A 72,089-nucleotide genomic window follows, 5' to 3' on the forward strand; every position below is an offset into this window, starting at 1 on the left:
TAGAACAGTGCTTTGCACATAGTAAATGCTTAATAAATGCCATTATCATGGAGCTCACAGTCTAAGTAGGAGGGAGAACAGGTATTGAATCCCCATTTAAGAGCTGAGGAAACTGAAGCACAGAGAAGTGAAGTGATTTTCCCAAGGTCACCCAGCAAACAAGTGGCAGAGCCAGAATTAGAAACCGAGTTCTCTGAGTCCTGGACCTGTGTTCTTTTCACTAGGCAACAATGCTTCTTAATCTTAGATCCTAAACTGTCTCCTCACAAATAATTACTTAAAAAGGAAGCTGGGAAGGTTGGTGTAAGGAGACCTGATAGAGCCATCGTGGATCTACTTCATAACTGTAGCCTGATTTGTGACCTTGGACAACACACTTAAACTCAATGCCTCAGTTTCCTCCCACATAATATGGATTTAAATTCCTGCCACTCTCCTCCAACCAAGGTAGCTTGGAGGATAAAAATGTATTTATTTAATACCCTTATACCATGCTTCCAATAGGCAAATTGTACTATATTTTGAAAAACATAAATGGAACTTCAACAGATCACATCAATCAGTCAGTAGTATTTCTGGAAATACCTACTTATTGCAGACACTCTAACAACTACTTTGGACAGTACAAAAAATAGCACACAAGATCCCTCCCCTAAAAGAGCTTAAATCTAGTGGGGGAAATAGATGCTTAAGTAAATTACAAATAGGAGGAAGAGTTATAATATTCTCAGCTTTGTTTTCAAGCTAACCAAAGTGGTGGGTGTAATTGATGTACACTTTGAGACTTTTGTTATGGTATTTGTTAAGCACTATGTGTCAGGCACTGTACTAAGTAATAATGATAATAATAATAATAATTATGGTATTTGTTAAGCACTTACTATGTGCCAAGCACTATTCTAAGCACTGGGGTAGGTACAAGATAGTCAGGTTGACCCATGTGGGGCTCCCAGCCTTACTCCCCATTTTACAGATGAGGTAACTGAGGCCCAGAGAAGTGAAGTGACTTGCCCAAGGTCACACTACGGACAAGTGGAGGAGCTGGGATTAGAACCCAGGTCCTCTGACATCCAGGCCTGTGCTCTTTCCACTAGGCTAGGCTGCTTCAAGGTTGGAACTGAGCAGACAAGACGACAGAGTTGGGATACTGCCAACTAGCTAGTAAATGTGAGTGCATATGATTAACAATCGATTCTTAGAGGTTTTGTCAGTCCTGCCTTCTTCCTTTCACTCTCCTAACCAGCTGAAACAGACATAGTCCTTCATTCATTCATTCAATCGAATTAATTGAGCACTTACTGTGTGCAGAGCACTGTACTAAGTGCTTGGAAAGTACAATTCATCAATAAAGAGAGACAATCACTGCCCACACCGGGCTCCTTTGTAGCATCAATCCGATTTGTGAAAAGCCATATTCAGGGGAAATGTGTATGCAGATATCTTATATAGGAGAATTTCCAAGGTTTGTTTTAGCCTCAGGAGTCTTGATAGCAAGACAGAGTTAGTTTCGGAAAGGGTCTGATTAGACTGTGAGCCCACTGTTGGGTAGGGACTGTATATGTTGCCAATTTGTACTTCCCAAATGCTTAGTACAGTGCTCTGCACATAGTAAGCGCTCAATAAATACGATTGATGATGATGATGTCCAGATAATTGTCTCGACCTTTCACTCTGTTTACCCGTGACATGGCTTCAGAGACTGAGTGTTGCATTTGAAAATGTTCAAATGCATTTCTTTACTCTGTAATTTTAAATGATTGCAGATATAGATATATAGATAGACTATATAACTATATATATATTTGTCTAGACTGTAAACTCCTTGAGGGTAGGGAATGTATCTGCCAACTCTATTGTAGTGTACTCTGCCACCCAGCAAGCACTCAATAAATGCTACTGATAGATCGATATAGGTTCTGCAATATCATTTCCTCAATTTAAACAATTTTCGAATTTTCAGAACCTGGGGTCCTGGAAGAAAAACAATTCCTGAAATCAACAGGTTAAATAACCCGTTTCAGAATCATCAATTCATTTAAAACGATGCTGTCACCCACAGTCGAACTAAAATGTCAAACATATAAAAATATCAAAAAATTGAAAACAGATATACACAGATTGATCTATAAATCCATATAAATAGAATTTGTGATGGATGAGTCCTTCATAATTTTGGTACCATATTTCTCCAGACTTATTGGAGGTAGCAACCCATTAGTCACTTGAGAAGCTACCTCTTATGAATTATAGTCCCCTCTGTCATTTAAAAACTATTTTATCTTTCGCAGATGATCTCTAGCTACTCTAACCTAAGCCTGTCATTTTTCTATTTCCCCTTGATTTGCTTTAGAATACTTTGCCCTGCATAGAGCGGTGTTTTGCATTGGAGGTCTGCTCCTTGCTTGTTTAAAATGGAAAATTCAGGCATGATATAATAATGATAATAATAATAATGGTACTTGTTAAGCCAAGCGCTGTTCAAAGAGCCGGGGTAGATACAAGGTAATCAGGCTGGGCACGGTCTCTGGTCCACATCAGGCTCAAAGTCTCAATCCCCATTTTACAGATAAGGTAACTGAGGCCCAAAGAAGAGAATTGACTTGCCCGAGGTCACATAGCAGACATGTAGAAGTGTCAGGATTGGATCTCGCATCCTTCTGATTCCCAGGCCCATATTCTATCCACTGGGCTGCAGTCACAGCCTCCTATTCTCTTTTCCATCCCTGGCAGCCCCCCACCTCCCCAGATGATTGGCCTCAACAAGAATTCCACAGTTCCGTAAGCCCAGGACCCTGGCGTAAAGAACACAGTGATGAAGTTCAACCATTGCCAGATTCCTTTTTTGAAGAACTACATGCATTTCTGTGCAGCCCACAATAAACTAGTTATTATAGGGAAAACTCCCTAAACCTTCAACCTAAACAGATGTGCGATTCCCATGGAAGATATAAGGCTTCTGAAATGGGACGTAGTCCCATGAATAAACAGCTAAATTCAGAATCTCTTGTTGTTCCTTACAAGATTACCCGTGACCTATTAGAAAATGTAAAATCATATACTCCTCGAAGAGGCCTTCCCTGATTAAACCCTCTTTTTCCCAACTCATCTCTCCCTTATGCCTTGCCTATGCACCCATTAAGCACTTGATATTCAGTCCATCCTCAGACCCGCAGCACTTATGTACATGTTAATATCTCCTCCCCGCACAAGACTCTAAGCTTGTTGTGGGCAGGGACCATGTCTAATGGGACTTAATTTTTGCCCCACTAGATTGCGAATGCTCTCTCAGGGTCGCACTGGGAGAGTTTCCAGTACTCTACCAGTCTTGACTATGGGAGGGAGAGTCAAGCAGAAGCCTACCCATTCCATTCCTAGCTTGGCCAGTGGCTAGTGAGTGGAAGGCAATCTGCTACAAGTCAAAACTCACCTGTGCTGGGCACGGGGGAGAGTCGAGAGCAGAGACTGCGTGGATGGAGGCAATGGTAAAACACTTTGCATATTTTTACCAAGAAAACTCTATGGTTACACTACCAGAACAATTGCAGATGGTAGTGGGGCGTTCTGGGAGAGATGCGTCCATGGCATCACTATGGGTCGGACATGACTCGACAGCATGAGACTGTGAATTCAGTGACAGCATGAGATTGTGAACTCTCTGAGGGCTGGGATAGTGTCTACCGACTCCTTGGCACTACACTGTACCACATCCTTAGTACGACGTTCTATACAAAACAAGAGCGAAAGAAATAGGATTGGTTGATTTTTGCCTGGCCTTTCTCCGGTTTCTGGGCCTGGAACAAGCCTGAGAACTTCTGCTGAAGCTCTGACATCTTTGAGCAGAGCCCCAGAACTTAAAGATGTAAGGATACTCAAAAAGAGGAAAAGTCACCACTTTCCTCTTCCAGCAACTCTCCAAGGGAGCTTATCTCTCTTTCTACAAATCAGGTCTACTCTTCGCTGAGGACAGGGAATATTCTATTCATTCATTTATTCAATCGTATTTATTGAGCGCTTACTGTGTGCAGAGCACTGTACTAAGCGCTTGGGAAGTACAAGTTGGCAACATATAGAGACGGTCCCTACCCAACAGTGGGCTCACAGTCTAGAAGAACTGCATTCTACAGTTTGGGACACAGATCCTAGTCCCCTCAGTGGAGAAGTTTTGATGCTACTCCACCCCTCCACCTCCTCGAACGTTGTACAGCGCTGTACACACAGTAAGTACTCAATAAATTCCATTGGTGGCCGCCATAAGGACGGAGTATCAGAGAAGTGGAGACTCATAGAGAAGCAGCGTGGCTCAGTGGAAAGAGCCCAGGCTTTGGAGTCAGAGATCAGGGGTTCAAATCCCAGCTCCGCCAATTGTCAGCTGTGTGACTTTGGGCAAGTCACTTAACTTCTCTGTGCCTCATTTACCTCATCTGTAAAATGGGGATTAAGACTATGAGCTCCCCATGGGACAACCCAATCTCCTTGTAACCTCCCCAGTGCTTAGAACAGTGTTTTGCACATAGTAAGCACTTAATAAATGCCATCATTATTATTATTACTATTACCATTATAGAGGCCACCCAAAGCACTCAAGAATTCTGACATCTTTTCCAACACCCCAGTCCATTTTTTTTATTTAAATAGTGATTGTTTAACATTTTTTAAAATATATTTATCTTGTTGGATGACTAGTTTTGTACATCTGTCCATTCCTAGTGACATCCGTAATTGATTTTCTTTGAAACGAATGACAACTGCTCTCACAGTAATTGCAGGACAAACATTATGTTGCATTAGACAAGTAGGGCATCACAAGTATATTTTCATGGAAAGGTGCTTTGGGGGACTTGGCAAAACACATATAATTACTGGAAATTTAGAATAAAGAAAATTCTAATCATAAAGGAGCAGTGTGGCCTAGTGGAAGGAGCATGCACCTGAGAGTCAGAGGACTCAGGTTCTAATCCATGCTCTGCTACTTAGCTGTTGTGTGACCTTGATCAAGTCAATTAACTTCTCTGTGACTCAGTTTCCCTACCTATAAAGTGGGAATTCAATACCTGTTCTCCTTCCTACTTAGACTGTGAGCCCCTATGGGACAGGACCTGTGTCTTGATGATTAACTTGTTTCTACATGAGTGCTTAGAACAGTGCTTGACACATAGTAAATGCTGAATAAATGCCATGAAAATAATATCCATAACAGTATCCAGTGTCAATCAATCAATCAATTGTATTTATTGAGCGCTTATTAGGAGTGTTGCTTAGTGGATAGAGCACTGGGCTGGGGGTCAGAATGACCTGGGTTCTAATCCCAGGTCTGCCACATGAGCAGCATGGCTCAGTGGAAAGAACACAGGCTTTGGAGTCAGAGGTCATGGGTTCAAATACTGACTCCGCCAATTGTCAGCTGTGTGACCTTGGGCAAGTAACTTCATTTCTCTGTCCCTCGGTTACCTCATCTGGAAAATGGGGATTAAGACCATGAAGCCTACATGGGACAACCTGACAACCTTTTATCTACCCCAATGCTTAGAACAGTACTTGACACATAGTAAGCATTTAACAAATACCATAATTATTATTATTAATCATTTCGTGGGACATGGACTGTGCCCAACCTGATTAGCTTGTATCTACAGTGCCTGACACATAGTAAGCACTTAATAAATACCACGTAAAAAAAAAAAACACTTATTTAGGCAGTCCCTCCTATACATACATACAGACTCACAGAGCGTGGCAGGCCTTCCCATGCAAACGGAGCAGCAAGTAACAGTGAAAGAACGTGAAAGAGCTAACACTGAACCAGCTGTCTTTGATTCATTCATTCACTGAATCGTATTTATTGAGCGCTTACTGTGTGCAGAGCACTGTACCAAGCACTTGGGAAGTACAAATTGGCAACATATAGAGATGGTCCCTACCCAACAACAGGCTCACAGTCTAGAAGGGGGAGACATACAACAAAACCAAACATGTAGATAGAAAAATGTTTCAAATTCAGGTGGGAAACCCGTGCTGCCATTGGGAGAATCGGGCAACCACTAATAAGAGTAGGAGCAATGACGTGCACCAGCTCAATCAATCAATAGCATTTATTGGGCTCTTATGATGTGCAGAACACTGTGTTACATGCTTGTGATAGTACAACACAGCATAGTTGGCAGACACGACCCCTGCCCACCACAAGGTTACCGCCTAGAGAAGCAGTGTGGCTCAGTGGAAAGAGCCCAGGTTTTGGAGTCAGAGATCATGGGTGAAAATCCCGACTCCATCAATTGTCAGCTGTGTGACTTTGGGCAAGTCACTTAACTTCTCTGTGCCTCAGTTAACTCATCTGTAAAATGGGGATTAAGACTGTGAGCCCCCCGTGGGACAACCTGATCACCTTGTAACCTCCCCAGTGCTTAGAACATTGCTTTGCACATAGTAAGTGCTTAATAAATGTCATCATTATTATTATTATTAGAGGGGGAGAGAATCCTTATTATTATTTCTAAGAATAATAATTTTAAGCTCCATGTGCCAAGCACTGTGCTTAGTGCTGGGGTAAATACAAGATAATACAAGATAATCAGGTACTGCGTGGGGCTCACAGTCCAAGTAGGAGGGAGAACAGATATTGAATCCTCATTTTTGCAGATGAGGAAACTGAAGCACAGAGAAGTGAAGTGACTTGCCCATGGTCACGGAGCAGGCATGTGGCAGAGATGGGATTCGAATCCAAGTCCCACGCCTGTGCTCTTTCCACTAGGCCATGCTGTTTCCACCTGGATTCCCAATGACCACTGTTAACAGTGGCAGCAGTAACAGTAGCAACAGCTAGCTTTTTCACTTAGCTTTTCCCGGTTCCACTTCCACGCCGAGCTTCTCCTTTGAGGATGCTGTTATGTGGATAAGGAGATCAGCCTCTGTGAGTGGGTAAGAGCACTCAGAAACGGAAACCAGCCAACCTTGCCATATTCTTAGTACCCCACAAATGTTGCACACTTTGGAGCAGGTGCTAATAATAATAATAATAATAATAATAATAATAATAATAATAATAATAATAATAGTGGTATTTGTTAAGTGCTTACTTTGTACCAAGCACTGTTCAAAGGGCTGAGGTAGGTACAAGGTTATTCATTCAATTGTATTTATTGAGTGCTTACTGTGTGCAGAGCACTGGACTAAGCGCTTGGAAGGTACAATTCAGCAACCGAGACAATCCTTACCCAACAACGGGCTCACAGTCTTGAAGTGTGGAGACAGACAATAAAACAAAACAAGTACAAGTGAACAGGCATCAGTAGCATCAATATTCATTCATTCATTCATTCAATCGTATTTATTGAGCGCTTACTGTGTGCAGAGCCCTGTATTAAGCGCTTGGGAAGTACAAGTCGGCAACATATAGAGACGGTCCCTACCCAACAATGGGCTCACAGTCTAGGAGGGGGATACAGACAACAAAACAAAACATGTGGACAGGTGTCAAGTCAACAGAACAAACAGAATTAAAGCTAAATGCACATCATTAACAAAATAAATAGAATAGTAAATATGTATGAGTAAAATAAATAGAGTAATAAATCTGTACAAACATATATACAGGTGCTGTGGGGAGGGGAAGGAGGTAGGGCGGGGGGATGGGGAGGAGGAGAGGACAAAGGGAGCTCAATCTGGGAAGGCCTCTTGGAGGAGGTGAGCTCTCAGTAGGGCTTTGAAGGGAGGAAGAGAGCTAGCTTGGCGGATGTGGGGAGGGAGGCCATTCCAGGCCAGGGGGAGAACGTGGGCCGGGGGTCGACGGTGGGACAGGCGAGAACGAGGTACAGTGAGGAGATTAGCGGCAGAAGAGCAGAGGGTGCGGGCTGGGCTGGAGAAGGAAGGAAGGGAGGTGAGGTAGGAGGGGGCGAGGTGATGGACAGCCTTGAAGCTGAGAGTGAAGAGTTTTTGCTTGGTGCGTACCTTGTTACAGGTAAATCCATTTCTCCCCTGTTCCTTTCTCCCCTCACCTGGCTCCCTTCCAGCTCTCCCCTATTCCCAAAGAGGTTTTTGCCTTTCTCCCGCATCCCAAACTCAGGCCCTTTCCTCCTCTGTGTCCTCTGGGGCTCCAATATTGTATTTCCTTTTTACAGGCAGCCACTGGAGATTTTTGAGGAGAGGAGTAACATGCCCAGAGCATTTCTTGAGCACTTACTGTGTGCACAGCACTGTACTAAACACTTGGGAAGTGCAAATTGGCCACATATAGAGACGGTCCCTACCCAGCAATGAGCATCACTACAGGGGTATAAATTTGCTGACCTGTAGCACCCGTATTTTGAATGGGTAAACTCAGTGGCTGTTCCCAAGCACCTAATATGTTGCTACAGGGATATAAAACACAGTTTCCTGCCCTCCACGATATAATAATAATAATATAATAATTATGGTACTTAAGCATTGTTCTAAGAGCTAGGGTAGATTTCTAGACTGTGAGCCCGCTGTTGGGTAGGGACCATCTCTATATGTTGCCAACTTGTACTTCCCAAGCGCTTAGTACAGTACTCTGCACACAGTAAGTGCTCAATAAATGCAATTGAATGAATGAATACAAGGTAGTCAGGTTGGACACAGTCCCTGTTCCACATAGAGCTCACACTCCTAATCCCCATTTTATAGATGAGGTAACCTAGGCCAGAGAAGTGAAGTGACTTGCCCAAGGTCACACAGCGGACATGTGGCGGAGACAGGACTGGAATCCATGACCTTCTGGCTCCCAGGCCCTTGCTCTATCCATTAAGCAGCGTGGGGAAGCAGTGTGGCTCAGTGGAAAGAGCATGGGCTTTGGAGTCAGAGGTTATTGGTTCAAATCCCGGCTCCGCCACTTGTCAGCTGTGTGACTTTGGGCAAGTCACTTCACTTCTCTGTGCCTCAGTTCCCTCATCTGTAAAATGGGGATTAAGACTGTGAGCCCCACATGGGACAACCTGATCACCTTGTAAATGCCCCAGCACTTAGAACAGTGCTTTGCACATAGTAAGCGCTTAATAAATGCCATTATTATTATTATTATTAAGCTATGCTGCTTTTCTACATAGGAAATTGAATGTTGGTGTAGTTCCTTAAATTTCCCAAGAATTCCTCGAATTTCCCGTGACTGTGACGTGCAGCAAAAAAAGCATGTCTACAGTTCAGGATTCTGATCCAAAGCCAAATTGGATTTCCAGTAGATTGAAAAGTCTCTGCATTTCTCATGACTAAGTCTCGGCCGTCATTTTCGAAAAGAGAATGCATCACCCTATTTCATAGGCTCTCTTCCTGCTTCTTGTTAGTTGGAAGGAAAGGTATTAGTAATTATTTATTAGCTGTTGGTAAACGCTCTGAGCAGGAAGAGCCCTCTGCCATTAAGTCTTCCAATCCCTTGGTGCCCTATAATTCCCTGCTATTCAGGATGACTAGGCAATCGTTCATTCTTCCCACAGATTTTTGCCCATTAGCATCTGCAAAGGTTTCTAAACATTAGATAGTTACAAAGTGCCCTTATCATTACAAGAAGATTCCAGTTTTGATAGACAAGTGACCTTTATTTTGTAATTTCCCAAAGCAGAACATGTTGTATTACTGATAAACCTCTTTGTATGTCTAGGTAACTGACATTGTGTGTATTTTTCCCCATGCACTTTCTTTGGCCCTGCCAAGGCTGCCCCTTATTTTTGCAGTTTAAAGAAAGGAACTGGACTTGAAGACTTCATTAAGGCAAACAAGGGAGGGCCAAGGAAAATAAAAGGAGAGAAGTATTGAAAACCAGAACCTTAGAGTCAAGTATATAGAGTCCTAGTCAGACAATATTTTATCTGTGCCTAATGAATAGTTTTTTTTCTCTGAAAGGCATTTATTTTGGTGGCTGCTAAAGTTAATCAATCAGGTAATGATATTTATTGAGCATTTGCTCTACATAAAGTACTGTACTGAGTGCTCTTATCCTCTTATCTTTCTTATCTTCCCATACAAACTTTTTCCTCCCCCTGACTTTCCCATCACTGTAGATGGCACTACCATCTTTTCGGTCTCCCAAGTCTGTAACCTTGGCATTATCCTTTACTCCTCTGTCATTTAACTCACATATTCGATCCATCACTAAATCCTGTCAGTCCCACCTTCATGATATTGTTAAAATCTGCCCTTTCCTCTCCCTCCCAACTGCTTCCATGTTAATACAATCACTTTTTCCTATCCCACCTGGATTATTGCATCAGCCTCCTTCCTGACATCCCAGCCTCCTGCCTCTCCCCAATCCATGACATTCTTCACTCTGCTGCCCGGATCATTTTTCTATAAAAACGTTCAGGACATGTCACCACACTCCTCAAAAAACTCCAGTGGTTGCCCATCCAACTCCACATCAAACAAAATCTCCTCACCAATGGCCTTAAAGCACTCCATCACCTTGCCCCCGCCCACCTCACCTCGCTAATCTCCTACTACAACCCAACCTGACTTAGTGGAAAGAGCACGGGTTTGGGAGTCAGAGTACAAGTGTTCTAATCCCAGTTCTGCCACTTGTCAGCTATGTGACTTTGGGCAAGTCCCTTAACTTCTCTGTACCTCAGTTCCCTCATCTGTAAAATGGGGATTAAAACTGTGAACCCCACGTGGGACAACCTAATTACCTTGTATCTATCCCAGTGCTTAGAACAGTGCTTGGCACATAGTAAGTGCTTAACAAATACCATCATCATCATCATCACACATTTCGCTCCTCTAATGCTAACCTTCTCACTGTTCCTTGATCTCACCTATCTCTCCACCGACCCCTCTCCCACATCCTGCCTCTGGCCTGAAACGCCCTCCTTCCTCAAATCCAACAGACTATTACACTCCGCATCTTCAAAGCCTTATTGGAAGCACATCTCCTTCAGGAGGCCTTCCCTGACTAAGCTCCCCTTTTCCTCTTCTCCCACTACCTTCCGTATTGCCCTGGCTTGCTCCCTTTCTCTTTCCCTCTCCCAACCCCACAGCACTTATGTACAGATCTGTAATTTAACTGAATTTCTTTGTATTGATGTCTGTCTCACCCCCTCTAGACTGTAAACTCACTATGGGCAGGGAATCTATCTGTTTATTGTTGTATTGTATTGTCCCAAGTACTTAGCACAGTGCTCTGCCCACAGTAAGTGTTCAACGAATACAATTGAATGAATGAATTAATTAATTAATTAATGCTTGGGAGAGTACGACGGAGTTGGTTTCAAATCTCACCATGATTTCTCTTTAGTTAAATCCTATGTGCTTGTCTTTGTCCATAAATCTATATATATGTGTGTGTTTGTTAGTGTGTGTGTGTGTGTGTGTGTGTGTGTTTGTGTTCACATGCGAGATATACATTGTAAAATAATGACTCTAGTGTTTGGAAGAACCAACTTGAACAGAGTGGAAAAAAGTCAATCCCTCGATGGCATTTACTAAATGCTTACTGTATGCAGAACACTCCCCTAAGCACCTGGAGAGATCAAAAGAATTAGTTGACATGATCTTGGCCCTCAAGCAACTTACAATCTAGCAGAGGGAGACAGACTCTTTTGCAACATTAACTGTAGTCAGCTACATCTGATTTCATTATCTTTCATATTTTGTTTTTATTTTTTCCAGAGATATAACTGATGACAGAGATACATATGAGAAACAGTGGGGCTTAGTGGATAGAGCATAGGCCTGGGAATCAGAAGGACCTGGGTTCTAATCCCATCTCTGCAACTTGTCTGCTGCGTGACCTTGGACAAGTCCCTTAACTTCTCTGGGCCTCAGTTGCCTCATCTGTTAAATGGGGATTATGTGTGTGAGCCCCATGTGGGACAGGGATTGTATCTAACCTGATTAACTTGTATCTACCCCAGGGCTTAGAACAGTGTTTGGCACATAGTAAGCGCTTAACAAGTACCATCATTATTATATAAAGAACAACTAGTAGCACTAAGCAGCTGAACAAATTGCACAATCATTTGTGAATATCAAATCAGAAGCCTCTGTTTCTACTCCTTTTTCCCCAAAGAGCCAAGGCCTGTCATTCTTTCTGATAACACTGGACATTCGATTATCCCTAGGTCCCTGATCGATCAGTGGATAAAAAACAAATGGGTTGCATCCTTTCTTAATAAATAAAGCTGACTTTAAGGAGAGCAATTCCAAAAAGAATTCTGGGGACATTTACACTTTAGCACAAAATGAATGAACAGTGAATAATGAAACTTGCCTTGTTGATGGATGACTTGCTACCTTGCTACTCTCCTTCCCTCTGTCATTGTCAGCTGAAGCATTTTCTTCTGCTATTTGGGCATTTTTTTTTAACTGAATGTATTTACAGGTTATCTGAAGGCACTTCATATTAAAAAGGAACTTAGATACTAGAACAAACTTTTAAAAATGCCAGATTGGGACATGAACCTGCTTAGTTTACCTTGCTTCACTTACTCTATTTGTTAATGATGGAAGATCATGGTTTAGAAAGTAGGGGTGCTCTCCTTTTTTCTTTTTTTACTACAACATGAGGGCATGATGCTCAGACTGAAACACCTTGTTAATCTACTTCAGCTGTCACTCTCATTAAAGACTATTTCAACGCTTGTGTGACTCTGGGTCCTGCTGTGAAGCAAATGGTTATATTTAATCAGAAGATAATAACAATAACAGTAATAATGGTTTTTGTTAAGTATTTACTATGTGCCAGGCACTGTACTAAGCACTGGAATGGGTACAAGCAAATCAAGTTGAGCACAGTCCCTGTCTGACAAGAGGCTCACAGTCTGAATCCCCATTTAACAGGTGAGGTAACTGAGGCCCAGAGAAGTTAAGGAACTTGCCCAAGGTCACACAGCACACAGGTGGCAGAGTCTGGATTAGAACCCAAGTCCTTCTGACTCCCAGCCCCATATTCTATTCACGCTGCTCCAAATCAAGTACCTCAGTGATGCTAGAATTGCACTTTCTTTTAAAAAAAATGATATTTGTTAAGTATTCACTATGTGCGACACACCATTCTAAACCCTGCGGTAGATACAAGATAATCAGGTTGGACACAGTTCCAGTCCTACATATAGACTCACAGTCTTAATCCCCATTTTACAGAGGAGGTATTGAAGCACAGAGAAATTAAGTGACTTGTCCAAGGTCATTCAGCTGATAAGTGATGGGGCTGAGACTAAAACCCTGGTCTTCCAACTCCCAGGCCAGGAGCTTTCCACTAGGCTATGCTGCTTCCCTTCTGACAGTAATAGTTCATAGTTAACAGCACAATTAAAGGAATTTAAGGCAAATATTCTTAATTTTTTTGCCTCTGGTGTGTAAGGTCACCCTAATCGAGTCATTTTTCTTTGCGGCACCTCAGCTTTTAATCTATAACACCGACACTTGTCTGCTGTGTGACCTTGGGAAAGTCACTTCACTTCTCTGGGCCTCAGTTACCTCATCTGCAAAATGGGGATTGAGACTGTGAGTCCCAGATGGGACCAACCTGATTTGCTTGTATCCACCACAGCTCCTAGTAAGGTGCCTGGCATGTAGTAAGTGCTTGACAAATACCATTATTATTATTATTATTATTGTATCTCTATCTCATCTGTGTATTCTTTCCTAATGTTTAGTTCAGGGCTCAGCATCTAGTGCTTTCACAGTTCTATCAGTGAATCCATCAATCAGTAGTATTTTATGAGCACTTACTGTTTGCAGAATAATGTACTAAGTGCTGAGGAGAGCACAATACAATAGAGATGGTAGACAATCCCTGCTTATAGTGAGTTTATGGTCTAGAGGGGGAGGCAGATATTAAAATAAATTACAGATAGGGAAGCAACAGAGTGTAAGGCTATGTATGTAACGTGGGCCTAGGGGTGGGTTGAATATAAAGTGCTTAGAGGATGGATTGAATATCAAGTCCCCTTCCCTCAAGTCACTCCCCTCCTCAAAAATCTCCAGCGTTTGCCTGTCAACCTACTAATCAAGCAAAAACTCCTCACTCTTGACTTCAAGGCTGTCCATCACCTCGCCCCCTCCTACCTCACGTCCCTTCTCTCCTTCTCCAGACCAGCCCACACCCTCCACTCCTCTGCCTTTAACCTCCTCACTGTGCCTCGTTCTTGCCTGTCCCACCGTCGACCCCCGGCCCACGTCCTTCCCCTAGCCTGGAATGCCTTCCCTCCACACATCCACCAAACTAGCTCTCTTCCTCCCTTCAAAGCCCTACTGAGAGCTCACCTCCTCCAGGAGGCCTTCCCAGACTGAGCTCCCTTTTTCCTCTCCTACTCCCCATCCCCCCCACCCTACCTCCTTCCCCTCCCCACAGCACTTGTATATATTTGTACAGATTTTACATGTTTTGTTTTGTTGTTTGTCTCCCCCTTCTAGACTGTGAGCCCGTTATTGGGTAGGGACCGTCTCTATACGTTGCCAACTTGTACTTCCCAAGCACTTAGTACAGTGCTCTGCACACAGTAAGCGCTCAATAAATATGATTGAATGAATGAATGAATCAAGTGATTAAGAGGTACAGATCCTAAGGCATAGGCAACATAGAAAGGAGGGCAGTAGGGAAAATCTGTGCATTTTTGACTCAGAAACCCAATCATCTTTCTTGACTTTCCTGCCCTCCCACTTTCAACTCTCTCATCAACCAGAATTCCTTGTTCATTTCCTGCTGCTTTCTTCGACTAGCAACATGTCTTCAGTAGCTCAAAAGCTCTCTCTTGGCCATTCAATCATATTCTTTCCTAATGTAGACCTACCATAGTTCCATACTCTAATCATCATTTCTGCCTTTTCCCTAACCTCCAAAGCCTACTCTACCCGAGCCAAAGATGCCAAATTGTTTTGAGAAGACTTATTCCAAGAAGGTATGCAATAGCAAGTAATGAATAAATGAATGAAAGGAATGAACATGGGAGGGACTAGTGAAAGGACTCTGGTCCAACCTTACCTTGCTAATTTTTGCTACTGATTGAGAAAAGGAATGGCATCTATTTCACCATAGTTTGAGTTGTGTTAGCCAGCCATTTTTGATAAGTTAATAATTGTTGATTATTTCAAATCACAACTGGTAGCATTCAAGGCTGTACAGGTCTTCATGGGGCAAGATTCATCTTTTCTAATGTATCTAAAGTGTAAGCCTATTGTGGGCTGTATTGTCCAGCATTTAGCATAGTGTTCGGCACATAGTAAGCACTCAAGGAATATGATTGAATGAACGAATGAACTTATCCAGGCAGACAAAACTGCTGGTCCCGCTCTCCAGCTGAGGTCTGTTCTCCCTGTGGGAAATGGAAATGCAGGACAACCGAAAACTGCAATCTCACTACCCCATTTTAGCCAGGTTCATGGAAGCTCCCGACATCTCTTCAGCGTGGCTCAGTGGAAAGAGCACGGGCTTTGGAGTCAGAGGTCATGGGTTCAAATCCCGACTCCACCACTTGTCAGCGGTGTGACTTTGGGCAAGTCACTTCTCTCATCTGTAAAATGGAGATTAAGACTGTGAGCCCCACGTGAGACAACCTGATCACCTTGTATCCTCCCCAGTGCTTAGAACAGTGCTTTGCACATAGGAAGTGCTTAATAAATGCCATCCAGCGCTTAGAACAGTGCTTTGCACATATTAAGCACTTAATAAGTGCATTATTATTACTTCTTTGTGCACTACCTTTCACCAGTGAGCCTTGCCTTCTCAAGTCTGGGATGGGGGCGGGTCTGAGAGATAATAAAAATAATAATAATATTAGTAATAATAATAATAATGGTATTTGTTGAGCACTTACTATGTGTTAAACTCTGTTCTGTGGTAGATACAAGCTAATCAGGTTGGATACAGCCCGTCCAACATGGAGCTCATAGTTGTAATGAAATGGCTATTAAAAAATATCTCCCACCCATGCAGCACCTTTCCAGTCACTCCTTCATCTTGGTCTTAGGCCAGATCCCTACCTGCTTCAAGTGGAGAATGAGGAAAGGGGCCTTGTGGCACCTTCCCGTGTTTCACAGTAGGAGACATGCTCCCAATCATTACTAGAGATCACATTTACATTTTTTAAAGTACACATATGATTGCTGATTATTCCACGGTAAATGACCCATGATCCACTTCTTCCTTTGCCTACCTTTTGGACATCCTTCTGATCATTTGTTCCTCCACCCGAGGGTGAACAGAGGAAAAGTTACAAAAAGGAAATCCCAATACGTCCATTCCAAGTGTTGACTCTTGTGAATGGCATTAAGCATGTTATAGCCCAAGACTGTCCTGATACAGTCAGCAGTGTTTAGGAAAGTGTCTTGGTATCCTCAGGAGAAAAACGATACAGAAATCAAATAAACCAATTAATAATAATAATGGCATTTATTAAGCACTTACTATGTGCAAAGCACTGTTCTACGCGCTGGGGTGGATACAAGGTGATCAGGTTGTCCCACGTGGGGCTCACAGTCTTAATCCCCATTTTACAGATGAGGTAACTGAGGCACAGAGAAGTTAAGTGACTTGCCCGAAGTCACACAGCTGACAATTGGTGAAGCCAGGATTTGAACCCATGACCACTGACTCCAAAGTCCGTGCTCTTTCCATGCTGCTTCTCTATTAACACACAAATCTATTAACTAATAAATAATTAACTAATAAATCCAGAAATTGATAAGAAGGATCCCTTAGGTCTGCCTATCTTTTGTGCTTACTATATACCTTAATGGTAGTTCAATCAATCATTCATATTTATTGAGCACTTACTGTGTGCAGAGCACTGTGCTAAGCACATTCCCTACCCACGGGTGTACAGATTTTGAAAATAAACATTATGTACATGTTCAAAGGTGTATGCCTTTAACAAAACATAGAAATGAAGTATTTCAGGTATGCGTAATTTAAAGTAATTTAGCCTAAGCCCTCCCTTTCTATCCTGATTAATTAAGTATGGACGATGTGTAATTTTTCATGTTTGTATATGTAACCTTGAGAAATAATAGACACATGTTTTTAAATTAGTTAAATAAATCAAAGGAACATAAAACATAATTACATAATTTTCCATTTGGACCCTGAACTGGTTAGATTCCCAGCTTTCATCCCATGTGAGGCTTCAGTTTAATGTTGGCATTCAGGATTTTTTTTTTTTCTGCAAAATAGTGCCCAAACCTCTAACTGGAGAAATGGCTGTTCGTTCAATTCTATTATATAAGTTAGATCTGGCTTACATTTTCATTGAATTTTCCACAATACTCTTCAAGTCAGTCAGACAAAACTGAGCACTCCATCTATTTTAATGGAGGAAGCTTCTAGAATTTCATATTCCTCTTATTTTGTAAAGCAGCTTTTCCAATGCTAATGAATCTCAGACAGGGAAAGAAAGAATGAGTGATGGATGTAGTTTTTTTTCTCTCCCTAAATGTGTCCTAAAATATAACTTCGCATATATAGTACTTTCTAATAGCCTTCCTTTCCTCATGCAGTTTATCGGTAGTGATTTTCATGCAAACAAAGTAGCCAAGGTGCCCTCAATATCATTTTAATAGCTAAGGAATGCCAAACAGTTTTTTTCATAGGGATATGGGTTGTAAATGCGAATGAATTGAGAAGTAAACAAAATGAAACCTATATATTAGCCAGGATTTCTATTTCTCCCACAGTCTCAAAGTCATCCTATGTTACAGGATCTCGAAATACTTTTCAAGTCAGAGTCCCAGGAGCCAAAAATCTTTGCAACAATTTTATCGAGAAATGAACAGAGCAAGCAATTGAATGTCCAGCTGTTCTGGATTAAGGCACTTCCTGGAACAACCTCCTGTATGCAAGTTAATCAGCTTTTTAAGGGAAAAGCTAAAGGTGAACTGTAGCGGAAGTTCACCGCTTCTCACCTCACTAATTGACACACCTGTCATTTCACCCATGATCTGGCCATTTCTCTCCACTTCTCGTCCAAAGGCAAGACCCAACAGCAGGCGATGATTGTGAAGGTCATATGAGTAACTTCAACAAAACAGGCTAACTTCGCCTCTTCCACCCCGCTACTGGAAAGCTCGGAGGCCCTGAATGTTAAAGGAATCCACTTACTCACCTCCTAAACCTGGCCCAATCTTCAGTGAAGAGAGATTCTAGCCCTGCCCTCCCTAGCTACCCTGTGACTTGGAGACTGATGGTTTTTCTACTACTTCCACAATTTCCCCCATCTCTAGTTTAGCATAATATCAGTCTCCCCCTCTTTACCCCAAACTCCTTGTGGGCTAGGATCACACGCACCAACTGTGTTGTACTCTCCCAAGCACTTAGCATAGTGCTCTGCATACAGGAAGCGCTCCATAAATACCACTGAAAGATTCATTGATTCATCCTGGAAACAAGGAGGTAAAAAGTGGTTTCTAAGCCCCAAGCAGTCCAGAACCTGAGTCTGGGCCTAGCTTTCCCCAAACAGGGATAAATCAGAAGATGCAGTTTCTCTTTCCTAAGGAAGCATGTAGCCTGCCTTCTTCCAAGCTCAAAAGGAAGATTGATACTCATTATGTATAGTTAATTCCCAAATTTGGCGATCTATCTTTTTGCCTAGGAAAGAGAGGTTGTTTTTCATTAATCTAGACAACAGATTTCCAGTTATATTCCTGTTCATTCATTCAATCGTATTTATTGAGTGCTTACTGTGTGCAGAGCGCTGTCCTAAGCGCTTGGGAGTTAAACATGGGTATTGATCCTTAAAGAGTGACAAAATTGAGTCACATCCGAAGTAAGTTTTGGATAGTGCTTTGCACATGGTAGACACACAATAACAAGAGATGAGGAAAATGATGATGATGATGATGTGTCTTAAACAGCAGGAAAGAGGCTTGATCTGGTGGCCAACTAGCAAAATAGGGAATCAGAATCTTGCCTTACCACATGCATCCTTTGAGCAACCCCAAGACTAATCACTGCTCTCTGCTTCCAAGTTGGCGGTGAAGACCTAAGGAGGAACCTCTAAGATGGTCAGCCTGGTCCTTCATGATGAAGAGAGGGTGATAGTTCAAAGGTTGCAGCCTATTAACAGAGGATAAATCCAGAATATGGTTGACAATAGCCAAGCTCACACAATTAGCTTGGTTTTAAAAGGACTTGTGAGGCTTTTGTTTTTTTAACAATGAATTAGATTGTTCCGTATCTGTGGAATTTCCGTACCACCATCTCTATAATATTTATTAAGTTTTCCTTTGTGGCATCTGATTGAACTTTGTTCTTCAAATTTCCGGTACAATCCTTAAATTTCCTTCTGAAGTGATGTCTCAGATTGATACACATTTTTAAATGAAAGCTCACTTAAAGCTAGACAATGGAAGGTTTCATATGTAACATTTGAGGATCTGAGCAACTCGATCCCTGTTATTGTTGATTATTTTGTATCAAATTTTCCACTTATTTTATAAGTAAGAGTGATCTCTTACCTCCGGTTCTGGGAAACATTCAGAAGATTAGTACTGTGAATAATTAGGAAATGCATTATTAGATTCTGCTTTGAGAGATTTGGGTTGGAATAGGTTAGAACAAAGTGATAAAATTAATCTGAAGGGGTCAAGAGAGCTTACTGAACATTTATCTTATAAAAACAATTCTACCAACAAGTCCTGGATTTTGCAGGTATAATTGAAGTGCCTCGACAATATAGTGAACAAGAAGCTAAAGGTAAATTACTTACTCATGTATTATCAATCAGTGTGTTTGATAGAGAAAGTATTTGAAAGAGAGAAGAGGGAAAGAGCTGTCGTTCATTTTCCAAGATCATGGTACCAGTACTGTGATCCTATCAAGGTTTGTGAACATCATCAAAAAAAAAAATTGATGGATGCATGACTGGCTCTTCATTAAGCCAAGAAGCAGCTTGGCGTAGTGGGTAGAGCATGGGCTTGGGAGTTAGAAAGTCATGGTTTCTGGTCCCAGCTCTGCCACTTATCTGCTGTGTGACCTTGGGCAAGTCAATTAACTTCTCTGTGCCTCGGTTCCCTCACCTGTAAAATGGGGATTAAGACTGTGAGCCCTGTGTGGGACAGGGACCGTGTCCAACCCAATTATCTAGCATCTACCCCAGAGGTTAGAGCAGTGCCTGGCACCTAGTAAGCGCTTAACAAATTAATAAGTATTTCTTCTTTCTGAACTGTTTAGGAGTGAGTCTCTGTTTTTGAGTCTGCCCCGTTTTATTCCCATCTTTGCAAAGCCTTTGTCCAGAGGAAGCAATGCCTCTCTGAATTACTGCCACACCAGTTGGTCTGTTCACTGCAGGAGTAGCTTAATAGTCTACTGCTCTGTTGCACTGTTTGAGAGTGAGCTTCACTGTGTCTTTAAATTATTTCTTTCGCCCTCCATTCCAGCTTACCTGTTCCTCCTTTCAGCTTGCCATAACAGTAGCTGATTAAATGTCCTTCAGTCATCCACTCTCCACACTCAAAAAGCAGCACAGCCTAGTAGAAAGAACAAGGGCATGGGAGTCAGAGGACCCGAGTTCTAATTCTCACTCTGCCACGTGTCTGCTGTGTGATCTTGGGCAAGTCACTTCACTTCTCTAAATCAATCAATCAATCATATTTATTGAGTGTTTACTATGTGCAGAGCACTGTTCTAAGCACTTGGGGGAGTACAATACAACTGAATTTGCAGTTTTCATTTCCTTCCCATACTGAGCTTAGAATCTAGAGACTCTAGGAGGCCTTCCCAGACTGAGCCCCCTCCTTCCTCTCCCCCTCGCCCCCCTCTCCATCCCCCCATCTTACCTCCTTCCCTTCCCCACAGCACCTGTATATATGTATATATGTTTGTACATATTTATTACTCTATTTATTTTACTTGTACATATCTATTCTATTTATTTTATTTTGTTAATATATTTGGTTTTGTTCTCTGTCTCCCCCTTCTAGACTGCGAGCCCACTGTTGGATAGGGACTGTCTCTATATGTTGCCAACTTGTACTTCCCAAGCTCTTAGTACAGTACTCTGCACACAGTAAGCGCTCAGTAAATACGATTGATTGATTGATTGATAGAAAAGGAGACAGACATTAATCTAAACAAATCATTTATAGTATATAATTTAAAGATAGGTATATAAGTGCTGTGGGGTTAGGGGCAGGGTGAATATCAAATGTCCAAAGGTCACAGGTTGAAGTACATAGATGATGCAAAAGGGAGAGGGAGCCAGGGAAAAGAGAGCTTAATCAGGGAAGGTCTCTTGCTGCCCTTCAGTTCCCTCATCTGTGAAATGGAGGTTAAGACTGTGAGTCCTATATGGGCCATGGACTGTGTCATCATCATCATCATCATCATCAATCGTATTTATTGAGCGTTTACTATGTGCAGAGCACTGAACTAAGCACTTGGGAAGTACAAATTGGCAACATATAGAGACAGTCCCTACCCAACCGTGGGCTCACAGTCTAAAAAGGGGAGACAGAGAACAAAACCAAACATACTAACAAAATAAAATAAATAGAATAGATATGTACAAATAAAATAAAATAAATAATGTCCAACCCAATCAGCCTGTTTCTACCCCAGTGCTTAGTAATAATAATAGTGACGATGGCATTTGTTAAGTGCTTACAATGAGCGAAGCACTATTCTAGGTGCTGGGGGGATACAAGGTGATCAAGTAGTCCCACATGGGGCTCACAGTCTTAATCCCCATTTTCCAGATGAGGTAACTGAGGCAGAGAGAAGTTAAGTGACTTGCCCAAAGTCACAGAGCTGACAAGTGGCGGAGCTGGGATTTGAACTCATGACCCCCGGCTCCCAAGCCCAGGCTCTTTCCACTGAGCCACGACAGTGCCTGGCACTTAGTAAGCGCTTAACAAACACCATAAAATGTATAAAATATGTCTACCCAGCATGACTGTGTTGCATTCAGCATTGCTTCATTGCCGGACTGCACTCCAGGAACTCATCGTTCGATTTTCAGACCCAACCCCACCCCAGAGAATGCTGCTACTGTGCCACCAGGAATAATCCACCCTCCCCTTCCCAATCCCTCTTCTCTATCCCCCTCTCTCCCAGGTACCAGCTGTTCCAGTGAGGCAGCCAACCTGCTCGATGATGTCATTAAGCAGTGTGCAAGAAGCAGTGTGAACTTGGGAGTCAAAGGTCGTGGGTTCTAATCTCAGCTCTGCTACTTAGCAGCTGTGTGACTTTGGGCAACTCACTTAACTTCTCTGTGCCTCAGTTACCTCATCTGGAAAATGGGGATTAAGACTGTGAGCCCCATGTGGGACAACTTGATCACCTTGTATCCCCCGAGCACTTAGAATAGTGCTTCGCACATAGTAAGCACTTAACAAATGCCGTCATCACTATTATTATTACTAAGAACAGTGCTTGGCATGTAGTAAGTGCTTAAAAAATACCATCATTATTATTATTATTAGTTTGCTTTGCACAGCATGATATAATGGCATCACCTGTAACTTGGGGAGCTCCATAATAATCAATGTTAACAATTTGATCAATTACCAATGGTATTCATTGAGTGCTTACTGTGCTGAGCACTGTGCTAAATGCTTGGGAGAGTACAATACAACCGAGCTGGTAGATCTGGCTAGCCCCTGATCATAATGAGATTACAGTCTAGAGAGGCGGATAGACATATACTTGTATTTATAAATAAATAAAACAAAGAATCTCTGGGCCTAAGAAGATGATAATAATAATAATAATAATGATATTTGTTAAGTGCTTACTATGTGCGAAGCACTGTTCTAAGCACTGGGGGATGCAAGGTGATCATGTTGTTCCATGTGGGGCTCACAGTCTTAATCCCCATTTTACAGATGAAGTAACTGAGGCCCAGAGAAGTTAAGTGACTTGCCCAAAGTCACACAGCTGACAATTGGTAGAACCGGGATTTGAACCCATAACTTCTGACTCCCAAGCCCAGGCTCTTTCCTCTGAGCCATGAGACAGAACAGCCTCTATCAAGAAGGCCTTATGAGTGGGTAGAGAGGGACACCAGGTATTCATTAGATTCACATCCATTCATTCGTTCATTCAATCATATTTATTGAGCACTTACTGTGTGCAAAGCACTCTATTAAGTGCTTGGAAAGTACAATTCAGCAACAAAGAGAGGCAATCCCTGCCCACAATGGGCTCACAGTCTAGAAGGGAGGAGACAGACATCAAAATGGAAGTATTGTGTGTTTAAACTATATGACTGTTAGAGAAGCAGTGTGCCTCAGTGGAAAAAGCATGGGCTTGAGAGTCGGAGGTCATGGGTTCTAATCCCGGCTCTGCCACTTGTCAGCTGTGTTACTTTGGACAAGTCACTTAACTTCTCTGTGCCTCAGTTACCTCATCTTAAAATGGGAATTAAGACTGTGAGCCCCACGTGGGACAACCTGATCACCTTGTATCTCCCCCAGCACTTAGAACAGGGCTTGGCAATAGTAAGCGCTTAACAAATGCCATCATTATTATTATTATGACTGGCTCTAATAATGACTGGCTCTGTGCACCAACTGCTCGAAGGTTTCATTTTGGGCTCTTCTGCACAAAAAATGTTGCCACCCACTGCACTACCTCCACCTCAGAATTACTAAGGTGGCATCCAATAATACTTTGGACTTTCACTAGTGAAAGTTTTCTTACATTTGGAAGTATATTCAGCTCTTCCAGACTACTTGTTGTACTACTCAGTTTGGGGATTGAACACCAATAGAGGTTTATGGAACATTCTACTGTCAAAGTATGTCTGGTGCGACAAAACGGGATGTTGGAACAAATAGCTGGGCACTTGCTTGTGCTGTTGGTCACAGCTCAAAGATTCGAATGCATTTTTTCCTTTAATGCGAGGTTCAGTCTATCGTAGCCCTCGTACTATAGGAAAACAGGGTAAATTGGTAGAGTTCTTCCTTAGTTACACAGGAAGAGGGAGAGCAAAAGTTTTTTCTGGCTACTTTCTAATGTTATAACTTAAAAAGAGGTTGACATAAAAAAAATCTTTAAGACACCACCACCTTTCTTTCTCGGGGAATCAGGAACATGCATTTGGAACATAATTTAAGTACTTACTATCTATGGATTGCTCTTGCTTGCCCAGTTGTCCCATCTGCCGTGGCCACACGTTTAGCCTTCAGAGAGCCGTACTCAGCAGTGAAGCTAGTTTCAAGCAGTTCCTATTTCAGTTGGCACAAGCAATATTTCCAAGGAATGCAGCCTAGCCCAAGATAGTGCCTCATGCAACTCTGAAAGAGTTATATGGCTATTTTATCCTTCCCATTAATCTATGTTTCAAGGTTTGGGGAGCTTTCCAGTAATACCGAGAATGCCTATTTCCTTTAGAACGAGAGCAGTAGAGGAGTCTGGAGAGGCAGATCAGGCTAGCACAGTGACACCACCCTGGGGGCACTCAAAACGTACTAACCAAATGGCTTCTGGTCCATTTCATTTCATATTCCTGAATTCTGAAGTTATCTACAGCTCAAGTCTATTTTCTTTTCAGAATAACAGTGCGTGAGACAGGAATAGGAGGCGGTGGTAGCGGTCAGGAAATTCTTTTCCAACATGCCAGAGGGAATGATGGATGGCATTAGCACTCTGGCGTATATTTTGAGAAAACATTTTTACAAATAATTTCTCCATCAACTAGAGGGAGGGTTTTTTTTTCTTCCCACTGCTTGCCTTGACCTCCCTGACCTGCTCCTAAGAGAATGGGGCTTCTCCTCCTTCTTCTCCCATTTCTCTTAGTTATTATAAAATTAAAACTGCATAATGCAGCAGATCTGGGTGGGTCTCAGACCTGTGAAATAAGAGCAGAGACACAGACTTTTGTGTATTATTGAGCCCCGTATCATGTTTATTTAATTACTGAAATTAGGCCAATAATGAACTGGTTGTAGTTGTTTTTGTGTTTGTTTTTTAACCTGGTATAGAAGACTGTTCTTGATTATGTTGATTTTTCTTACAAGTGACCTGCCATTTTCCCTGCTCTACTTCCAGCTCAAGCCTGGAAGGATTTAGGGGGTGCTGAGGACCAGTGCTTTGCACATAGTATACGCTTAATACATGCCATTATTATTATTATTATTCAAAACAAAAAGGGCTGCTTTTTTCTGGGGGGAACCAGTGAGTCTCACCACATGGGGGTCCTTTGGGTTGCTCATTTCTGCTTAGTAAGAAAATGCTGATTTTCCAGATCTCTCCTTTATATTGTCTGTTTTCAGCTCGGGTAGGGTTATCTTTCCCTTTTTCGCAATCAGGGTTTTACCATGAAGAAAGAGGGTTACTCATTCCCTCCCACCTCAGCCTCATGTCTTCTCCAGAAGGCACGGCGCTCACAGGTCCTGTAACCCCCATTTCAGTATGTCCCCTTATCACCCCCAAACTTCCGAGACAGATCCTCGTGGTCATTTCTCACCTAAGCCTCCTTCCTACCTCATTAACCATCCTGTCTGGGACTAGCAGCCGCTCACTTGCCCACACACGGTAACATCTCCCTCTATCATTTACAGCAGCATCGGCTCTTTTCTTACCCTGGCCCCAAGACTCCGCTCCTTCCCTCCTCTATCTTAAAGCCATCGGGTTTGTGTCACACGACAGGCAACTCTGGATGGGTTTTTCGACCAAGGCTTCCAATGCGTGTAAACGCTGAATACAGTGTTTCACGCCCCATGCCAAGATAGCGTAGGGTCTCTTTCATTAAAATACGGTATTATAGGCTGCTGTTACATGCCTCTCCCACAATGAAAATAGCATTCTGTGTGGGGAAAGGGCTGCCGCTTGCCAACATTCACCCACTACATTCGGTGCCCATTTCTTCACATCTTAATGAGTTGTGTGAACTGAAAGCAACAGTGGAAGCCCTGCATTTCAGTGCAGAAGAGGAAGCAAAGCAGAAAGACTGCTTTATCCTCCTTCCTCACTAATGCCACACAGTCCCCTTCCCTCTCCCCTTCCCACCCAGTGGGGAGACAATGGCATCCCCAGCAGATGCTTGCAGTTGTTTGGGTTTTTTATTTGTTTTGTACTTGTTTTGTTTTGTTTGTATTTACTTGTACATTTCTATCCTACTTATTTTATTTTGTTGGTATGTTTGGTTCTGTTCTCTGTCTCCCCCTTTTAGACTGTGAGCCCACTGTTGGGTAGGGACTGTCTCTATGTGATGCCAATTTGTACTTCCCAAGCGCTTAGTACAGTGCTCTGCACATAGTAAGCGCTCAATAAATACGATTGATTGATTGATGATTGATTGATTTTGTTTTCAATGGTTGTTAAGCACTTACTATGTGACTGGCACTGAACTAAGCTCTGGGGTAGATACAAGCTGTAGAAGCAGCCTGGCCTAGTGGATAGAGCACTCGCCTGGGTCAGAAAGACCTGGGTTCTAATCCCATGTCTAATCTCTACATGTCTGCTGTGTAACCTTGGGTAAGTCACTTCACTTCTCTGTGTCTCAGTTACCTCATCTGTAAAATGGGGATTAAAATTGGGCACCCCATATGGGATAGGGATTGTGTCCAACCTGGTTAACTTGTATCTACCCCAGTGTTTAGAATAGTGCGGGGCACACAATAAGCCCATATTTAAGTACCATAATTATTATTAAGCTAATCAGGTTGGCCACATTCCATTTTCCACACTGGGTTTAAAGTCTTAATCTCCATTTTACAGATGCGTTAAATGAGGCACAGAGAAGTCAAATAATCTGCCCAAGGTCACACAGCAGGCAGGTGGTGAAGATGGGAGCAGAACCAAAGTCTTTTTAATTGTATTTATGAAGCATTTACTATATGCAAAGCACTGTTCTAAGCGCTGGGGAGGTTACAAGGTGAGCAGGTTGTCCCACTGGGGGCTCACAGTCTTAATCCCCATTTTACAGGTGACATAACTGAGGCACAGAGAAGTTAAGTGACTTGTCCAAAGTCACACAGCTGACAATTTGGCAGAGCTGGGGTTTGAACCCATGACCTCTGACTCCAAAGCCCATGCTCTTTCCATTGAGCCGTGCTGCTTCTCTATCCTTCTGACTCCTTCTAACTCCTAGGCTTATGCTCTATCCACTAGGCCATGCTGCTTCTCATCGCCCTTTCCCAACACACCAACTGCAGCGGAGGATGAGCCTCTTTCAGAAGGTACCAAAAGACCCCCAGTGCAACCAAGTCATCCACAAGAGGTCCCAGGAGAAATGAAAATTGGAATATTCTTGTCTGTAAGCTCCTTGTCGGCAGGGAACGCATCTATTAACTCACGCATCTATCAACTCTGTTGTACTGTACTCTCCCAAACACTTAGTACAGTACTCTGAACACAGTAAGCACTCAATAAGCTCTAGAGGCTCACGATTAAGTTGTGCTTATTGGGTGGGGGACACCCATCTGTCCTGTGAAAGAAGTGTCACTTAAACTGTGAACCCCATGTGAGATGGGGACTGTGTCCTTGTATCTACAACAGTGCTTACCCCTCTCAGAGTCACACCAGGAGAGTTTCAAGTACTCCACCAGTCTCGACTGCCAGAGGGAGAGTAAAGCAGAGGCCTATCCACTCCATTCCTACCTTGGGGATGTGTATACCAGCTCTGCTGTTTTGTACTCAACTAGGAGCTTAGTACAGTTCTTTGCACACAGCCAGAGCTCAATAAATATGATTGATTGATTGATCTTCTTCTCATCATCATCATCATCATCAGTCGTATTTATTGAGTGTTTACTGTGTGCAGAGCACTGTACTAAGCGCTTGGGAAGTACAAATTGGCAACATATAGAGACAGTCCCTACCCAACAGTGGGCTCACAGTCTAAAAGGGGGAGACAGAGAACAAAACCAAACATACTAACAAAATAAAATAAATAGAATAGATATGTACAAGTAAAATAAATAAATAAATAGAGTAACAAATATGTACAAACATATATACATATATACAGGTGCTGTGGGGAAGGGAAGGAGGTAAGATGGGGGGATGGAGAGGGTGACGAGGGGGAGAGGAAGGAAGGGGCTCAGCCTGGGAAGGCCTCCTGGAGGAGGTGAGCTCTCAGTAGGGCCTTGAAGGGAGGAAGAGAGCTAGCTTGGCGGATGGGCAGAGGGAGGGCATTCCAGGCCCGGGGGATGACGTGGGCCGGGGGTCGATTGCGGGACAGGCGAGAACGAGGCACAGTGAGGAGGGTAGCAGCAGAGGAGCGGAGGGTGCAGGCTGGGCTGTAGAAGGAGAGAAGGGAGGTGAGGTAGGAGGGGGCGAGGTGATGGACAGCCTTGAAGCCTAGGGTGAGGAGTTTCTGCCTGATGCACAGATTGATTGGTAGCCACTGGAGATTTTTGAGGAGGGGCGTAACATGCCCAGAGCGTGTCTGGACAAAGACAATCCGGACAGCAGCATGAAGTATGGATTGAAGTGGGGAGAGACACGAGGATGGGAGATCAGAGAGAAGGCTGATGCAGTAGTCCAGACAGGATAGGATGAGAGCTTGAATGAGAAGGGTAGCGGTGTGGATGGAGAGGAAAGGGCGGATCTTGGCAATGTTGTGGAGCTGAGACCGGCAGGTTTTGGTGACGGCTTGGATGTGAGGGGTGAACGAGAGAGTGGAGTTGAGGATGACACCAAGGTTGCGGGCTTGTGAGACGGGAAGGATGGTAGTGCCGTCAACAGAGATGGGGAAGTCAGGGAGAGGGCAGGGTTTGGGAGGGAAGACAAGGAGTTCTCATATTTATTGAGCGCTTACTGTTTGCAGAGCACTGTACTAAGTGCTTGGAAAGTACAAGTTGGCAACATCTAGAGATGGTCCCTACCCAACAACGGGCTCACAGTCTAGAAGAGTGAGACAGACAACAAAACAAAGTATGTTTTGTTCTGTTCTGCCTCCTAGGCCTGCCTGTTGTGCTCTTCCCATCTCATCTTTTCTTCCAAAGTTGTCAACACCCCTATGTCTATGCACCCCTTGACACCCGTTGAATAACAGTCCACAAATGAATACATACTTAAGACTGCTTATAACTCATCCCCAAGGCCATTTCAAGGAAAATATTCAGAAATCGTAATCATATTCTTTACATTCCAAAACATCTGCAAAGTAGATTAACTCAAGAGGCAGAAAATGGTTGCCAGTGGTTTTTTAACCAGGTTTTCAGTTAGCTTGCTGTGATGGCTGCTTTTTTTTGTATTTTAATTGTGAAGGGTCCCATGAAGAACAAGTTTGTATACTGAGCATTAGGCCACACCAATAAGGACATGCAGAGAGAATGTACTGTGAAACAAAATACGACGAAATGGAGTCCATTATATTTTTTATCATACTACTCCTGACTAAAACCCCGCTGGAATGTATAAAAACCAAAACAGCCCTCTGGCTGTCTGATCTATAAAATTTTTTAAAAAGGCATAAATTGCTGTGCCTCTCCAACCAAGCACTGCTTTGTGATGGCTGAAATAGCTATTAAGAACGTGTCAGGTCATGTTTCCTTTTAAATCATTATTCATTTCCATTGTACACCATTAAATTGTTTGGATAAAACTCCATTATCAATTCTCCCTGAACAATTCCTTTATAAAGTTGACTCAAAATTCCAATCAACTTTCAGGGCAGTCAAATTTTCGCAGGAACTACCAGAGTTCAGATTCACCAGTGATACTGACCTGGTCAAATATCTCACGACAGTTCATTAATTTACAGTGCTCTGTATATAGTAAGCGCTCAATAAATATGATTGATGATGATTAATTTAAGCAGTATAGAAGCTTTGACGTTCCTTGTTCATCCTTCCCTTTAGTCACAAGCCAACTACGTCAGCTGAGGCAGCCTTTGATCTGATTCCAACCAGTGTCTATAACAACCAAGGACTGACAGGATTATAGGGGAGGTAGTCCATGAATCCCCTTTCAGGGTCACACCTGTAGAGTCTCCAGTACTCTACCAGTCTTGATTATGGGAGGGAGAGTCAAGCAGAGGCCTACCCTTTTCATTCCTAGCTTGGAAAGCAGCTAGTGAATGAAAGACAATCTGCTACAAGTCAAAACTCACCCATGCTGGACAGCAGTGGCACGGGAGAGTCGAGGGAGGAGACTCAAGTTTGCTGCGTGCAAGGAGGCAATGGTAAACCAGTTCCATATTTTTACCAAGAAAACTCTGTGGAGACACAACCAGGATGATTGCAGATGGATAGTGGGGCGTTCTGGGAGAGGTGTGTCCGTGATGTTGCTATGGGTCAGAAATGAGCCCGTTGTTGGGTAGGGACCGTCTCTGTATGTTGCCAACTTGTACTTCCCAAGCACTTAGTCCAGTGCTCTGCATGCAGTAAGCGCTCAATAAATACAATTGAATGAATGACGGCATAAGACAAGACATGTCCATGAACACCCTGGGCAGGATCTCATCAGGACCTAAGAAGAGAGAAAGTCATGACCTCTGTCAATCAATCAATCAATCAATCATATTTATTGAGCACTTACTGTGTGCAGAGCACTGTACTAAGCGCTTGGGAAGTGCAGGTTGGCAACATATAGAGACAGTCCCTACCCAACAGTGGGCTCACAGTCTAGAAGGGGGAGACAGAGAACAAAACCAAACATACTAACAAAATAAAATAGAATAGATATGTACAAGTAAAATAAATAAATGGAGTAATAAATATGTACAAAACATATATACATATATACAGGTGCTGTGGAGAAGGGAAGGAGTTAAGGCCGGGGGGATGGAGAGAGGGCAGAGGGGGAGAGGAAGGAGGGGGCTCAGTCTGGGAAGGCCTCCTGGAGGAGGTGAGCTCTCAGTAGGGCCTTGAAGGGAGGAAGAGAGCTAGCTTGACGGATGGGCAGAGGGAGGGCATTCCAGGCCCGGGGGATGACGTGGGCCGGGGGTCGATGGCGGGACAGGCGAGAACGAGGCACAGTGAGGAGATTAGCGGCAGAGGAGCGGAGGGTGAGGGCTGGGCTGGAGAAGGAGAGAAGGGAGGTGAGGTAGGAGGGGGCGAGGTGATGGACAGCCTTGAAGCAGAGGGTGAGGAGTTTCTGCCTGTCAGAATTTTCTTCCCTGCCTTCAGTTCTTCCCCTTTCCCAACCATCCTAAATCTTTCATTCTTATCTCTTTCTCCCACTCTCTAACCATGAACAACTCCCACGCTCGAAATAGCAAAACCCAGTAGATAACAATACCCTGTATTTTTTGTTATGTGCTGTTGATAACTCCACTCTAGAAAGGATTTTAAAACAATGCATGACCTCAGAGAACTATGGGTGCCCGGAAGGATGCCACCCTGGCTGAAAGGAAGGAAACATCTCTCTTCCTAGCAACAGCAGCATGTGGTTACAGCTATTGCAGGGCCACCAGAATGCCAAGATTCACCATCCAGGATATACACACCACCTACCTCGTGTGTCATCCGGGGGTGGGGGCATCCCATCCTGTCTGCCCAGAGTTATAATAGAAATAATTGTGGTATTTGTTAAATGCTTACTATGGGTTAGGCACTGTTTTAACTGCTGGGGTGGATACGAGCAAATTTGGTTGGACACAGTCCCTGTCCTATGTGGGGCTCACAGTCTCAATCCCCATTTTACAGATGAAGGAACCGAGGCATAGAGAAGTGAAGTGGCTTACCCAAGATCAGACAACAGACAAGTGGTGGAGCTGGGGTTAGAATCCATGACTTTCTGAATCCCAGGCCCATGATGTATTCATTATGCCGTGCTACTTCTTGATGTGGCAGCAGAGTTGTCTTCTCAAATTTTAGAACATTTAGGAGGGTTTGGCTATGAAAGTTTGTGATTGATGTATTCTGAACAGCCCTTACTAAACAGAAAGGAGCTTGAAAATAGCTCCTTTAACTTCAATAATGAAAGTAAGAATAAGAATGATAGTATTTAGTGTTTACTATGTGCCAAGCACTGTTCTAAGCCCTGAAGTAGATGTAAGCTGATCGGGTTAGACACAGTCCTTGTTCCACATTCATTCATTCAATCGTATTTATTGAGCGCTCACTGTGTGCAGAGCACTGTACTAAGGACATTGGGTCACAGTCGAATTAGGAGGGAGAACAGGTATCAAATAATCATTTTATAGTTAAGGAAACTGAAGCACAGAGAAGTTAAGCAACTTGCCCAAGGTCACAAAGCAGGCAAGTGGTGAAACCAGGATTAGAACTCCAGTCCTCCGATTCCCAGGCTTGTGCTCTTTCTTCTTGGTCACACTGCTTCCTTAATATTCTACAGTTCTTCTTCTTGTCCTAGTGTTCTCCCGTTGTTTTACCTTTCTCACTTCAAACTTTCTTCATGTACCCATCACCAACCTCCCTTCAAGACTGTGAACCCCTTGAAGGCTAAGGATTGTGTTTTATTAAGCCTCTATTGAACTCTTCCCCAGCACTTAGTTAGGTTTCATGCTCGTTGAATGAATCCATGAACTACCACCTACTTGGTTAGCAGTTCCAATGATCAACATGGTAAAATAAAGAGAAAAGGAAAAATCATATAAGGGTATTAGCAAAAGGTAACTAACTTACTCCCGAGGTGAGCCTAAGGGTTCTGGAAGATGCCAGCTTCAGGGTAGCTATTTCATTCATTATTGGAGTCATTTCCAAATAGCACCAGTGGCCTGAAAGAGTTAATTCTGCTTCATTCATTCATTCAATCATATTTATTGAGCTCTGTGTGCAAAGCACTGTACTAAGCACTTGAAAGAATACAATATAACAACAGACGCATTCCTGCCTGCAGTGAGCTCACAGTCTAAGGCGGGAGACAGACATTACTATAAATAAATAAATAGGTGTCTGAGATAATTCCTACACTGGATGATCTTGAGCACACTTAAGAATAAATAAGAATATTTTTTATTTCCCCATCTTAGTTATCCTAACTGCAGATCAGCCAACATGGTGGAGTTCCAAGCCTCTCCATTCAGTACACTTGCCAAACGGTTTAAGCATTATTTACATAACACTCCCATAAAACTTACATGATGAGAACATTAAAAGTAATAGCAGAAATCAATGAAGTGGCTGATTTGTTTAGGGCTGTTAACTGACAGAAACTCTCATTAGAACAGTTCTTGGAGGGAAGTACCTGAGTGTTAAAAATGATCTCACGCCAGAGCTTTAATTTTATTTCCAGATCCCAAATGCTACTTTGCTTTTGAAGACAGAGAGAAAAGGGCCGAAAGAGTGAGAGAATGAGACACACACACACAAAAAAAGATGTTCCTCAGAATGATCTGGAACTCTGCCAAGTTAAAAATACAGATCTGACACCTCAATAGACCTATGTAACATTCATATCCTGTTACTTGGGTTACAGAAAAAATTTTAACAGAAATCTGCTCCCTCCCATTTGACCCTGATTGCACATATTCTATCTGTCACGAAATCCTTTCTTTTTTACCATCATAACATCGCTAAAATCCTTTCTTTCCTCTTCATCCAACTGCTGCTGAATTGATTCAAGCTTTTATTCTATACCGCCTTGACTACTGCATCAGCTTCATCGCTGACTTCTCTGCCTCCTGTCTCTTCCCACCCCAGTCCTTAGTTCACTCTCCTGTCCAGACGATTTTTTCAAAACATGTTCAATCAGGGTCTCCCCACTCCTGAAGAACCTTCAGTGGTTGGTTGTCCATCCAACTCCACATAATAATAATAACGACGATGGCATTTATTAAGCGCTTAGTATGTGCAAAGCACTGTTCTAAGCACTGGGGAGGTTACAAGGTGATCGGGTTGTCCCACGGGGGGCTCACAGTCTTAATCCCCATTTTACAGATGAGGTAACTGAGGCCCAGAATTGACTTGTCCAAAATCACACAGCTGACAATTGGCAGAGCTGGGATTTGAACCCATGATCTCTGACTCCAAAGCCCGTGCTCTTTCCATTGAGCCACGCTGCTTCTCAAACTGAAACTTCCTTCCATTAGCTTTAAAGCACTCAATAAACTTGCCCCTCCTACCTCAGTTTGCTGATTTCTTACTAAAACCCAGCCCACACGTTGAATCCCTCTAATATCAATTTACTCACTCTAACTCCATCTCAGCTCTCTCATCAAGGGCCCCTTTGCCCATGTCCTCCCTCTGTCCTGGAACTCCTTCCCTCTATGGAAACAACAGACACACCACTCTCCCCTGACTTCAAAGTATTATTAAAATCACTTTTCCACCTCAGGTCAGCTGTGTGAACACGGGCAAGTCACTTCCCTTTTCAGTGCCTCAGTAGCCTCATTTGTAAAATGGGGATTAAGTCTGTGAATCCCATGTAGGACAATCTCATTTGCTTGTATCTACTCCAGTGCTTAGTACAGTGTCTGGCACATAGTGAGCACTTAGCAAACACCACTAAAAAAAAAAAGCCTTCCTCAACTAAGCCCTCATTTCGTCTACTCCCTCTTCACCATCATCAATCGTATTTATTGAGCGCTTACTGTGTGCAGAGTACCGTACTAAGTGCTTGGGAAGTACAAATTGGCAACATATAGAGACAGTCCCTACCCAACAGTGGGCTCACAGTCTAAAAGGGGGAGATGGAGAGCAAAACCAAACATACTAACAAAATAAAATAAATAGAATAGATATGTACAAGTAAAATAAATAGAGTAATAAATATGTACAAACATATATACATATATACAGGTGCTGTGGGGAAGGGAAGGAGGTAAGATGGGGGGATGGAGAGGGGGACGAGGGGGAGAGGAAGGAAGGGGCTCAGTCTGGGAAGGCCTCCTGGAAGAGGTGAGCTCTCAGTAGGGCCTTGAAGGGAGGAAGAGAGCTAGCTTGGCGGATGGGCAGAGGGAGGGCATTCCTTCTGTGTCACCTATATGCACTTAGATCTGTGACTTTCAGGCACTTGATATCCACCCCACCCTCAGCCCCAAAAGTCCTTAGTAACATATCCATAAATTATATATTATAAATGATTTACTTATACTTATGTCTGTCTTCCACTCTAGACTGTAAACTCATTGTGGGCAGGGCATGTGTATACCAATGTTGTACTACACTGAGAAGCAGTGTAGCCCAAGGGAAAGAGCACGGGCTTTGGAGTCAGGGGTAATGGGTTCAAATCCCAGTTCCGCCAATTGTCAGCTGTGTGACTTTGGGTAAGTCACTTAACTTCTCTGTGCCTCAGTTACCTCATCTGTAAAATAGGGATTGACTGTGAGCCCCCCTTGAAACAACCTGATCACCTTGTAACCTTCCCAGTGCTTAGAACACTGCTTTGCACATAGTAAATGCTTAGTAAATGTCATTATTATTATTATTATTACACCTATAATTTACTTATTTATATTAATGCTTGTCTCCCTCTCTAGACTGTAAGCTTGTTGTGGGTAGGGAATGTGTCTGCAGGAGTAAATACAAGTTTATCAGGTTGGACTTAGTCCCCATTCCACATGGGGCTCACAGTCTCAATATCCATTTTACAGATGAGGTAACTGAGGCACAGAAAAGTGAAGTGAATTGCCCAAGGTCACATAGCAGACAAGTGGCAGAGCTGGAATTAAAACCCATGACCTTCTGACTCCCAAGCCTGTGCTCTATCCACTGTGCCATGCTACTTACTCTCCCGAGCACTTAGTACAGTGCTCTGCAACTCAGAAAGCACTCAATATGACTGACTGACTTATTAAAGAGTGCCTCTAAGAATATGGAAAGAGCTAGTGAGAGATGGGCCATCAATCAATCAATCAGTCGTATTTATTGGACACTTATTATACGCAGAACACTGTACTAAACACTTGGGAGAGTGCAATAATAATAATAATAATAATAATAATAATAATAATAATAATAATAATAATGGCATTTATTAAGCGCTTACTATGTGCAAAGCACTGTTCTAAGTGCTGTAGCAGACACATTCCCTGCCCATAACAAGCTTACACACGCATTGAATCAGAATGTTTCACTTGCCGCTTAGGTTTAAAAAAAGCCAAAGTAGCCCTGCACGTCTACTGAAATTGTGGCACAGATTCAGCCACAATTAGTTCGGCTGATAGGTTACCTGAATAGTTGTACAGCTGCCACAGCAGATCGATCAGAACAAAAAGCTTTTTCAGGATGGTGACATCTGAAACAACCAGTTTTCAAACCCTCAGAAATAGAACTATTGATTTATCGGGGATGGTTTTGTCCTCTCAGCATCGGCTTTGGCTTTCTTAACCCATGAGGACTTTGCAAGCACCCGGGGCTTTGGGGACAATGAACACGGAAAGGTTACAAAAAGAAATCAACAAACAACAGCGATGGCATTTGGGGGCCTTTCTGGAGCTGATTGGCTGTCTTTGTGAGAAGAAAGGCTGACTCCGAGGGTGATTGCCAGGGCTTTAGTAATCAAAGTAAAGGTGCAATATCCTAACCCCATAGAGCAAGTGCAGAGTGCATATTCTAGCCCCTGATCCCCCTTCTGTTCGATTTCCTTTTTTTAAAAGCTACTAAATCTCAGCAGCATTTAGCACCATTTAATGTATACCCTCCATCACACACCCCTTTTTTTTCTGTAGAAATGTAACAGTGAGCAGGGGTCCCAGGAGTGGCTCCCTCTATACTGTAAGGTCGTTGTGGGCAGGGAATATATCTGTTCATTCATTCATTCAATTCAATCGTACTTATTGAGCGCTTACTTTGTGCAGAGCACCGTACTGAGCACTTGGAAAGTACAACTCGGCAACAGAGACAGTCCCTACCCAACGATGGGCTCACAATCTAAAAGAGGGAAGGCAGCAAAACACAACAAGTAGACAAGCATCAATAGCACCAATATAAATAAATAAAATTATATATACATATTAATAAAATAAATAGAATAATAAATATGTACACATATAAACAAATGCTTTGGGGTGGGGAGGGGGTAGAGCAGAGGAGGGAGTCGAGGCACTGGGGAGGGGAGGAGGTGTAGAGGAAAAGGGGGCTAAGTCTGGGAAGGCCTCCTGGAGGAGGTGAACCTTCAGTAGGGCTTCGAAGGGGGAAGTGTGCTAGTTTGACGGATGTGTGGAGGGAGGGCATTCCAGACTAGAGGTAGGAAATGGGTCGGGGTTGACCGTGGGACAGGCAAGAACGAGGCACAGTGAGGAGGTTAATGGCAGAGGAGTGGGGTGTAGGGGCTGGGCTGTAGAAGGAGAGAAGGGAGGTGAGGTAGGAGGGGGCAAGGTGATGGAGAGCTTTGAAGCCAATATTGAAGAGTTTTTTCTTGATACGAAGGTTGATAGGCAACCACTGGAGATTTTTGAGGAGGGGAGTGACATGCCAGTGGCATTTCTGTAGAAAGATAATCTGGGCGGCAGAGTGAAGTATAGAAGTTAATTGTGATGTCTGTCTCCCCGCTTCTAGATTCTAAGCCCGTTGTTGGGTAGGGATTGTCTCTGTTGCCGAATTGTACTTTCCAAGTGCTTAGTACAGTGCTATGCACACAGTAAACACTCAATAAATACGATTGAATGGTACAGCACTGGAAATTCTCCAGGTGCAACTCTGAGAGGGGGAAAATTTCTAGTCCCTGAAATTTCAAATCCCATCCCATAGGCACAAAAAGGCACTTAATCCCCATTTTACGGATGAGGAAACTAAGGCACAGAGAGAATGAGTGACTTGCCCAAGGCCACGCACTGGGCAAGAGGTTGATCTGGAATTAGAAACCCAGGTCTCCTGACTCACAGTCCTTTTCTCTTTCCACTCGACCACAACTCTTCCCATTACTGTGAGATTCTGTTAAATTCAACCTTGGGAAGGGGATAAAAGAGGGCATAGCATCATCCACTTCTCTACCTGAACCCATCTGGGAAAATGAACAGGTGCCTATAATCTATGAGTCCCTGGTTGGGCTGGTAACTTTAATCTACCTCTTTACTGCTCTGTAGGGTAGGAGAATGGATTCGGTCTGGATTAACATGTAATGATTTGTATATTTGTGTGACTTTGGGTGAGTCACTTAACTTCTCTGTGCCTCAGCTACCTCATCTGTAAAATGGGGATTAAGACTGAGCTCCACGTGGGACAACCTGATTACCTTGTATCTACTCCAGTGCTTAGAACAATGCTTGGCATACAGTAAGCACTTAACAAATACCATTATCATTATTATTATTATATAAGAGGGAGCTCACTGAAAAGCCAAACACCTGAACCTTGGTTATGCAAATTCTGGGGTTATCTAGCCGGGGATATTGTATTAATAATAATATTAATCATAATTTTGGTATTTGTTAAGTGCTTCCTATGTGCTAGCCACTGTTCTAAGCTCTGGGGTAGATACAAGCGTAGTGAATAAAGCATGGGCCTGAGAGCCAGAAGGTCATGGGTCCTACTGCTGGCTCTGCCACTTGTCTGCTGTGTGACCTTGGGCAAGTCACTTCACTTCTCTATGCCTCAGTTACCTCATCTGGAAAATGGGGAATGAGAATGTGAGCCCCATGAGGGATGCGGACTGTGTCCAACCTGATTTGCTTGTATATGCCCCCCACAGTTCTTAGTACAGTCCTGGAACACAGTAAACACTTAACAAATACCGCAATTATTATTATTATTATAAGGTAACTGGATGGGATACAGTTCCAGTCCCACATAGGACTCACAGTCTTAGTCTCCACTTTACAGATGAGGTAACTGAGGCCCAGAGAAGTCAAGTGACTTGCCCAAGATCACACAGCAGAAACAGGACAGAGCCAGGTCCTTCTGACTGCCAGCCCCATGCTCTATCCACCAGACCATGCTGCTTAATAATAATGATGATGATCACAATAATAGTAATAAAATAGCATTTGTTAAGCACTACTCTAGACCAAAATCTGTACATAATAAGCTCTTAACAAATACCACAATTATTCGGGTCATCATTATCTCTTGGGAGAAGGATAGGTCAAGAAAGAAATGTAGAAATCACAGGTTTATTGAGGTATTCTCAGATGTCCACTCCTTTCAGCCATCCTCTACAGGCTCAGGCACTTACCGGGCACTTCTTTCCTTACCACAGTACCCTTAGGACAAGCAACTCTATCTTCAATCAATCAATCAATCAATCATTGGTATTTATTGAGCACTTACCCTGTACGGAGCACTATACTGAGCATTTGGGAGAGTATAATATAACAGAGTCGGTAGACACAATGAGTCCTGCCCACAACAAGCTTATACTCTCAGCAAATGGAGCCAAGGTGCTCAGCTCTTCTGTGGCCACGAGAAAGGGATCATGTTCCCAGACTGACATTGCTTCGTATCACTTAGATCATCACCAGGCAGCCTTTGCAGAATCTTTAAAAGCCCCAGAAGAAGTTTTGATATTTCTCCAAACCTCTTGAATCTGACAATGTTGGCAGGAATTCTCTATGCCAGCTTTCTTCCCAGCTGTTGGACACTCCTGGAGCTTGTTCTTCAGGAATCCAGGAAGGCAGAGGAGTCAATGATTCATCACTGTGAGCGATAAAGATCACCCAAGTAAATTAAAACCTACAACTGGGGCAGTCCCAAAGTGGGCCACTGCTCAGGGGAGCAATTTCTCTTTCCAAAAATGGGGCAGTCCCTACCTTGTTCTTTTGTGATTCTCTTAATTGTTGACTATTTAAAGAGGAAACATAAACTCGTGGAAAGGAGTCAGAATTGGAGGTCAGAAGATATTAGTTCTAATTCCAGCTCTACCTCTAGCTTGCTGGGTGACTTGGGCAAGTCATTTGAACCAACAGAATGTGATTAGGAGCAGGTGTTTTTGTTTACTTTTCTCTGTAAATGGTATTTGTTAAGCACTTACTATGTGCCAGGCCCTATACTAAGCACTGGGGTAAACACAACCTAATCAGGTTGGACATAGTCCCTGACCCACATGGGACTCACAGTCTTAATCCCCAGTTAATTTATCTATATATTTTTTTCAATCGTATTAATTGAGCACTTACTATGTGCAGAGCACTGTATTCCATATTCATTTAATCATATTTATTGAGCACTTGCTGTGTGCAAAGCATTAATATCTGTCTCCCCCTCTAGACTGTAAGCTCACTGTGGGCAGGGACGGTGTCTGTTTATTGTTATATTGCACTTCCCAAGTGCTTAGTACAGTGCTCTGCACACAGTAAGTGTTCAACAAGTATGACTGAATTGAATTTAATTTTACAGATGAGGTAAATGAGTCCCAGAGAAGTTAAGTGACTTGTCCCAGGTCACACAGCAGACAAGTGGCACAGCCAGGACTAGAACCCAGTTCCTTCTGAGTCCCAGGCCCATGCTCTATCTTCTAGGCCACACTGCTTGTCAAGGTGTTTTGTCTTTCTCCAAGGCTCTGACTGATGCAGTGACTTCTTCAGGAGTTGGGGCAAGTGCTATGCCCTGACATTTTAGAGGCCTTTCTGTTTTTGAAGGTCCTCATCTTTTCAACTTCAATAGTAGAAGGTGGGTTGAGGAGATCACTGACGTGAATGTTCTTTCCATCTCTTCAGGATTCCCTTCTTGTCTGTGATGAGACTGAATCTGTCTTCACTCTTTGGAGGTGTTAGGACAGCATGATCAGATCCTTATGACTCTTCAGTGATATAGTAGAAGTTCTTGGCTTGGTGGCCGTCTGCATAGTCATCCTTCCTGTCTCACAAACCCATGACATTAGCCTTACTCTTGATGCATCTCTTTCCTTCATCATTCATAACAAATGCTGAAAAATAGCAATGATTAATAATAGTAACAGTGGCATTTGTTAAGTGCTTATTATGTGCCAGGGAGTGTACTAAGCACTGGGTAAGATACAAGACAGTCAGGTCAGACACAGTGTCCCTGTCCCACATACAGCTCACAGCCTTAATCCCCAATTTTACAAATGAGATAACTGAGGCAAAGAGAAGTTAAGTGACTTGCCCAAGGTCACACAGCAGACACGTGGAGGAGCCGGAATTAGAACCCAGGTTCTCTGACTCCCTAGCCTGTGCTCATTCCACTAGGCCAAGCTGCTTCTCTTAACAATTTCACCTTTTCATTCATTCATTCAATCATATTTATTGAGTGCTTACTGTGTGCAGAGCACTGTACTAAGCGCTTGGGAAGTACAAGTTGGCAACATACAGAGATGGTCCCTACCCAACAACGGGCTCACAGTCTAGAAGGGGAGGACCCTTCACCTGGCACCTATATAACATGGCCAGAATTTGCTACTTCCTCTTCATTCTAACTGCTACTACCCCAGTCCAAGGTCTTCTCATATCCCCTCTCGATTACTGGATTAGCCTCCTCTTTGACCCTCAGTCCTCTCTCCTGTCCACATTTCACTCTGCTGCCTGGATCATTTTTCTAAAAAGTAATTCTGCACACGTCTTCTCGCTCTTCAAGTGCCTCTAATGGTTGCCCATCCATCTCCAAATCAAGCAGGAACTCCTCACTTCTCACTACAATCCTGACAGCACACTTCACTCCCCCTCATTCCAACCTACTCACTGTTCCTCGTTCTCATTATACCTGCCGTTGAACCCTTGCTTACTCCCAGAACTCCCACCCACTATGTATCTGACAGACCAGCACTCTCCCAGTTGTCAAAGCCCTACTGAAATCATATTTCCTGACTAAACTCTCAACTCCCCCATCTTACTTTCCCTTTCTACTGCCTCCCCCTGCACTTAGTCCCCTCCACTAAGAACTCTCTTTTCTCCCACATCACTTATGTACCTAACGGTATACTTGGTGGCTTCCCACACCTGTAATTTATTTCACATCTGTCTTCCCTATTAGACTGTAAGCTCTTTAAGGGCAGGGATTGTGTCTACTTTATTGTACCCTGTCAAGAGTTTAGTATAGTACGGAAAAGTATAGCCTAGTGGGTAGGGCAGGGGCCTAATCCCGGCTCCACCGCTTGTCTTCTGTGCGATCTTGACCAAATCACTGAACTTCCCTGAGCCTCAGTTTCCTCACCTGTAAAATATGGGTATTAAGACTGTGAGTCCTATGTGGGACAGGGACCACGTCCAATCTAAATATCTTGTCTATACCCCAACAATTAGAACAGTGCCTGGCACATAGTAATCGCTTAACAAATACCACAAAATGATTATTATTTCAGTCCTCTGCAGAAAGTATTCAGTGAATATGAGTGATTGATTTATCCCTTCCTCTTTGACATCTGATAGCCTATTGCATATATTCTCTGGCTTGCATTCCGTGACACGTGTTTTCTGTGAGCCTCAATTTTTCTAAGCCATGAGCTGCTGTCCAAGTATTGATAGGGTGGTTCTGGCTTTGCTGAGAGCACATTTTTCATCTCTGAGTCATTTACATTAAGCCTTACTTGGTGATTGTGGTTGACCATGTGCGATGTCTTGGTGGCTGCCTAGCAGACAGTATTACTGAAAAATACCCCGAAGTGAAACTCACAGCGAATCTCCCCATTCATTCATCTGTATTTACTGAGCACTTACTGTGTACAGATCACTGTATTCATTTATTTATTTATAATGGTATTTAAGTGCTTACTATGTGCTAGGCACAATGCTAAGCGCTGGAGTGGATAGAAATGAATTGGGTTGGTTGCAGTACCTGTCATAACAATAAACACATACATCTCTGCCCACCATGAGCTTACAGTCCAACCAATAACTAACTACCCTGAAAAAGCAATTCCAAGTGCACAAAAACTCTCATGCAATGCAACGTTGGCCCTTAAAACCGAGGTCAATATCTCCGTTGTCCTGTGCAATGTCCCTTAACTTCTCTGGAATTCAGTTCCTCTTACTGGTGAAAGTGGACAGAATGGACAATAGCTGAGCAGTCACGGGCAGGCTTTGCTCAGAATACCCCACTCCCTAGACAGACCGGGTTGTGATTAATCAATTAAGGTATTTGTTAAGTGCTCACTGTGTGTCAAGACCTGTTCTAAATGCTGGGGTAGATACAAACTAATCAGGTTGAATGCAGTCCCTGTCCCACATGGAGCTCACAGTCTAAGTAGGAGGGAGAACCTAATTTTACAGATGATGAAGCTTAAACACAGAAAAAATAAGTGATTTCCCCAAGATCACATAGCAGGCAATCATAGAGGCAGGATTAGAACCCAGGTCCTCTGACACCAAGGCCCAAGCTCCTTCCACAAGGCAATGCTGCTTCTCATGCTGCTTTTCTCCCAATTGTTGGGCAAGATCATCTGTCGTAATAACAAACACCATAATTCTCAAACATTAAGTGTTTGAACTGTGCCAAGCACTGTGCTAAGTGCTGAGGTGGTACTGCCATGATCTACTAAAGATCTACCCCTTACCACAGTAGTTTTTGAGCTCTGGGGCCCACCATTTAGGGAAATTCTCCCTCTACCTCTCCACTACAAAGGGCTTGTGGAAGAGTATGTCACCTACAGAGGACCTTCAGGTTGAATCCACTGCCCTTCCAGACAATCAGGCTCAGAGAGTCTCAAATCCTTTCTCTAAGGTGGCATGGAAATCCACACGCAGAGAAATTTTTCCAGCTGCACACTCCTGGGTATTAGGACCAGAACTCTGTCTTGTTTGGCCTGGGAACATCCTGGGCAGAGAGGAACCCGCTTTAACTTCCTCCAATTGTCGGTTTAAAACAATATGTGGTTATATTTATTTTAGTTATTCTTTATAAATTATTCATGTTGAGTTAGGCTGCCTAGAGCCAAAATCCTCATTTGCTTATATCTTTTGTAACATTTAGGAGCACATTTGTCACATCCCTTCCCCAGACCCTCTGCCCTTCTTTCAATAAACACACCCCTCTTCAACTTGGGAGCTATCCATCACCACAACCTGCTCTAAATTCTCCTAGGCAGGCAAGAGGCCGGTCTGGGATTTACAATAAAGACCAAAAACCTTCTGTTCGCATCAAGTAGGCTGACTGCATGGACACTCCAGAAAAGGTCACGAACAAAGATACAGCTCCATGGTTTCATCCAACTTTAGCTTCCCAGGAGACCCCACAGGGAAAGTCAGGGGCAGGGCGTGGATTATTTCAAGGGAGTCCTTCCTCTGCTATCATTCATATGTATTCCGGCCTTGCAAAGATTCAAACTTGCTCAGTCATTTGACCAAGTTGGCTCTGCACTCTGCCTCCAGTGCTGATCAATTCTTTATGAACTCTGTCTTCCCATTTGGACATTTTGCTAGCACAAGTCTGAACGTTCCTCAAGGATAGATTGAATTGGTATGAAGTGTAACATAACGTGATGTCATGTGAATCGCCATTGTCAATAGGACCCCCCTAATTCAGATGGTGACAATTCTCTAGGAAGATTATCATCTGGTTTGACAGCAAATTGCAGGATAACTTTGCTTCGATTTGGAAAACCTGGCAGACTGTGAAATACACAAAGCAGTATATCCTCGCTCTCCTCATCTAGATGGTATATATTGAACACTAACTGTGTGCAGAACACTGTACTAAGTGCTTGGGAGAACACAATACAACCTTGTTGGTAGACAATTCCCTGCCCACAATGATATATGGGGTAATAGAGTCCTCATGCCCCTCTCTGTAGCATACTATAGGGTAGGGAGTGGGGGTGAGGGGAAAGCACCAAATTGTCCAAACTGCAGGACTCAGAAGAGGAAGAAAACAATCCTTCCAATAGGAGAATAACTGCTCACAGCTTGAGTCAGTCAGTCGATCATACTTATTAAGTGCTTACTGTGTGCAGAGCACTGTACTAAACACTCGGGAGAGTACAATATAATAATATAACAGACACGCCCTGTCCCCTAAATGAGCTGAAAGCCTAGAGGAAAAGACAGAAAATAATATAAACAAATAAATTATGGATATGTGCATAAGTGCTGCGGGACTGGGAAGGGAGATGAATAAAGGGATAGCGTCAGGGTGATGCAGAAGGGAGTGAAAGAAAAGGAAAAGAGGGCTTGTGGACATTAAGCAGTTGAGGTCTCTCACCCCAGCTCCCAGAGAGATTCAAGATTAGCTGGGAGATTTTTCAGTGCCTCCTCTGCTCCCGTGTGAATACTGGATGGAGGACAGATTCCAGCACTGACCTCTACCTTGGCTGCAAATAAAACTGCTCGGAGAGGAGCTTTGAGATTACAAATCAAACAGAAACCCTAAAATTCAGGTTTTTTTGACCCCATGTCACAAATGGTACAAGTCCTCTTGGATCTGGTCTAGGATCAGACCCAGAAACCCCATTAGAGAGCATCAATCAATCAATCAATCATATTTATTGAATGCTTGCTGTGTTCAGAGGGGATATTAATTCATTCCCCAGAAAACAGAAGAGTTGTAGAATCTCGAAGCCAACAAAGGCCAGGAAAAGAGGAGGAGTAGGAGGTTAGTGAGCTTGGAATTCTTTATCTCCAATACCACATTTTGTTTCTACCAATTCACCCACCTCCGGTTCCCTTTACTTGATAGAAATCTCCCACTCGAGAGAATAAAGACCATAGTCATTTTACTCCCTGAATAGTGATGATATTTGACCCATTCTTCTGAGGGAAGTGTTCTCTCCTTGTGCTAAATGGTTGAATACATTAATCAGCACATACAGTGCACGAGTTTTAAAGTAATATATATACAGCTGGGCTAAGTGTATGGGAACTATTTCTTATGCTTGCTCACCATCTAGTGGTTCGACTTTAAATCCAGCTAAATCCTCTCTGAAAAAGGGATGTTTCAACGTTTGTCCGTGAAAGGGGGATTCTTTAAGAGAGAATCCACTCAAAATCCAGACATTCGGGGTTCCAAGATGAACCATGTGTTACTTGTGTTTGTCCACTCAACCGAATTTCTTCAAAACCTAACATTACAGGGAAAATTGGGGAATTGTCCATCTTCTCTAGTTTTCTGATATTTTGGACTCATCCAAACTTGAGATGAGTTCCAATTCAAGTCAATCGTATTTATTGAGGACTGAGTGCAAAGCACTGTACTAAGCATTTGGGAGAGTACAATACAACAACAAACAGACACATTCCCTGCCCAAGATGAGCTCACACCAAGTCTCTTTCATCCTGGCTCTGCCAATTGTCAGCAGTGTGACTTTGGGCATGTCACTTAACTTCTCTGTGCCTCAATTCCCTCATCTGTAAAATGGGGATTAAGACTGTGAGCCCCACGTGGGACAACCTGATCACCTTGTATCCTCCCCAGCGCTTAGAACAGTGCTTTGCACATAGTAAGCACTTAACAAATGCCATCATTATTATTATTATCCTCCAGTTTAAATCCAGGTGATAGCTTTTCAGAAATTCCAACCAGAAGCTGCTGAACCACTTTCATTTAGCTCAAGGTGAATTTTCATTTTCAGCTGATGTCCTTCGATGATTACGTTCCAAGTTCATTCATTCATTCAATCGTATTTATTCAGTGCTTACTGTATGCAGGGCACTGTACTAAGTGCTTGGGAAGTACAAGTCGGCAGCAAGTGTACCCTGGGACTCTCCCATGCTCAAAATATTGAAACACTGCCTTTACTTCAATGAGTCTTAAACTTTTTCATCCTGTGGATCTCACAACCCCTTGCTCTCCTATTACAGCTTCTTCAGCAACATAAAACTGCAGTTGTTCTCTCCATCTCTCTTGTGGCATGCCAACCGTTCAAGATGGAGAGGGAGGGAGTATAAGGGCCAAGTGACCTAATCACAAGACACAAATAGTGCATAGCTACCCCAATAATTAATTAATAACTGGCATTTGTAAAGCATGTACTAGGTGCCAAGCACTATACTAAATACTGGGGTAGTTACAAGATCCCACACGGGGCTCATTCTCTAAGTAGGAGGCATCAAACCCCTATTTTGGCAGATGAGGGAACCAAGGCATCAAGAAGTTAAATGACTTGCCCAAGATTACACAGGAGTTAAGTGGTGGAGCTGGGAATAGAATTCAGTTTCTCAGACTCCCAAGCCCGGAGTTCTGCAGAGCCAGTCTCCACGGATCTTCATGAGCCACATTGAACTCTCCTCTGACCCCTGCTTGGTGTCCTGATCCATTCAATCGTATTTATTGAGAGCTTACTGTGTGCAGAGCACTGTACTAAGCGCTTGGGAGAGTACAATATAACAACAGACACAATAAACTTGCAGTCTAGGCAGAGACCCATTGCCTTACACTAGAAGTTGTAAACTCAGTACTCATGAACATCAACTCCTAATGAAGACATGCAAATCCTAAGGGATGCACATAAACACTCATCTCTGAAAACATCTCTGTGGCTACAGCATTTTCATTCATTCATTCATTCAATCATATTTATTGAGCACTTACTGTGTGCAGAGCACTGTACTAAGCACTTCGGAAGTACAAGTTGGCAACATATAGAGACAGTTCCTACCTAACAATGGGCTCACAGTCTAGAAGGGGGAAACAGACAACAAAACAAAACATGTGGACAGGTGTCAAGTCGTCAGAACAAATAGAATTAAAGCTAAATGTACATCATTAACGAAATAAATAGAATAGTAAATATGTACAAGTAAAATAAATTGAGTAATAAATCTGTACAAACATATATACAGGTGCGGTGGGGAGGGGAAGGAGGTAGGGTGGGGGGGATGGGGAGGAGGAGAGGAAAAAGTGGCCTCAGCCCTTCTCTGAGCACCCTTGAATAATTTTCCCCTGACCCCTTTCCTAGCACCCCCTCTGAATATAGTCCTTCCACCTTAGATCGATGTCCTTGAGACCCACCCCACGATCTCCCAGAGATACCAGCCTTGATAAGAATAATAATGAGGGTATTTGTTAAGCGCTTACTATGTGCAAAGCACTGTTCTAAGCGCTGGGGGGATACAAGGTGATCAGGTTGTCCCACGTGGGGCTCACAGTCTTAATCCCCATTTTACAGATGAGGGAACTGAGGCACAGAGAGGTTAAGTGACTTGGCCAAAGTCACCCAGCTGACAATTGGCCGAGTCGGGATTAGAACCCACATGACCTCTTCCTTAATCAATCAATCAATCGTATTTATTGAGCATTTACTGTGTGCAGAGCACTGTACTAAGCGCTTGGGAAGTACAAGTTGGCAACATATAGAGACAGTCCCTGCCCAACAGTAGGCTCACAGTCCTTAATGGCATTGTTCTTGATTTCTGCAGACTCAGAATCTGAGTGGTCAATAAAGGACCAATTCTAGAGCAGGAAAAACAAGGCTTGAAGTAAAAGACTAAAGAAGCTAAGTATTCTCTCTCTTTTTTGGTCTCAAACCATCTGTTCTAGTGCTTACCGGTAAATTTAATACCAGTTGACAAGAATAAAAACATTAGGATTCTATTTAAATTTGAATAGGGTTTTCTGGACAAGGCTGTAAGCTCACTGTGGTCAAGAACTATGTCTGCTAACTCTGTTGTATTGTAGTCTCCCAAGCGCTTAGGATAGTGCTCTAAATACAGTAAGTACTGGAATACCATTTATTGATTGATTTTTATGGGGGAACATTCTAATAAAAAGCTATTCCTTTCCAATGAGTTACATGTAAATGAATAAATGATTCTAACCTCAGGTGGTTTATTCAAAATTTTTCACCATAAAACTCTCCAGAGATTTGCAAGGGAAGTAGCATTTTTTTAGCTTCTGTTCTGAAGTTCTAAAGTCAGATTCAACCGGGTTTTTCAACCAGAAGAGTCTGTGAAGGGAAACACATTCAGTCTGTACCCATTTCTTCTTTTTTTTGTCCCATGACCCTGCTAAGGGTAGAACATCAGTTAACTTCAGAGCAAGCTCCAAGTGAAAGTGACCCTACAGATGAACAAACAAGTGGAGAAATGGAGTGGATATAAACATAATTATATGATGATTATGAGCTAACCTGACTAAAGGCTAATAGTGGATACTAAACAAAACAGATATGGTGCCATATTTGTCTAGAAGACATTTACCGTAAAGCATTTAATCTTATTCCTAGTTTTTAATGCCTCACCCCAAATTCAATTTAATATTTTACTTTAACTTTAATATTTAATCCCAACACTCATGGAAAGTGCAATATTATGTACCAAAGACCCTCTCACATCTTTCCTCCATAATAAACATAAAAGCATAAAAGCCATTACTCGATCATTCTGATGGTTAATTCAGCCTTGTATTCTACATCTGACAGAGGCAATAGCCTGGTTGATTGAATCATATGATCCTTGGCAAATAGTCTAGTGTTTCTAGAGGGTAACATCTAACATCCTGAAATTTTATTTCTTATACATATAGAGAAGCAGCATGACCTAGGGGCAGGGGCACGGGCTTGGGAGTCGGAGGACGTGGGTTCTAATTCCGGCTCCACCACTTGTCAGCTGTGTGAATTTTGGGCAAGCCGCTTCACTTCTCTGGGCCTCAGTTACCTCATCTGGAAAATGGGGATTAAGACTGTGAGCAACCCGTGGGATAACCTGATCATCTTGTAAGCTCCCCAGCGCTTAGAACAGTGCCATGGGATAACCTGATCACCTTGTAAGCTCCCCAGCACTTAGAACAGTGCTTTGCACATAGTAAGCACTTAACAAATAGCATCATTAAATTACAGTATTCTGCACATAAGTGCTCAATAAATACGATTGAATGAATAAATGAATGAATGAATAAATGAACAGTCCAGAGGCACTATATCTTGCTTAAAATGTAGTGGCCAGAACTCTACAGGCATGCCCTTCTGCAGACTCTTCAGTTAGCACTCTTTCATGATAATGCTACTGAATTTTAATGCCGATATATCTTTAGATGGGTCTTTCACTTCATGATAAAGCTTGGTTTTACAGCATACTCATCATCTATCTTGACTCAAACCCCTCCCTCCTTTCACTCTCTGTCTCCCTCAACCTTTCAAGTCCTTTGACTAACTCCACTAGAAAGACTACAAAATCATTTCAGAGGCTATTTGCCTTCTGTTTGACTTTAGATAATAATCCTTAGTGTCTTTTTGCTGAATGGGTGGTGAAAGATAGCACTCGAGGTTAAATATTTAAATTTGCATTTATAAAAATATGTAATTTATGACATATAATTGACACATGTTGTTAATTGACCATGTAATAATATTCACATTTATTCATTTTTAATAGATTTATATTGTTTGCTTCATTTTTCAGACTTGGGGAATATATTCATTAACTTTTCATTACTTTCTAGGGGAAACTAGGCTTTGCTTATGGCTTGTTCATCTAATACTTCATTTTAAGGAACTTTAAGGAAGAATTAAGAGCACCAACCAGAAAATCCCTGTGGGTGGTATTCTATGGGCTGACATACCATAGGTTTAACTGGACACAAAATGATGCATTGAATTTTATTTTTTTATTCCTTCTCAAACAGTGTCCAGCTTTTGGTTGGATTTTAGAGTCCATAAGACCAAATCCTTGCATGAATTCATTCTTATGTACATATTTGTTGTTCACGAAACCCTCTTCCTATTCTTAAATCAACAAGACTCTTTTCTTTAACTCTTGAACTGGTATCCTTGGGTAGTCAAGAAGTCTCAGAAGTTCCTGTCATTCAGGGAATCAATCATCTGACTATGATTAAGGAACCTGCTGGGTTGAGCCTTGAGTTCTGTCACAGGAGGAGTCCTTTATTCCTCCTTCAGTATGTGAGAGAGATAAGAACCTGGATTCTAATTCCAACTCCGACTGAAACATGGCTGTCTCCGTACGACAGGGTCTCTTCCGCTGCTCTCTCCAGTGGAGGCCTCTTCTTCTCCTCCCACTCCCCCAGACTCGCCATAAAAGGAGGAGGTGTTGGTTTCCTTCTCACCCCCCAATGACACTTTCACACTATCCCTCCTCCCCCTTCCCTTTCCTTCCCTTCCTTTGAAGCCCACATTATTTGCCTCTACCACCCCCTCCAGATTCTTGTAGCCATCATCTACCGCCCGCCCCCCCTCGGCCCCACCTCCAACTTATTTAACGATTTTGACCCCTTCCTCACCTTCCTTCTCTCCTTTTCCATGCCCACTTTGATCCTCGGAGACTTCAACATCCACATGGATATCCCTGGTGACTCCTCTGCCGCCCGCCTTCTATCTCTCCTCGACGCTGCCAACCTCTTGCTCCACCCCACTTCACCCACTCACCAACTTGGTCATACCCTCGACCTCATCATCTCCTATCGCTGCACTGTGTCCACCCTCACCAACTCTGAAACCCCTCTCTCTGATCATAATCTTCTCACCTGCCTCCTCACTCACACTCCTTTCCCCTGTAAATCTGCATTACTCCCTCACAGAGATCTCCGCTCTCTGGACTCCACCCATCTTTCGGAGCGCCTCACACCCCACCTCGCCTCCCTCTCCTCTCTACCCAGTCTTGATGATCAGATTACTGCTCTCAACTCTACCCTTTCTACTCAGCTAGACTCACTCGCTCCCCTTTCCCTTCACCGCTCTCGCACCACTAACCCACAGCCCTGGATCACTGCCACTGTCCGCCTCCTTCGCTCTTATGCTCGAGCTGCCGAATGCTGCTGGCGAAAGTCTAAACACCATGCCAACCTCGTTCACTTGAAGTTTATCCTTTCCTGCCTTAACTCAGCCCTCTCCTCTGCCAGACAAAACTATTTCTCCTCCCTTATTGACACCCATGCCCATCATCCCCATCAGCTCTTCCGTACATTCAACTCCCTGCTCAGGCCCCCGGTTCCTCCCCCTCCTCCTTCCCTCACCCCCAACGATCTGGTCTCCTACTTCATTAATAAAATTAAACCCATCAGGTCTGACCTCCCCAAAGTCACTCCCCCGCACCCTTCTCCAACCCCCCGGCTCTCAACACTCTCCGCTACTCTCCCATCCTTCCCAGCAGTATCCTCAGATGAGCTCTCCTCCCTCCTCTCAAGTGCTACTCCGGCCACCTGTGCTTCTGACCCCATTCCCTCTCATCTCATGAAATCTCTCGCTCCATCCCTTATCCCCTCCTTAACTTCCATCTTCAACCGCTCACTCTCCACTGGTTCCTTCCCCTCTGTCTTCAAACATGCCCATGCCTCTCCCATCCTAAAAAAAACCCTCTCTTGACCCCACCTCACCTTCTAGTTATCGCCCCATCTCCCTCCATTCCTTTCCAAACTCCCTGAATGAGTCGCCTACATGAGCTGCCTCGAATTCCTCAACACCAACTCTCTCCTCGACCCCCTCCAGTCTGGCTTCCGTCCCCTAAATTCCACAGAAACTGCCCTCTCAAAGGTCACCAATGACCTCCTGCTTGCCAAATCCAACGGCTCATACTCTATCCTAATCCTCCTCGACCTCTCAGTTGCCTTCGACACTGTGGACCACCCCCTTCTCCTCAACACGCTATCCGACCTTGGCTTCACAGACTCTGTCCTCTCCTGGTTCTCCTCTTATCTCTCTGGTCGTTCATTCTCAGTCTCTTTGCAGGCTCCTCCTCCCCCCACCCCTTCCTCTTACTGTGGGGGTTCCCCGAGGTTCAGTGCTTGGTCCCCTTCTGTTCTCAATCTACACGCACTCCCTTGGTGACCTCATTCGCTCCCACGGCTTCAACTATCATCTCTACGCTGATGACACCCAAATCTACATCTCTGCCCCTGCTCTCTCCCCCTCTCTCCAGGCTTGCATCTCCTCCTGCCTTCAGGACATCTCCATCTGGATGTCTGACCGGCACCTAAAACTCAACATGTCCAAGACTGAACTCCTTGTCTTCTCTCCCAAACCCTGCCCTCTCCCTGACTTTCCCATCACTGTTGACGGCACTACTATCCTTTCCGTCTCACAAGCCCGCAAACTTGGTGTCATCCTCGACTCCGCTCCGCTCTCTTGTTCACCCCTCACATCCAAGCCGTCACCAAAACCTGCCGGTCTCAGCTCCACAACATTGCCAAGATCCGCCCTTTCCTCTCCATCCAAACTGCTACCCTGTTCGTTCAAGCTCTCATCCTATCCCATCTGGACTACTGTATCAGCCTCCTCTCCAATCTCCCATCCTCTTGTCTCTCCCCACTTCAATCCATACTTCACGCCACTGCCTGGATTGTCTTTGTCCAGAAACGCTCTGGGCATGTTACTCCCCTCCTCAAAAATCTCCAGTGGCTACCAATCAACCTATGCATCAGGCAGAAACTCCTCACCCTCGGGTTCAAGGCTGTCCATCACCTCGCCCCCTCCTACCTCACCTCCCTTCTCTCCTTCTCCAGCCCAGCCCACACCCTCCGCTCCTCTGTCGCTAATCTCCTCACCGTGCCTCATTCTCGCCTGTCCCGCCATCGACCCCTGGCCCACGTCATCCCCCTGGCCTGGAATGCCCTCCCTCTGCCCATCCGCCAAGCTAGCTCTCTTCCTCTCATCAAGGCCCTGCTGAGAGCTCACCTCCTCCAGGAGGCCTTCCCAGACTGAGCCCCCTCCTTCCTCTCCCCCTCATCTCTCTATCCCCCTCGCCTTACCTCCTTCCCTTCCCCACAGCACCTGTATATATGTATATATGTTTGTACATATTTATTACTCTATTTATTTATTTTACTTATACATATCTATTCTATTTATTTTATTTTGTTAATATATTTGGTTTTGTTCTCTGTCTCCCCCTTCTAGACTGTGAGCCCACTGTTGGGTAGGGACCGTCTCTATGTGTTGCCAACTTGTGCTTCCCAAGCGCTTAGTACAGTGCTCTGCACACAGTAAGCACTCAATAAATACAATTGATTGATTGACTCCACCACTTGTTTGCTGGGTGACCTTGGGCAAATTACTTCACTTCTCTGGGCCTCAGTTACCTCAACTGTAAAATGGGGATTTAGAGTGTGAGCCCCATGTGGCACAGGGACTTTGTCCAGCCTGATTTGCTTGTATCCACCCCAGTGCTTAGTTCAGTGCCGGCACATAGTAAGTGCTTAACAAAAACCACAATTATTATTATTATCATCATCATTATTATAAGAACAGCTCTGCTCCCTCTTGTTGGCCCCAGTTGAGGATACAGAAGCAGCGTGGCACAGTGGAAAGAGCATGGGCTTCTGACCCCATTCCCTCTCATCTTATGAAATCTCTCGCTCCATCCCTTCTCCCCTCCTTAACTTCCATCTTCAACCGCTCACTCTCCACTGGTTCCTTCCCCTCTGCCTTCAAACATGCCCATGTCTCTCCCATCCTAAAAAAACCCTCTCTTGACCCCACCTCACCTTCTAGTTATCGTCCCATATCCCTCCTACCGTTCCTTTCCAAACTCCTTGAACGAGTTGTCTACATGCGCTGCTTAGAATTCCTCAACAACAACTCTCTCCTCGACCCCCTCCAGTCTGGCTTCCGTCCCCTTCATTCCACGGAAACTGCGCTCTCAAAGGTCACCAGTGACCTCCTGCTTGCCAAATCCAACGGCTCATACTCTGTCCTAATCCTCCTCGACCTCTCAGCTGCCTTTGACACTGTGGACCACCCCCTTCTCCTCAACACGTTATCTGACCTTGGCTTCACAGACTCCGTCCTCTCCTGGTTCTCCTCTTACCTCTCCGGTCGTTCTTTCTCAGTCTCTTTTGTAGGCTCCTCCTCCCCATCCCATCCTCTTACTGTGGGGGTTCCCCAAGGTTCAGTGCTTGGTCCCCTTCTGTTCTCAATATACATGCACTCCCTTGGTGACCTCATTCGCTCCCACGGCTTCAACTATCATCTCTACGCTGATGACACCCAAATCTACATCTCTGCCCCTGCTCTCTCCCCCTCTCTCCAGGCTCGCATCTCCTCCTGCCTTCAGGACATCTCCATCTGGATGTCCGCCCGCCACCTAAAGCTCAACATGTCGAAGACTGAGCTCCTTGTCTTCCCTCCCAAACCTTGCCCTCTCCCTGACTTTCCCATCTCTGTTGACGGCACTACCATCCTTCCCGTCTCACAAGCCCGCAACCTTGGTGTCATCCTCGACTCCGCTCTCTCATTCACCCCTCACATCCAAGCCGTCACCAAAACCTGCCGGTCTCAGCTCCGCAACATTGCCAAGATCCGCCCTTTCCTCTCCATCCAAACCGCTACCCTGCTCATTCAAGCTCTCATCCATTCCCGTCTGGACTACTGCACTAGCCTTCTCTCTGATCTCCCATCCTCGTGTCTCTCTCCACTTCAATCCATACTTCATGCTGCTGCCCGGATTATCTTTGTCCAGAAACGCTCTGGACGTATCATTCCCCTCCTCAAAAACCTCCAATGGCTACCGATCAATCTGCGCATCAAGCAGAAACTCCTCAACCTGGGCTTCAAGGCTGTCCATCACCTCGCCCCCTCCTACCTCACCTCCCTTCTCTCCTTCTACTGCCCAGCCCGCACCCTCCGCTCCTCCACCACTAATCTCCTCACTGTACCTCGCTCTCGCCTGTCCCGCCATCGACCCCCGGCCCACGTCATCCCCCGGGCCTGGAATGCCCTCCCTCTGCCCATCCGCCAAGCTAGCTCTCTTCCTCCCTTCAAGGCCCTGCTGAGAGCTCACCTCCTCCAGGAGGCCTTCCCAGACTGAGCCCCTTCTTTCCTCTCCCCCTCGCCCCCCTCTCCATCCCCCCGTCTTACCTCCTTCCCTTCCCCACAGCACCTGTATATATGTATATATGGTTGTACATATTTATTACTCTATTTATTTATTTATTTATTTTACTTGTACATTTCTATCCTACTTATTTTATTTTGTTGGTATGTTTGGTTCTGTTCTCTGTCTCCCCCTTTTAGACTGTGAGCCCACTGTTGGGTAGGGACTGTCTCTATGTGATGCCAATTTGTACTTCCCAAGCGCTTAGTACAGTGCTCTGCACATAGTAAGCGCTCAATAAATACGATTGATTGATTGATTGATTTGGAGTCAGAGGTCATAGGTTCAAATCCCACCTCTGCCACTTGTCAGTTGTGTGACTTTGGGCAAGTCACTTCACTTCTCTGGGCCTCAGTTCCCTCATCTGTAAAATGGGGATTAAGACTGTGAGCCCCACCTGATCACCTTGTAACCTCCCCAGCGCTTAGAACAGTGCTTTGCACATAGTAAGTGCTTAATAAATGCCATTAAAAAAAAACAGCTCTTGCCATTGCTCCCCAGGAGTCCTGCCTCTATTGCCAACAGCCCTGACAGCAAAAGGGCTGTAAATAAATCCCTTGATCTGTCCCAAGACATAGGTAGCCAACCCAACTGAAACGGTCTCACATCACTTAATGGCAGACCAGAAATCAGCCTCTATGAAACTTGTTCCATCTAGTTCCCTCTGGGAACTGGGACTTAGCCTCCCCTCCTCGTCTCTGCTAGGATGACCTTCCGCTCAGTTGTGGGGTCATTTTGTCCTCATATGCACAACCTGAAAAAAGCAGCCTCTGATTCATAACTGGAGGCTGTGGGAAAGGGAAAGAGTGTTGAAGATTATTACGATAATGATGATGGTATTTGTTAAGCACTGACTACTTGTCAGGTCAATCATTCAATCATATTTATTAAGCCCTCAGCATGTGCAAAGCATCTGCTAAGCACTTGGAAAAGTAGAATATAACAATAAACAGACACATTTCCTGCCCGCAATGAGTTTACAGTCAAGTACTTCTCTAAGCACTGGTGTAGATAAGGGTTTGGACATAGACCCTGTTTCACATGGGACTCACAGACTAAGTAGGAGGGGGAACATTTTACAGTTGAGGAAACTGAGGCGCAGAGAAGTTAAGTGACTTGCCCAAGATCATACAGCAAGTAATTGGTGGAGCTGGGATTAGAGGCCAGGTCTTCTGACTCCCTAGCCTGGCTCTTTCCACTAAGCCATGCTGCTTCTATGAGATGCTGCTTCTCAGAAGATGCGGGCTGTTACAAGCAGACATAACCTGTCCACCTTTCCAACCCACTGAGAGGGCTCTGGGCCTTCTGAGAAAAGGGACAGACCTCGAGTAGATAGTACTAACCCAGGGGGACTGCTTGGCACATAGAAAGCCCTTAACAAAAACCACCTGTCATGGTAATATGATTGATTGATTGCCAACTACACGTAGTACTGCACATAGTATGTGCTCAATAAATACAATTGAATGATTGAATAATAATAATGATAGCATTTGTTAAGCACTTAATTATGTGCCTAGCACTCTTCTAAACACTGGGATAGATACAAGGTAATCAGGTTGTCCCACGTGGGGCTCACAGTCTTCAACCCCATTTTACAGATGAGGTAACTGAGGCACAGAGAAGTTAAGTGACTTGCCCAAAGTCACACAACTGACAAGTGGCGGAGATGGAATTAGAATCCACGATCTCTGACTCTCAAACCTGTGCTCTTGCCACTAAGTCGCGCTGCTTCGAGCAAGGCACTGAATAAAGTCCTTGGGAGAGAGCTTGCATTCTGAATGTCCATCCAAATATTAGACCTGTCTTGTAGATTTCACAATCCTTTTGCCCACAAAAATTCTATACAATCATGCCTGCCCTCAAACTCTGTTGCTACCTGCAACCTGTAATTTATTTCAGTATCTGTCTCCCCGTACAGATTGTAACGTCCTTGAAGACAGGAGTCATATCTACTAAGCATTTGTAGTTCAGTTGTAGAATTCTTGTCTCCCACATGGGAGGCCCAGGTTCGATTCCCGGCCAATGCAAGTATGATAGGGAAACAGTGTTGCCTAGTGGATAGAGCCTGGGCCTGGGATTCAAAGGACCTTGCTGTGGTGGTTCCCCAAGGTTCAGTGCTTGGTCCTCTTCTGTTCTCAATCTACACGCACTCCCTTGATGACCTCATTCGCTCCCACGGCTTCAACTTTCATCTCTACGCTGATGACACCCAGATCTACATCTCTGCCCCTGCTCTCACCCCCTCTCTCCAGGCTCGCATCTCCTCCTGCCTTCAGGACATCTCCATCTGGATATCTGCCCACCACCTAAAACTCAACATGTCCAAGACGGAACTCCTTGTCTTCCCTCCCAAACCCTGCCCTCTCCCTGACTTTCCCATCTCTGTTGACGGCACTACCATCCTTCCCGTCTCACAAGCCCGCAACCTTGGTGTCTTCCTTGACTCCGCTCTCTCATTCACCCCTCACATCCAAGCCGTCACCAAAACCTGCCGGTCTCAGCTCCGCAACATTGCCAAGATCCACCCTTTCCTCTCCATCCATACCGCTACCCTGCTCGTTCAAGCTCTCATCCTATCCCGTCTGGACTACTGCATCAGCCTACTCTCTGATCTCCCATCCTCGTGTCTCTCCCCACTTCAATCCATACTTCACGCTGCTGCCCGGATTGTCTTTGTCCAGAAATGCTCTGGGCATGTTACTCCCCTCCTCATAAATCTCCAGTGGCTACCAATCAACCTGCGCATCAGGCAGAAACTCCTCACCCTGGGCTTCAAGGCTGTCCATCCCCTCGCCCCCTCCTACCTCACCTCCCTTCTCTCCTTCTACAGCCCACCCAGTACCCTCCGCTCCTCTGCCGCTAATCTCCTCACCGTACCTCATTCTCGCCTGTCCCGCCATCGACCCCCGGCCCACGTCATCCCCCGGGCCTGGAATGCCCTCCCTCTGCCCATCCGCCAAGCTAGCTCTCTTCCTCCCTTCAAGGCCCTGCTGAGAGCTCACCTCCTCCAGGAGGCCTTCCCAGACTGAGCCCCTTCCTTCCTCTCCCCCTCGTCCCCCTCTCCATCCCCCGCATCTTACCTCCTTCCCTTTCCCACAGCACCTGTATATATGTATATATGTTTGTACATATTTATTACTCTATTTATTTATTTATTCTACTTATACATATCTATTCTATTTATTTTATTTTGTTAGTATGTTTGGTTTTCTTCTCTGTCTCCCCCTTTTAGACTGTGAGCCCGCTGTTGGGTAGGGACTGTCTCGTTATGTTGCCAACTTGTACTTCCCAAGCGCTTAGTACAGTGCTCTGCACACAGTAAGCGCTCAATAAATACGATTGATTGATTGATTGACCTGGCTTTTAATCTGGCTCTACCACTTGTCTGCTCTGTGACCTTGGGCAAGTCACTGAACTTCTCTGTGCCTCAGTTCCCTCATCTGTAAAACAGGGATTAAAACCATAAGCCCCATGTGGGACAGGGGCTCTGTTCAACCTGATTTGCTTGTATCCATCCCAGTGCTTAGTACAGTGCCAGGCACATTGTAAGTGCTTTACAAATACCATTATTATTATTATTATTATTACTAACTCTACTGTGCTCTCTCAAGTGTTTAGTACAGGGCTCTGCACATACTAAGTGCTCAGTAAAAACTACCTGTTAATTAACATTTCCCCCACTCACATTTAACAAGTCCACTTCTAGCCTCTCCTCTTCCTCCCTCCACCCCTTTAAAATAAAAGAACCCAGCATCTGCCTGCAGTAAACTGAGTTTTCCACACCTAGTGCCCCCGCAGACCTAACGAAATGAAAGGGACAGGATATTCCAACTCTTTAATGCTGAATGGTTGATTTTCCCTCAGACTATCCCAAACCCACAGATCTTTGCTTATTTTAATGGCTACAGCAGACATTAATGTCAATTGAGATTTGTGGCACGAGTTCCTGCGTATATCATATCCTCTACAATATACTTGGTATTGATTTGCAGAAATAGCATGACCTTCAGGGTCCCAATTAAAAAAAAACCACAGGCATTTACAGTTTAATATATGCATACTAAACCCATCCGAGCTTATCCTAAGCAATCACCCGCTAAGCTAAGGACAAAGCATTTTGTATGCACTATTGCATGTTTTTACACCTGACTGCACATCCAGCATGTAAAAATCAGGTACTGCAATGGGAAAGTCATCTGAGCCTCAGAAATTAGAGTTTGACCAACTGCCCAGGGATGCCAATGAAATTTGAAATGCTCATTTTAGACCCCATTCTTCCCTTTCCTTTCTCTCCTTCCTCCTGCACCTTGCCAACCTCATTTTTCAACCCCACTTTAGCAGAGAGACACTCTTAAGGTGTAAAATCCCAGATATTAAACTCAACAATGATTTTGCAACATACTTCAGATGAGTGAAAGCAACTTCGAAGGAGGAAACCTTTCTCTTTAGAAGCCTAGTCCTATTTTTTTTTTTTTGCCTGCAGTTCTTTGGAAAAAGAAATACTCTCCCAGTCCAGCATTTCCCTCGGAAATTCTCAATGCTTCCCCATTTTTCTCCTCATCTATCTTTATCAGCAATATACACTGAAGGGACACAAACAGGCTTGGAAGTCAGGGAACCTAATGGGTTCTAATTCCAGCTCTGCCACTCGTCTGCCATGTGACCTTGGGCAAATCACTAAATGTCTCTGTGCCTCAGTTTCCTCATCTGTAAAATGGGGATGAAATACCTGTTCTGCCCCCTACTTAGATTGTGAGCTCCATGTGGGACAGGGACTGGGTTCAACTAACATCGCATTGTACTCTCTCAAGTACTCAGTAGTTCCATATTAATACAATCACTCCTCCTATCCTGCTTGTTGCTGCATCAGCCTCACTGCTGACCTCCCAGCCTCCTGCCTCTCCCCACTCCATTCTATACTTCATTCTGCCGCTTGGATCTTTTTCTACAAAACCTTTCAGGACATGTCACCCCACTCCTCAAAAAACTCCAGTGATTGCCCATCCACCATCATTAGAGAAGCAGCGTGGCTCAGTGGAAAGAGCACGGGCTTTGGAGTCAGAGGTCATGGGTTCAAATTCCGGCTCTGCCACTTGTCAGCTGTGCGACTTTGGGCAAGTCACTTAACTTCTCTGAGCCTCAGTTCCCTCATTTGTAAAATGGGGGTTAAGACTGTGAGCCCCCTGTGGGACAACCTCATTACCTTGTGACCTCCCCAGCGCATAGAACAGTGTCGTGCACATAGTAAGTGCTTAATAAATGCTATCATTATTATTATATCAAACAAAAACTCCTCATCATTAGCTTTAAAGCAGTCCATCACCTTGCCCCCTCCTACCTCACCTCGCTTCTCTCCTACTACAACCCAACCCGCACAGTTTGCTCCTCTAATGCTAACCTTTTCACTGTGCTTCAATCTCGCCTATCTCACTGCCAATCTGCTGCCCACATCCTGTCTCTGGCCTGAAACGCCCTCCCTCCTCAAATCTGACAGACAATTACTCACCCCTCCTTCAAAGCCTTATTGAAGGCACATCTCCTCCAGAAGGCCTTCCCCAAGCATCCCCTTTCCTCTTCTCCCATTCCCTTCTGCGTCACACCTGACTTGCTCCCTCTGTTCTTCCCCCCTCCCAGCCCCACAGCACTTATATCCCTTTCTATGATTTATTTTTATTGCCTGTCTTCTAGACTGTAAGCTCGTTGTGGGCAGGGAATGTGTCTGTTTATTGTTATATTGTATTCCCCCAAGCGCTTTGTACAGTGCTCTGCACACAGTAAGCACTCAATAAATAACATTGATTGATTAATTCTATCTACCCCGGTGCATAGTACAGTGTTTAGAACATAGTAAATGGCTAGCAAATACCACAGTTGTTATTAACACTGCCCGTCTTTCATATATCACATCAGGGAGAATCAGCTCTTTTCAAGCAATGTTATTTACTGAGCATCTCCAATGAGCAGAGCATCTTGACTTCCCAATCCAGCAGGCCTATAGCCAGTATTCCCCTGCCACCTCGCTCTCAGACTGCCCCAAACTGAGCTGGACCCAGAGAGGGAGGGGCAGCGGTGCCAACCCTTGGCCTCCAAAGATTTAGAAGTTTGGGAAGGCTGTTGTGGCTACTGAAGTCATGTTTGTCACTCTTGGACTGCAAATCATGGGGTGCCTGAAACTCTGCTTCTCTAGCCACAGTACCCTACTGCCCTTTTAATTTTTATCTTCTGATTGTAACTTTATCTTTTATATTGTTCTTGTGCTTTTGTCATTTCATCTTTCCTCATATGCCTGCTGCCATTTATCCTTAGATTCTGTGTCCTTGGTCAGAGACTATGTCTAATTCTCACCAGTGTCTTTTTTTCCCAATACTTAGAGCAGTGATTTGCCCATAGTAGGTATACAAGTATTATTATTATTAGGGTATTTGTTCAGTGCTTACTATGTGCCAAGTACTGTTCTAAGCACTGGGGTAGATACAAGATCATCAGATCAGACACGGTCTCTTGTCCCACATGGGGATCACAGTCTAAAGTAGGAGGGGGAACAGGCATTGAATCTCCATTTTACATTTGAAGAAACTGAGGTACAGAGAAACTAACTTGCCCAAGGTCACAGAACAGGCAACTGGCAGGGCTAGGATTAGAACCCAGGTCCTCTGGCTCCCAGACCTGTGTTCTTTCCATTAGACTACATTACTAGTAGTACCACCACTACTAAGAACTTGGGACAGTATAATGGGGATAGAAGACCTGAACACTGGATTCAAAGAGCTTACTGTCCCACTGGAGAGAAAGACACAAAATAATTTACAGAGAGGAGGAAGAAGAAGATGTAAAGTCATGTGTTCAAAGTACTTTGAGTGGCTGTGAACACTAAGTGAGGTAGTGAGGAAAAAGGACCGAGCCAGTAGTTTGGAAGGTAAGACCTAGGGAGAAAAAAATTAATCTAGGAAAGCTTCCTGGAGGAAGTGGAGTTTCAAGAGGACTTTTGAAGATGGGGAGAGTTGTGGTCTAGTGAATTTGAAGGGGGAGACAATTCTAGGCAGGAGGAAGGATGTTAAGCAATGGGGCAAGAATGGAAATTTGAGAAGATGAGTTTTGGTGGAATCAAGTGGATAAACTGGGGCATAAGGAGAGAACAGAGTGGATAAGAGGGACAGAGCAGGTGAAGTACCTTCAAACTGATGTTAGGAGTTTTTCCCAAATATAGAAGGAATAGGTGACCACTGAAGATGCTTGAGGAATGGAGGTATGAGTAGAGTGGCGCAATAAGTGCTGAATAAATGATTGATCGATTGATGACATTTTAGAAAAATGATCGGAGAGGCAAAGTAGGCCAGAGAAAAGCTGATGTAGCAAACATGTGGCACTTCAGACATTCCGCCACCCTGAGGTGGCCCCTGAAGGATCCCTCTTCACATTGCGTTCGATTCCATCACATCCCTATGCCACTTGGCTGTGTACTTTGAGAAAATTGAAAACCTCGAGCGTGATTTCCCTAAAATCTCCTTTGCTCCTCTCCAGTCCCTCTCTCCTCCTGCCCCTTCTTCAACTCTCCTATCTTTCCCAGCAGTGACCCTCTAGACTGTCAGCTGGTTGTGGACAGGGATGTATCTGTTTATTGTTATAATGTACCCTCCCAAGCACTTAGTACAGTGCTCAGCACACCAGAAATGCTGAATGAATACAATTCACCAATTCAAGAGGAGATCCCACCTCCCCTCAAAATCTACTCCCTCCATCTGTGCCTCTGATCGCATTTCTTCACACCTTATCAAAACACTTGTTCCTCCCTTCTTCCCCACCACCATTATCTTCAACTGCTAACTCTCCAATGTATTCTTTCTCTCTGTTTTTAAATATGCTCATGTATCCCTTTTCCTAAAAGACCCCTGCTCTTCTCTGATCCTCTCCTCCCTCTCTACACAAATGGCTAGCACCCTGGCTCCAAGACCTCGCCATTGCCTGGCTAGACTACTTGGAATCAGCTTCAGATGGCTTAAACTGCCATCAAATCCATCACTCACATTAATTGAGCTCTTACCGTGTGCAGAGCACTGCACTAAGTGCTTTGGAGATTACAACATAACAGAGTTGGTGGACCTGTTCCCTGCCCACAAGGAGCTTACAATCTAGAGGGAAAGACACTCATTAAAAGTGCAAGACTCCATGGAAGGATTGAAAGAGAGAATGAGGACTCAAAGGTAAAACCAAAGTTGCTCACTTCAGAGACACGATGAAAGTTAGGTAGAAAAGTGGATTGGGGAAGAAAATCAAGGGGCTCACTTTTAGATTTATTGAGTTTGAGGTGCAGCGGAGACAGCTGGTCGTAAAGTCCTAGGGGCCAGAGGAAATGCAACAATGCAGAGGAGAAAGATCACTGCTAGTGAGGTACATTGTCAGTCTCGCTGTTTTATGAAATTACTTTTCATAATATTTGATATCCTTCAAAGAGTTCCCTGTCAAATGATGGAGATGATTTGATAGGACATCTCTTCAAAGTACCTTTTATATTGACCTTTTAAAAGTTTGCACTTACTCACTTTTATAGAGCTGAATTCAGGCTTTCATCAGGGAGTTGTAGGATATAAAACACCTTCTAGAAGGCCTTAATTTCTTCAGTGGTGCTTCCAGCACTATCCTTATCATCAGTTGGGGTGGTAATGCCATGGGTTTTTGTGTCACTTATCTCTCAGCAGTTCAAAGTGGTCCGCAGGTTTTCTCAAAGTCTTTTTTCCCCAAAGGATTTGATGGGAGTTTGGGACAAGGAAGCTAATGTTCTTATTTCAACACTTTAAAAAAGATTTTAATTAGCTTTTAATTATTTATGTTTAATGGTACTATTTTTAAATGATGTTAATGCACCATGAACCCATTGTTTATTATCGATCAGATGATTTCATTAGCCAGTTTTTAATGACTCTGGTAACTATTTTATCTGGGAAGCAGCATGGCCCAGTGGAAAGCTCATGGGCATGGGAGTCAAAAGACATGAGTTCTAATGCCCGGTGCCACCACATGTCTGCTGTGTGACCCTGGGCAAGTCACTTAGCTTCTCCTTGCCTCAGTTGCCTCATCTGTAAAATGGGGATTCAGACTGTGAACCCCATGTGAACAGGGACTATGTCCAACCTGAATATTTTGTACCTACCCCAGCACTTGGAACACAGCTTAGCACATAGGAAGTGTTTAACCAATACCACAATTTTTATTACTATTATTTGGGCTGTAAATTCCTGCACATTGGTACCTGAGTAGGAGCTTTTTCACCTGCAGGGCCCAGAATTAACCCAAATCAGAATACATGACCAGAGTATATATGTTTGTACATATTTATTACTCTATTTATTTTACTTGTACATAATTATTCTATTTATTTTATTTTGTTAATATGTTTTGTTTGGTTGTCTGTCTCCCCGCTTCTAGACTGTGAGCCCGCTGTTGCGTAGGGACCATCTCTATATATTGGAGGAGAGGTAGGAGGGGGTGAGATGATAGCCTTGAAGCCGAGAGTGAGGATTTTTGCCTGATGCGTAGGTTGCTTGTTCTGTTCTCAATCTACACACACTCCCTTGGTGACCTCATTCGCTCCCATGGCTTCAACTATCATCTCTACGCTCATCTCTTCTTCTTTCCTCTCCCCCTCGTCCCCCTCTCCATCCCCCCGTCTTACCTCCTTCCCTTCCCCACAGCACCTGTATATATGTATATATGGTTGTACATATTTATTAGTCTATTTATTTATTTATTTATTTTGCTTGTACATTTCTATTTTGTTAGTATGTTTGGTTCTGTTCTCTGTCTCCCCCTTTTAGACTGTGAGCCCACTGTTGGGTAGGGACTGTCTCTATGTGATGCCAATTTGTACTTCCCAAGCGCTTAGTACAGTGCTCTGCACATAGTAAGCGCTCAATAAATACGATTGATTGATTGATTGATTGATTGCCAACTTGTAATTCCCAAGCGCTTAGTACAGTGCTCTGCACACAGTAAGCGCTCAATAAATACGATTGAATGAATGAATGAATGAAAGAAAAACATAGGGTTGTCTGGGATCCTGACAAGGACCAGAACAAATTTAGAGACAGTAAGTAAAGGAGCACACAGGTGGTCTATGAAAGAATATGGGACTGGGAGCCAAGGTTCTCCTTTGGCTGTGGTTTGCTTCCATTTCCCTGGTGCTCACATTCTTCCCTTCTCCCACTCTAATCTTCTACTGTCCCTCGTTCATGACTCTCCGTTCTCTGACTAATTGCTCACACCTTTCCCAGTGTATGGAACTCTCACCCCCTCTAATCATTCAAACCATAGGCACGGTGCTTGTCGAAAAGTAGAAAAGAAGGTAGGCCACCCCCTTCTTCTTAAGAACCTTTTGGGGAAACCCTGCAGATTTAACAATCAATCAATCGTATTTATTGAGCGCTTACTGTGTGCAGAGTACTGTACTAAGCGCTTGGGAAGTACAAGTTGGCAACATATAGAGACAGTCCCTACCCAACAGTGGGCTCACAGTCTAGAAGAGCACCCAGAAGAGATGTAGAACCAAGCCAATTGTTTTGTTCTTTAACAAAACCCAGTGTAATAGTAATTATGGTATTAGTTAAGCGCTTACTATGTGCCAGCAGCGTGGCTCAGTGGAAAGAGCACAAGCTTTGGAGTCAGAGGTCATGGGTTCAAATCCCAGCTCTGCCAACTGTCAGCTTTGTGACTTTGGCAAGTCACTTAACTTCTCTGGGCCTCAGTTACCTCATCTGTAAAATGGGGATTAAGACCGTGAGCCCCCCGTGGGACAACCTGATCACTTTGTAACCTCCCCAGCACTTAGAACAGTGCTTTGCACATAGTAAGTGCTTAATAAATGCCATCATTATTATGCCAGGCAGCATAATAAGCATTGGGGTGGATACAAACAAACCAGGTTGAACACAGGCCCTGTCCTACTGTGGGGCTCACAGTCTCAATCCCCACTTTACAGATATAATAACTGAAGCACAGAGAAGTGAAGTGACTTGCTCCAGGTCACACAGCAGACAAGAGGCAGAGTCAGGATTAGAACCCATGACCTTCTGACGGGCAGGGCCATGCTCTATCCACTATACCATGCTGCTCCTCTGTAGTATGAAGATTAGTAGCCTAACAAGAAAGATGCAGACAGATACCTTAAACACATAAAGCAAGTGTCACCAGGTAAGAAATACCTCCCTTACCTGTGGTACGACCAGTCCATCCCAAGTAATCCCCATCCTGGAAAAGTGAAGTCTCCTCAGCACATAGCCTACCTTAATCTTTTTGAATCTACCCCTTCTTTCTCACCCCCAATTTCCTGGAACACTACTTCTGGAAGGGAAGAAGCTGGATGGGCAAGAGGTGAGTGGAGTAAGTAAGGTTTTTTCAAACTATATGCATGGCTTAAATAATAATAATAATAATGGCATTTATTAAGTGCTTACTATGTGCAAAGCACTGTATTAAGCACTCGGGAGATTACCAGGTGATCAGGTTGTCCCACGGGGGGCTCACATTCTTAATCCCCGTTTTTATGGAGGAGGTAACTGAGGCACCAGAGAAGTTAAGTGACTTGCCCAAAGTCACACAGCTGAACAATTGGCGGAGTCGGAATTTGAACCCATGACCTCTGACTCCGAAGTCCATGCTCTTTCCACTGAGCCATGCTGGGCACACAGGGGAAAGCCAGAACTAGAATGCTAATCCAATGACATTGTTTGTATCAATCCCGATGTTGGATCAAATATCTCCCCCCAGAATCAATCAATGATATTTATTGAGTGCATACTGTATGCAGAGGACTGTACCAAATGCTTGGGAGAGCACAATACAGCAGAGTTAGCAAATTCATTCTCCACCCACAATGAGCTCACAGTCCACAGCGGGAGACAGACATCAATTTAAATAATTATGGACACCAAGTGCTGTGGGGCTGAGGGTGGGGTGAAGAAAGTATAAATCTAAGTGCAACAGTGACACAGAAGTGTGAGAGAAGAGGAAATGAGGGGTTAGTTGATAAGGCCTCTTGGAGGAGATGTGTTTTTAATAGGGTTTAGATGGTGGGGAGAGTGACTGTCTATTGGATACGAAGGGGGAGGGAGTTCCAAGCCAGAGTCAGGATGTGGGTGAGGAGTTGGCAGCGAGGAAGAAGATGATTTTGAGGTGCAGTGAGTAGGTTGGCATTAGAGGAGTAAAGTGAGCATGCTGGGTTGAGTTGGAAATCAGCAAGGTAAGATAGGAATGGCCAAGGTGGTTGAGTGCTTAAAAGTCAACGGTAAGAAGTTTCTGTTTTACACAGAGGTGGATGGACAACTAGTGGAGGTTTTTGAGGAAAAGGAAAACATGGATTGAATGGTTTTCTCGAAAAATGATCCAGGCAGCAGAGTGGGGAGAGAGACTGAGGCAGAGAAGTCAGCAAGGAGGTTGATGCAGTAATCCAGGCAGGATAGGATAAATGCAGGGATTAACATGGTAGCAGTTTGGACGGAGAGGAAAGCACAGATTTTAGTGGCTATGAAGGTAGAACTGACAGATTTGGTGACTATGTGGGTTGAATAAGAGAGTTGTTTGAAGATAATGGCAAGGGTATGGACTTGTGAGACAGGGAGGATAGCGGTGCTGTCTACAGTGATAAGAAAGTCACGGAGTGGGCTGGGTTTGGGTGAGAAAATGAGAAGCTCACTACCATTTTCAACTCTAGAGAGATTTTCCTGCTCTCCTGAAATACATTCAGTTCTATAACCAGTATGAAAAAGCTGCTGGGAATTCCCACAGGGAATCAATCCCCCTTGTCCAGGAAGCTCACAGGTAGGTAGTATATAGAAAGTATCTTGCTCTTAAAATGGTTTATGGTTTGCTACAGATTACACAACAGTTTAACTAGAGTAAATTTATATACTGTAGTAACTGCATATAATGGCACTTAGCAACTAACCTTCTGATCTTGCTTCTAGTAATAATGGTGTAGAAAACCACTTAGTAGTAAGAGATGTTGTAGCAGTTTTAGAATCTGTCTTTACTGATGAGTACAGCCAGCGTCCATCAACTACAACTAGAATTTCCAATTTACAGCAGAACTGTTATACTGTACTCTCCGAAGTGCTTAGTACAGTGCTCTGCTCAGTGAGCACTCCATGAATATGACTGATCAGTTTATTTTTTCACCATTGACTCAACTGGTTACTGTTACATTAATCATCTGTATCTATTCTCCCACTATTATCTTTTGAAAATTTGTGATCTGTGTCCATTCGTCTCCCCTAGTTAATCAGCTATAGTTATTGAACATGATCTGAGTTCAGAGTTCTTTTTTTCTTTTAATGGCATTTGTTAAGTGCTTACTATGTGCAAAGCACGGTTCTAAGCGCTGGGGAGGATACAAGGTGATTAAGTTGTCCCACGTTGGGCTCACAGTCAATCCCCATTTTACAGATGAGGTAACTGAGGCTCAGAGAAGTTAAGTGACTTGCCCAAGGTCACACAGCAGACATTTGGCAGAGCTGGGATTCGAACCCCTGACCTCTGACTCCAAAGCCCGTGCTCTTTCCACTGCACTAAGTGCTTGGGAGAGAACAATACAATAGAATGGGAAGACACTACCCCTGCTACAAGGGTTAAAAGTTTAGAGTAGAGGGATAATAATAATAATAATAATTGTGGTATTTGTTAAGCACTTACTGTGTGCCAGACACTGTACTAAGCACTGGGGTAGATGAAAGCAAATCGGGTTGGTCACAGTCCCTTGTCTCCCATGGGGCTCACAGTTTTAATCCCCGTTTTACAGATGAGATAACTGAGGCCCAGAGAAGTGATGTGACTTGCCCAAGGTCTCACACCAGACATGTAGCAGAGCCAGGATTAGAGCCCATGACCTTTTGATTCCCAGGCACATGCTCTTTCCACTGTGCCATGCTGCTTCCCTAAAACAGGATGTGTAATAAATGCTAGGGGTGGAGAGTCGGGGGAAGACGTGAATATCAAGCACTTGAGGGGCTTAGACTAGGCGCTTCCCATTAGATTTAAAGTTCCTCAAGGGCAGAGATTAAGTTTTGTCCCTTTGTGGCATGTTCTCAAGTCCCTCATACAGTGCTCAGCCCGCACTAGATGCTTAAGAAATGCTGGTGATGGTAACAATGAGAGAAAACCAAGAGTGGACCACTGGTTCGCTGTTCTGATGTTTTCTTGCTGATTACTTGGGCCTTTAAAAATATACAACAGAACTAGCAATAAATATTTGAATACTCACGTGCTATCCATCGGTCGATCCATCGATGGTATCTACCAAGTGTTTACTGGGTGCAGAGCGCTGCACTAAGCAGTTGGTACTGTACAATGCATTTAGTAGATCCAATTCATGCCCTCAAGGAGTTTACAGTCTAGTGGGGCAGACAGACACAAAAATAAATTACAGATGGGGGGAGCAACAGAGTAGAAGTATATGGATTTGAGTGCCGCAGGGGTAAGGGGAGAATTTAAGTGTTTCAGATTTACAGACCCAAATACAAAGGGGACAAACAGATCTTTAGGAAACAAAATGAAAGTGTGGATTAGACAGGAGGAGGAGAGACTGGATAACTGTTCTGAAGCAGCGTGGCCTAGTGAAGAAAGAATGGGCTTGGGAGTCAGAAGGACCTGGGCTCTAATTCCGCCTCTACCACTTGTCCGCTGTGTGACCTTGGGCAAGTTATTTCCCTTCTCTGGGCCTCAGTAACCTCATCTGCAAAATGGGGATTTGGACTGTGAGTCCACGTGGGACAACCTGATTACCTTGTATCCACCCCAGCACTTAGAACAGTGCCTGACACATAATAATAATAATAATAATAATAATAATAATAATAATAATGACATTTAATTCATTCATTCAATCATATTTCTTGAGCGCTTACTGTGTGCAGAGCACTGTATTAAATGCTTGGGAAGTACAAGTTGGCAACATATAGAGATGGTCCCTACCCAACAGCAGGCTCACAGTCTAGAAGGGGGAGAAAGACAACAAAACAAAACATATTAACAAAGTAAAATAAATAGAATAAATCTGTACAAGTAAAATAAATAAATAAATACAGTAATATGTACAAACATATATACATATATACAGGTGCTGTGGGGACGGTAAGGAGGTAAGGTGGGGGGATGGGGAGAGGAAGGAGGGGGCTCAGTGTGGAAGACCTCCTGGAGGAGGTGAGCTCTCAGTAGGGCCTTGAAGGGAGGAAGAGAGCTAGCTTGGCGGATGTGCAGAGGGAGGACGTTCCAGGCCAGGGGGAGGAGGCATTTGTTAAGCATTTGTTAACAAATGCCATCATTATTATTATTATTAAGCACTTACTATGTGCCAAGCACTGTTCTAAACTCTACGGTAGATACAAGGTAATCAGGTTGTCCCACATGGGCTCACAGTCTTAATCCCCGTTTTACAGATGAGGGAACTGAGGCACAGAAAGTGAAGTGGCTTGCCCAAGGTCACACAACAGACAAGTGGTGAAGCCGGGATTAAAAACCCACGTCTTCTGACTCCCAAGCCCGTGCTCTTTCCACTAAGTCACACTGCTTCTCCACCACAATTATTATTATCATTATTAATTGCCTAAAAGAGCATAAACAACATTTTGTACTGGGTTAAAATCTCAACAGAAGTTTCATCAGATGCTGAGCTTTGGTCTTGGCTACATTCTGTGCTGTGTTCTGAATGGATGCAGCAAAAAAACCTCGGCCCTTTGTCTGGGGTCACCTTGGCTAGTCCTAATCTTGGACAGAGACGACACGGCAATTGGCTGAGAGAGCAGCAATCTGTTGTCACTCACCAGCGGGAGTCCAAGATCAGCACTTAGAACAGTGCTCAGCGCTTAGAACAATGCTTTGCACATAGTAAGCGCTTAACAAATACCATCATTATTATTATTATTATTAAATAAGGGGCCAAAGCCCAGGGCCCTCAAAAAAATAAAAAAAAACTCAAATAAATCAGAGCAGTGGTGTGACCTATAGGAAAGAGCATTTACCCAGGAGTCAGATGACCTAGGTTTGAATTCTCACTCCGCTACCTGCCTGCTGTGTGACCTTGGGCAGGTCACTTAACTTCCCTGTACTTCAGTTTCCTCATCTGTAAAATACTTCTCAATACTTCAATACTTCTCCCTCCTACTTAGATTGTGTGTCCCATTCAGGACAGAGACTGTGTCCAATTTGAGTATCCTGAATATATTTGAATAGCTCAGCACTTAGTACAGTGTTTGGCAGAAAGTAACCACTTAGATGGCACAATTACCACTTGTTATCATGCTTTTGACAAGAAAAATTTTAATAAGACTGTGACCCACATCACACATAGTGAATTTCCCTAGGCTACTGTACTGTTCTATCATCTTCCGGTAAACAAGGAAAGCGTGGAAGAAAATGTTGCAGTCATGAGATAATTAAATTAACTTCTACCTGCTCTCTTCGCCTTCTTATTCTCCATTTAAAATATGGAATAGCGAATGGGTTTCACTGTAATTGTGATGTGTGTGTTAGGGGCTGTGGGTGAACGTACATCTTGCTTTGTGTCACCTTGATCATCCAAGATTGTTTATTAAGTGCCCACAGTACAATGTCGTGGTGACTTCTTGACACCAAATTAGTGAAAAAGTCAACTGATGAGCACATCCAATAAGGAAACAATAAATGGCAAGCAATGCATAAATAGCATTATTGATTGTTACAATAAAGCAACTGTCTCATGGGCTATAAATTAATGATACCACCAGAATTATATTGGCATTTACATTAAAAAGT

At 43.8% G+C, this 72,089-nt stretch overlaps 2 non-coding genes across 2 annotated transcripts; both read left to right on the plus strand.

The window, feature by feature from the left end:
- Positions 1 to 3,279: 3,279 nt before the first annotated feature.
- On the plus strand, positions 3,280 to 3,417 carry LOC119937314. Its single transcript, XR_005453996.1, has one exon. It is a non-coding gene; the product is annotated as a small nucleolar RNA SNORA7 (small nucleolar RNA).
- A 26,371-nt stretch (positions 3,418 to 29,788) lies between these two features.
- On the plus strand, positions 29,789 to 29,926 carry LOC119937267. The gene has a single exon (XR_005453963.1). It is a non-coding gene; the product is annotated as a small nucleolar RNA SNORA7 (small nucleolar RNA).
- Positions 29,927 to 72,089: the final 42,163 nt, after the last annotated feature.

This window comes from Tachyglossus aculeatus, chromosome 1 (assembly GCF_015852505.1).
Source record: "Tachyglossus aculeatus isolate mTacAcu1 chromosome 1, mTacAcu1.pri, whole genome shotgun sequence".
Taxonomy (NCBI): Eukaryota; Metazoa; Chordata; class Mammalia; order Monotremata; family Tachyglossidae; genus Tachyglossus; species Tachyglossus aculeatus.